At 35.2% G+C, this 72,089-nt stretch overlaps 2 protein-coding genes, 1 long non-coding RNA gene and 1 other non-coding gene across 6 annotated transcripts; 1 reads left to right on the forward strand and 3 right to left on the reverse strand.

The window, feature by feature from the left end:
• Window positions 1–19,310: 19,310 nt before the first annotated feature.
• On the reverse strand, window positions 19,311–19,417 carry LOC124899893. Its single transcript, XR_007057455.1, has one exon. It is a non-coding gene; the product is annotated as a small nucleolar RNA R71 (small nucleolar RNA).
• Window positions 19,418–20,437: 1,020 nt separating this feature from the next.
• On the forward strand, window positions 20,438–20,971 carry LOC124899523. Its single transcript, XM_047414425.1, has one exon. The coding sequence runs from the start codon at window positions 20,438–20,440 to the stop codon at window positions 20,969–20,971; it is 534 nt and encodes a 177-aa protein (XP_047270381.1).
• A 7,069-nt stretch (window positions 20,972–28,040) lies between these two features.
• LOC107873284 lies at window positions 28,041–43,067 on the reverse strand. Of its 2 annotated transcripts, XR_001675232.2 has the most exons (4): window positions 42,916–43,067; window positions 42,604–42,671; window positions 36,456–36,592; window positions 28,041–28,317 (listed from the first exon to the last, which is right to left on the reverse strand). It is a non-coding gene; the product is annotated as an uncharacterized LOC107873284 (long non-coding RNA). The 2 variants fall into 2 exon arrangements; XR_001675231.2 differs by lacking the exon at window positions 36,456–36,592.
• Window positions 43,068–52,677: 9,610 nt separating this feature from the next.
• Window positions 52,678–58,522, reverse strand: LOC107873285 (inactive receptor-like serine/threonine-protein kinase At2g40270). 2 transcript variants are annotated; one of them, XM_016720067.2, is made up of 9 exons: window positions 57,732–58,522; window positions 57,491–57,629; window positions 56,645–56,716; window positions 56,388–56,531; window positions 56,170–56,310; window positions 55,194–55,660; window positions 54,675–54,865; window positions 54,456–54,588; window positions 52,678–53,617 (listed from the first exon to the last, which is right to left on the reverse strand). In XM_016720067.2, the coding sequence occupies exons 1-9, from the start codon at window positions 57,835–57,837 to the stop codon at window positions 53,052–53,054; spliced, it is 1,959 nt and encodes a 652-aa protein (XP_016575553.1). In that variant the 5' UTR covers window positions 57,838–58,522; the 3' UTR covers window positions 52,678–53,051. The 2 variants fall into 2 exon arrangements, with proteins under 2 accessions (XP_016575553.1, XP_016575554.1); XM_016720068.2 differs by lacking the exon at window positions 56,170–56,310 and having other exon boundaries at window positions 57,732–58,405.
• Between the last annotated feature and the right edge of the window lie 13,567 nt (window positions 58,523–72,089).

Below are 72,089 nucleotides of genomic sequence, written 5' to 3' on the forward strand. Positions count from 1 at the left end.
TATTATCTCTTCAACTATATTATTATCAAATATTATTTTCTGATCCGTTTCTTCTTCATTTAAATATTCTTCCTTTGTTATTATTTTTATATCTTCTTCAGTCATTTGATTCATCTGATTCACTATCTATTTCATTATCTGTTTTGTTTTCTGAAATTTCATATATACTATCTTCACTTTCTAATTCGTAATCTATATAATCTATTTGCATATATTCTGCATTTTCTATCTTTATTTATGATATTTGTTTCTTTTTTGGGTCTTTAGGCATTTTACAATCTCTAGCTAAATGTCCTAGTTTTCCACAACTATAACAAGTACATTCTTTTATAGATTTCTTTTTCCTATATGGTCTTTTATATTTATAATTTTTTACATAATATCTTTTTCTTAGTTTTGTTATACTTATATTGTGACTTTCTGTACTTCTTATATTTCTTATGTCTATTTGTTTTCTTATAATATATTTTTTCACATCCAAATTGGGGTTTTATTTTATCCTTGCAACATGCTAAATTTCTTATTAATGTTTTTTCTATTTTTGTTTCTTCTCTGTATTTTTCACATAAATTCCTATACCATTGTTGTAGAAATTTTATTCTTGCTCCTAGGGTATCTACTATTTTTGCTTCATCCCAACTCTTTATTATTTTTGAACTAAATAGTTCAGGTAATTTACTAAAATATAATTTTCTTACTTTTTTACTTTCTTCTGTATTGTATGTTCCCTTATAGTAGTATTCTTTAAATCCACACGTATATTCGTCTATATACCACATATTACATATTGCTAGTTTTAACATTAAATTTCTATTTGTATCTTTTTCTTTGTTTTGTTCTTCTTATTTTGTTGCCATACTGCTAAATTCATCTCTTATAGCTATTTCATGTTTTCTCAATATGTCTATAGGTGTTAGTTTAATTACTGTTGTTCCTTCTGTTTTTTTATCAGCCCTTAATACCTTTTTACTATCTTCAGTTAAATTTAAAAACCATAATTTTGTTGTTCTTATTAGTGTTCTTTCTGTATATTCTGGTGTATCCGTTGCATTTATACCATTGTCTAATAATTATTTTGATATATATCCTATCCATAATTATATTATTTTATCTACATCTATTACACAGTCTAAGTCTAAGAAGTTATAATTTTTATTAATTATTTGTTTTGGTGTCCATTTGTTATATTCATCCTTTAGATTATACCTTTTAAACCTATCTTTATAATAATATGTAGGTTTTCTTATTTCTGATGTACTAGGTATTATATTTTCATCATCTTTTGTATCAAGAGTATTTACTTCTGTGTTTGTTTCTTCTATATTTTTATTAATTGCTTCTTGTTTTTCCTTAATTTCTAGGTCTTCTATCTTTTCTAAAATTTCTGTATATGTTTCACTATTTTCTAAATCATAATCGTTTGTTTCTTTAGTGTCTATTGTGTTTACTTCTAATTCTTTGGTTTCTAAGTCTTCATTTTTTATTTCTAATTTTTATTTGAATTGGTTTATTTCATCTAATAATCTTTGTTCTTTATCTTTTTCTTTTCTTTTTGTCTTTTTTCATATAAGTCTTTTAACATTTGCAATTCTTTTTCTAACTCAGCAATCCTATTATTTTTTATTTCTTCTATTTTCTGTATTTCATCTGTAGTTGTTGTTTTATTTTTTCTATTTCCTTTTTTCTGTCTATTTCTTCATTTTCTTTTGCTATTCTTACCATAGCTGTTAATTTATCTTCCAATTTTAATTCTTCTTTTTTCTAACATTAAATATAAATGTTCATCTATTTTTTTATATCTTCTTCCTAAATTAGAAAATACTATTCTTATTTTTAATCCTTCGTGATTTTCATATATTTTTCATCTATTATGAATTCTTCTTTATTCATTTTATCTATGTAATGGTATATAAATCATGTTGATATATGTATTCTAGGTTATCTATTAGAAATTCTAAATATGATATTTCTTCTTTTTATGCTTTTATTGATTTTTGACATACTCCAACAGTTATGTTATATTGTAGTCTTTCTTTTCTTATTTTTAATTCTCTTCGTTTCTCAGATAATATTTGTTTTAGTTCTTTATATTTTTGGAATTGGTCTATATTATTCGTTTGGACAGTATTTGTAATATTTTGATGGATCTCTAAATCTAATTTTATCATAATTAGGTGGTATATACCTCATTCTTTTAGATTTTAAATGGATTATTAATTTTGCCTCAATAATGAATATCAAAGTAATTCGGTAATCTAATCTCTGGAGATCTTCTTTTGTTTTATTTAGTTTCTTATATTCTGAATAATTACTATTTAGAATTCTTTTAACTTCTCTAAAAGTCTGTATATTTTTAAATGGTCTTCTCATAATTAACAAATAACAACATAGTTAGCAAGATAACACGGCTTATAATTAACAATTAAATTAACATATCTTATAACTAACATACAAATATCATTTCTTTAACTTTAAAGAATATAGCTCTGATAACAATTGTAGGGGGTGCGGATAGTGCAGATAACTCGGGTAATTTGCATGGTTAGTTAATATTAAATTCTTTTCCATGACTATTTCTAATAATTTTATTCCTTCCATATCTATTCTCCAAGCTCTTAAGTATTCATAGTCTATCATTTTATCCTATAGTAGTTGTAATTTTACAAATTTTTGTGTAATAATTTATTCTAGTTGTGCTATATTTGATATGTAATCCTATGTTATCTATGTGATCAATTAACATTTGTTGTTCATGTATAGATAATTTTCCATATGGATTATGTAAACTATCATTTGTACCTCCTTTTTCTAAGGTTAATTTTATTCCAAGTAATCTTTCTTCTAATTGTCTTTTTTCTCTTTAAAGCTGGTTTCTGTAATTAGTTTCCTCATATAGCCAACTAACTTCAATTTTATTGGACATTAATGTAATACCCCACATTTTGGAATAGAATGGAAATCCGTCATTCATATGCGTAGATGTTCCAAAAGCCTTGAATCCTATGTAATTTAGTGTGTTAATCAATTATGTAGTGTGGTAATTTATTTGAGCATCAATTAAGATCATAGAGGTCCCTTAACTCAAGGACGAGTTGAAAGCTTTCCTATCATTCAAGTTTAAGTGAGCGTCAAAACTTGGGTCAACTTCAATCGACCATAACTACTTGTATATATCGAACTATAGGACCTACTATATATCAAGTAAAATTTCTTAGAATTATCTTTCCAATGATACCAATTTCGTCAAAAATCGATATCGAGCAAGGAGTTACATTTTACTCTAGCATGTCAGGCTGGAAAATTGAGTGACGACATTCGTGATAAGCTATCACGAGCATGATGACCTATCACCAATGTCGTCATCCCTGGGCAGATTTCAACCCCCAGTGATGATATTTTGTGATAAGTTGTCATGCCCGTGACGGCCTATCACCAATGTCATCAACCTTAACTAGAAAATCAAAATTTCACCCTTTTGTGATGATATTTTGTGATGACTTATCACCATCTTGATGGCTTGTCACAGATATCGTCAGCTATTTTTTCCCAGTAATTTAAGGATGTTTTTTCAAGGGTATTTTGGCCCATTCCCAACTTTTGAAGGTCTCTATAAATATGAGGAACCCCATCCAAACCCTAATTTCATTATTTACTCTTCCAATTCTCTTAAGAGAAAATATCTAGGGTTTTATTCAAGAACCCTAATCTTCCAAAAATCATCCATAAATTCTTCAAGATTTCTTCAAGAATCAAGTTCCTCATAGTGTGGGCTTCGAGAATCATTTATTACAAGTGCGGATAGAGTCTCAAGCATTAGACTTCATCCAATTTCAAAGATTAAGGTATGTAGATGTTGATTCTTGGGTTTCTTTCATCCAAGAAGCTCAAGAACCCTTTTTAAAATATGAAGATTTTATGTTTGTGAGATTCCATGATTTGTAAGAGTTGAAATTAATGTTACCTGTGTTGTTGAGTTTTGATTTATGTTTGTTTACAAGATTCATGAGCTTTGACACTAGTAGGTGGAATCCATGTGATATTTGTGATGAATCTTCCTTATGTTGCTTTCTATGTGACGTGTTCATGACTTTTGGGTGTAGAAATGGTTGAATAAGCGAAGCATGTCCCCCATAGGTTTGATAAAGAGCTTAGGTGAAGCATAAGGGCCATTATAGTATGTTGAATAGGAAACCCTAAATTGTGAGTTAGTTTATGTATGCCTAGTGTTTGATAAAATGCCCAAGTAAATGAATTATTCTATGGTAGTAGGAAATTTTCAAATAAGTGTGAACCCGTGCATGTCTAGTGTTTTGTTGAGGGAACTTAGTGAACAAGTGGATATATGAGAGTAGTAAATTCCCCAATTATGTGCTCTTGATATATGCTAAGTTTTTAAAACATGCCAAATGGTTAGCAAGTAAGTTATGACATGATAGTATGAAGTTTTCCCAAGCTATGTGATATCCAAACGCATGTCAAGACTAATATAGGTATGAAATAGTTGAGGTAAAACCTGGTTGAATGGAGTCTGATCTAGTAGCATGTTTTCCCTACGTTATTATATGATTCTGATTCTGAGATGCTTAAAGTGACCCCTTGGCGACTGTGATGATGAATATACATTTGTGATCATTAAATGCTTGAGGTGATGTCTTAATGATTGTGGGAATGAACATATGACATGATTCCTAATTACTTAAAGAGATGTTTTAATGATTGTGAAGATGCTTTAATGACTGTGATGATGAATGAATGCTTGTGATGATGAACGAATGCTTGTGATGATGAAGGAATGATTGTGGTGATGACTAATCAAGAATAATTATGCTTTACTTTTATGCTATCGATTCCTGGGGGTATTTATACCCGACAATAGAGCTGTTGTCTAGAGCCCATGTCAGTTTTTTGATAATTTCAGTCGAGCCATGATTCTTAGTAATCTCAGTTACCTCTGTAATCTCTGTATCGCTAGTAATCTAGCCTCAGTCCTGTAATCAGCTCAGATCTAATAGTATTCAAGTGATTCAATTCTAATCTCAAAAGCAATTTGAGTAATCTATTCAAGCTCTGTATCATCAGTCAGATACCATGATTCAACACCATTTCCGTCAGATATGGAACTAAGTAATTTCAGCGTAACTCAGTCAGATCTTTTGAGAAATACGATCAGTATCAGATTCAGTTCAGTTGTGTTCAGTTGAGATTTCAGTTCAGAGACTTTGAGTTGGGAGTAAAACTAGCATCGAGCAAGGGAAGAGATGGCAGCTCTTTCTATCAGTGAGAGAGGCCAAAGTCGTTAGTAGAAATCCCTGACCTCCAGAACTGTGTAGCCAGCACAGGACACAGAAGTCACTGTCAGGAAAGGATGTCACCTCTAGAGAGAGAGTATTTGACTATTATATTGCCTTTGGTCGACTTCCTGGTAAGGGTCATCCGCCAAAGAGGATTGACCAGAGAGAGGTCTTTACTCGTGGCACGATATTGACACCCTTTCAGCTTGGGTTACAAGTTCGAACCTACCTGTGGTAGGTTGGGGCATATCGGTTAAGTAGCTACTTTCCACAGTTACAGTTTCAGTTTTAGATTCAATCTCAGTTTTAGTATGAATTTTCAAAAATCAGGACTGTCAGATACGACCATCTATCTTTATGAGGAACTCAGATAGTTTCATTGATTTATGGACCATCCCATCAGATAGGCTTGGTCTCATATACAATTATTTGATATCATATTCAGAGATATGCCGCTAGACAGGCTTGATCACAGTATTAAATTTCTATTGAGTATTTTTGTTATCAGATTTAGATATAATCATACTTCTTATCTTTGACAATCACTTTCAGAATAATCTGTTAGAAAAGTTGATCTCTAATTCTGTTAGTCTAAAGCAATAAGCTCAGAATTCAGTCCTTGATGTAAGTACATCCAGACTTTCAGTTATCAGTATCAGATGAGTCAGTGATTCAGTATCTCAGTGTCAGTAATGAGTTCAGTCTGTAGTAAAGTGGTATCCGCGTATCAGTATCTAGAGTTACGATGATTGTGTTCATGGTCTATGCATTCATGTATGTTTTCTCATGCGGCATCTTCATGATTATTCAGTTTAGATAGTGTGCATGCATGATCCCTTACATTAACCTACCTCGTCTACATACTCGGTACATTTCTGTACTAACACATTTGCGCTATGGTATTTTATTTGACACCATAGGTTCAGAGGAACAGAATCTAGAGTATCCTCAGCAGTTTAGTCCCAGTCAGCAGAAGTAGCAGTGAGTCCTTTTCTTTCGAGGACGAATCTTAGTTTACTATTATTGCTTTAGACTTTATTTATTTTCAGTTGATGAAGTTAGTTGGGGACCTATCCCATCAACTCCACAGTTCAGACAGTTTAGAGGCTTTTCAGATGGATGTATTAGTATTTAGTTTTCTGTATTATGAGTATTCATAGATGTGTTGAACCTTGTGCTAGTTTCTGCATTTATTTTAGATATTATGCAGTGTACAGGTACAGATATCAGTAAAGGGTTAGCTTATGGTCCTTCGGGGTCATAAGCACTGTGTGACATCTCGGATAGAATCTCGAGGTGTGACAAACTTGGTATCAGAGACTAAGGTTCAAAAGTGTCCTTGGAAATCCGAAGAGTCGCATCTAGTAGAGTCTTGTGCGTGGGTGTGTAGCGCACCACATTTATGTACAATAGGCTATACTGGATATTCTTAAGAGCGGTTCCCCTTCTTTTAGTGATCATTTCATGCGAGTGAGCATGAGCTCAAGTTGGTTCTCAGTCTAATCTACTTTTTTCTTCCAATTACAGAGTATGCCTCCTCGCAGAGATTTTGTTCATGGGGTTGATGATCAGCCCCCTCAGCCAGTAGATCCTGAGAATGAGAGTGTGTCACATGCAAAGTTTTGGGCAGCTTTCCAGGCACTAGCCCAAGCTGTGACTATTGTTCAGGGCAATCGTCAGGCTGCAGCCTTACCTCAACAAGATGGGAATTCCGTCACAACTAGGATTAGAAATTTTATGAAAATAAACCCGCCAGAATTCTTTGGGTCAATAGTAGGTGAGGATCCGCAGCTTTTTCTAGAGGAGGTGAAGAAGATCACCCAGATTATGCATATTTTTTAGGAGGAGAGTATTGATTTAGCATCTTATAGGATGAAAGATATTGCTCATGATTGGGTAGTGATGTGGGAGAAGAGTAGAGGAGAGAATGCAGCTCCCGTGACTTGGCCAGAGTTTCAGAGTGCCTTTTTAGATATGTTTTTCCCGCTAGAGATGATAGAAGCTAAGGTAGAAGAGTTCATGAACCTAAGGCAAGGTTCCATGACCGTGAAAGAGTATTGTCTTAAGTTTAACCAATTATATAAGTATGCTCCCAACTTGGTAGCTGACCCTAGAGCGAGTATGAGTAAGTTTTTGTCTAGGGCGTCGAGTTATGTGTTGAAAGAGTGTAGAGCTGCTATGCTCAATAGAGATATGGACCTTTCTAGGATAATGATACATGCACAGTAGATTGAGGAAGATAAGATAAAGGAGAGAGAGAAAGAGAGTGAGTAAGAGAGCTAAGAAAGGTAGTTGTGGTTTCTCGCAGTCAGGGTCTCAAGATGTTAGTAGTTCTAAGTATGGTTGGAAATTTTTAGTTCTATCTCCGTCTTCAACTAGTGTACCTGCACCTATGTTCGGGGGTGTCATCTCTGAGGGAGCGCCAAGCTCCAGAGTAGTGCTAGTGGTGTTCGTACCTATCCGCATTGTGGAGAGTGTGGCAGGCGCCGGCAAAGTGTGTGTAGATCCGGTAGTGATGTGTGCTTTGGGTGTGGTGATCCAGGCCATAGAAGGCAAGAATATAAACTACTGACTCAAAGGGGTAGACTCCGTATGCTTCAGGCTTGCCTTGATCGGGAAGGATTCCCTAAAATAGACCAGGGTATGTTATGAGCCCTTTATATTTATGACATGCATTGATAGATACTTTGATCCTATTTTGAGATTATATGTTAGCATGAGTTTCAGATCTTGATCGGTCAATCATGACCCAGTCTGTAGGTGCCCCACACACGCCTCAGTATTTCAGCAAAGTGTGTTTAGAGGGACATAGAGTCCCAAGGGGGAGATACCCCATAGTATTATGATGTTTCATGCCATTAGATTCATCCCGATGTATGTTCAGATTTTCTTTATGAAGTTAGTGTCAGTCGTTATGGCATTGTCAAGTGTTCTTTCAAAAGTCAGCTTAGCCGGACATTCATGCATTAGATATGCGCATTTAGTAGAAATGAGTTCAGCTTGTCAGTGTGTGATCATTCTTGCATTCTTGAGATCAGCCCAGTTACGAGTCCATGCATCAGATATGCATGAGTGTTATGAAAATTCAGCTATGAGTAGATTCAATTGAGTATTCCATGCATCAGATATGCACGCCCAGTGCGATAACTCTATATGTCAGTGGTTCCAGTTGCATAGTCATGTTCTAGATATTCATGTCCCTTAAGTAAGTTCAGTTGATCAGTACTCGTAACTTGTCAAGTGACATTCAAGGACGAATGATTCCAAGGGGGAGATAATGTAATACCCCACATTTTGGACTGGAATGGAAATCCTTCATTCATATGCATAGATGTTCCAAAAGCCTCGAATCCTATGTAATTTAGTGTGTTAATCAATTATGTAGTGTGGAAATCTATTTGAGCATGAATTAAGATCATAGAGGTCCCCTAACTCAAGGACGAGTTGAAAGCTTTCCTATCATTCAAGTTTTAGTGAGCGTCAAAACTTGGGTCAACTTCAATCGACTATAACTTCTTGTATATATCGAATCATAGGACCTACTATATATCAAATGAAATCTCTTTGAATTATTCTTCCAACGATACCAATTTATCAAAAACTGATATCGAGCAAGGAGTAATGCCCATTTTACTCTAGTATGTTAGGCTGGGAAACTGAGTGACGACATTCGTGATAAGCTGTCACGAGCGTGAAGACCTATCACCAATGTCGTCATCCCTGGGCAGATTTCTACCCCCAGTGACAACATTTTATGATAAGCCATCACGCCCGTGACGTCCTATCACCAATGTCATCAACCTTAACCAAAAAATCAATATTTTACCCTTTTGTGACGATATTTCATGACGACTTATCACCATCTTGATGGCTTGTCACGGATATCGTCAGCTATTTTTTTCCAGCAGTTTAAGGACGTTTTTTCAAGGGTATTTTGATCTTTTTCATCTTTTGGAGGTCTCTATAAATATGAGGAACTCCATCCAAATCCTAATTTCATCATTTACTCTTCCGATTCCCTTAAGAGAAAATATCTAGGGTTTTATTCAAGAACCCTAATCTTCCAAAAATCATCCATAAATTCTTCAAGATTTCTTCAAGAATCAAGTTCCTCATAGCGTGGGATTCGATAATTATTTATTACAAGTGCGGATAGAGCCTCAAGCATTAGAATTCATCCAATTTCAAAGATTAAGGTATGTAGATGTTGATTCTTGGGTCCCTTTCATCCAAGAAACTCAAGAACCCTTTTTAAAATATGAAGATTTTATGTTTGTGAGATTCCATGATTTGTATGAGTTCAAATTGATGTTACATATTTTGTTGAGTTTTGATTCATGTTTTTTTACAAGATTCATAAGCTTTGACCCTAGTAGGTGGAATCCATGTGATATTTGAGATGAATCTTCCTTATGTTGCTTTCTATGTGATGTGTTCATGACTTTTGGGTGTAGAAATGGTTGAATAAGCGAAGCATGTCCCCCATAGGTTTGATAAAGAGCTTAGGTGAAGCATAAGGGCCATTATAGTATGTTGAATAGGAAACCCTAAATTGTGAGTTAGTTTATGTATGCCTAGTGTTTGATAAAATGCCCAAGTAAATGAATTATTCTATGGTAGTAGGAAATTTTTAACTAAGTGTGAACCCGTGCATGTCTAGTGTTTTGTTGAAGGAACTTAGTGAACAAGTGGAGATATGAGAGTAGTAAATTCCCCAATTATGTGCTCTTGATATATGCTAAGTTTTTAAAACATGCCAAATGGTTAGCAAGTAAGTTATGACATGATAGTATGAAGTTTTCCCAAGCTATGTGATATCCAAACGCATGTCAAGACTAATATAGGTATGAAATAGTTGAGGTAAAACCTGGTTGAATGGAGTCTGATCTAGTAGCATGTTTTCCCTACGTTATTATATGATTCTGATTCTGAGATGCTTAAAGTGACCCCTTGGCGACTGTGATGATGAATAGACGTTTGTGATCATTAAATGCTTGAGGTGATATGTTAATGATTGTGGGAATGAACATATGACATGATTCCTAATTAGTTAAAGAGATGCTTTAATGATTGTGATGATGAACGAATGCTTGTGATGATGAATAAATTATAGTGGTGATGACTTGTCAAGAATGATTATGCTTTACTTTTATGCTATCAATTCCTGGGGGTATTTATACCCGACAATAGAGCTGTTGTCTAGAGACCATGTCAGTTTCTCGATAATTTTAGTCGAGCCATAATTCTCAGTAATCTCAATTATCTTTGTAATCTCTGTATCGCTAGTAATCTAGCCTCAGTCCTGTAATCAGCTTAGATCCAATAGTATTCAAGTGATTTAATTCAAATCTTAGAAGCGATTCGAGTAATCTATTCAAGCTCTGTATCGTCAGTCAGATACCATGATTCAATACCATTTCCATCAGATACAGAACTAAGTGATTTCAGCGTAACTCAGCCAGATCTTTTGAAAAATATGATCAGTATCAGATTCAGTTCAGTTGTGTTCAGTTGAGAATTCAGTTCAGAGTCTTTCAGTTGGGAGTAGAAACTAACACCAAGCGAGAGAAGGGATGGCAGCTCTTCCCTTCAGCGAGAGAGGCCAAAGTCATTAGTAGCAATCCCTGACCTCCAAAACTGCGTAGCCAGCGCAGGACATAAGAGTCACCGTTAGAAAAGGCTCTCACCTCTAGAGAGAGAGAGTATTTGACTATTATATTGCCTTAGGTCGACTTTCTAGTAAGGGTCATTCCGTCAGAGAGGTTTTTACCCATGGCACGATATTGACACCCTTCCAGCTGGGGTTATAGGTTGGACCCCACCTGTGGTAGGTTGGGGCATGTCGGTTAAATAGTTACTTCCCATAGTTACAGTTTTAGTTTCAGATTCAATCTCAGTTTCAGTATCAATCTTTAGAAATCAGGACTGTCAGATACAGTCATCTATCTTTATGAGGAACTCAGATAGTTCCATTGATTCATGGACCATCCCGTCAGATAGTATTGATCTTATATACAGTTATTTGATATCATATTCAAAGATATGCCACCAGACAGGCTAGATCACAGTATCAGATTTCTATTGAGTATTCTTGTTGTCAGATTCAGATATAATCATACTTCTTTTCTTTGATAATCGCTTCTGAAAAATCTGTTAGAAAAGTTGATCTCTATTCCTGTCAGTCGAAAGCAGTAAGCTCAGAATTCAGTTCTTGATGTAAGTACATCCAGACTTTCAGTTATCAATATCAGATGGGTCAGTGATTCAGTATCTCAGTGTCAGTAATGAGTTAAGTCTGCAGTAAAGTGGTATCTGAGTTTCAGTAGCTAGAGTTGCGATGATTGTGTTCATGGTCTATGCATTCATGTATGTGTTCTCATGCGACATATTCATGATTATTCAGTTTAGATATTGTGCATGCATGAGCCCGTGCATTAACCCACCTCATCTACATACTCGATACATTCTTGTACTGACGTATTTGCGCTATGATGTTTTATTTGACACTATAGGTTCAGAGGCACAAAATTCAGAGTATCCTCAACAGTTCAGTCCCAGTCAACAGCAGTAGCAGTGAGTTCTCTCCTTTTGAGGATGAATCTTAGTTTACTATTATTTCTTCAGACTTTGTTTATTTTCAGTTGACGGAGTTAGTTGGGGACCTGTCCCATCAACTCCACAGTTCAGACAGTTTAGAGGCTTTTCAGACGGATGTATTAGTATTCAGTTTTCTGTATTATGAGTATTCATAGATGTGTTGAACCTTGTGGCTAGTTTCCGCATTTATTTTAGATATTATGCAGTGTAAAGGTACAGATATCAGTAAAGGGTTAGCTTGTGGTCCTTCGAGGTCATAAGCACCGTGTGACCTCTCGGGATAAAATCTCGGAGCGTTACAATTAATTTGGTTGGTGGTTTTTGTACAAAATAAAAGTTGGGGTAGTATATAATAAGAAAGTAAGAGAAAAAGTTAAATCCAAAAATTGTTAATACATCTCAAGAGGTGTTTTTCAAAAAATCAAAACTGCGAAAATACTTTTTGTAATACGTTTTTAATTTTTATGGCGAAACAAGTATTTCAGAATAAAGAGAAAGTATTCCGGAATATTGTGAATAATATTTATGGCCAAACGCCTAGTTAGCTGTTCTTTTTATAAAATCAAGAGAATTCAATTATGTTATTCCAATAATATCCCTATTATTAAATGACTATACAAAGTGTATATACTCAAATTTAGATTTTTAAAGCATAATTAATAAGGATAATTTGGTAAAATAAATCCCTAACAAATATTTTCTGTCAAATCATCTAGGATCAACTATTTTGAAACGAAGGGAATACGTGATTATTGTGGAATCCGAATATTTGACCTTTCATGCGGATCAATTTCAATTTGTAATAGTAAGAGTATATTAAAACAGTAGTTAAACTAAAACCTTATTAATGCATTGACATATGTAGTAGAATTTTGGAAAAAAAGCATCGTTTTCATCCTCAACTATACCCGAAAAGTCGAAGTCACACTTAAACTATACTAGTAACCTATTACACACCTAAACTATAAAAAAGTGAAACTATTTACACCCCGTCAGGCTACCACCACTTGCATGTGGTGTAGTGTTTTACACGCACTGCCACGTCAGCACCACATCGGTAAAAAGTATCATTTTTTTATAGTTAAGGTGTGTAATAGGTCACTTATATAGTTTAGGTGTTGATTTGACTTTTCGACTATAGTTTGGGGTGGAAACGATGCATTTTCCCTTAATATTTTTAGCCTTTTACTTTTGTTATTTAATAGGCTGGACGCGCCTAAAATAAGTGTAACACACGCGCCTTAGAATGGGGGTCGCGGGGAGGTAATAATATCACTTTTATATATAATTAAGGTGTGTAATAGGTCACTTATATAATTTAAGTGTGGCTTAGACTTTTCTTGTATAGTATAGGGTGAAAATGATGTCTTTTTCCTGAAAAAAAAAATTTTCTCTATATTGAGTGTTTCTATCATACACACTACATTTATCTTATGTACTATTGTGCAAGATTAAGTTCGTACGATTGACTTTTAGGTACTGCACGTCGTACACATCCAACGTGTTTGATCCTATATGTGAAAAGCACTTACAATTTTTTTTAATATTTTCTTCTCAACAGGTTTACTAAAATATTCTATTCCACCGGTCAATAACTTAAAAGGTGTGCTATAACATCTGTTGGACAACTTCAGAATCTATTCTTTGTACTTGTATTAAAAAAATATATATTTCAAATGTATGCCATTTGTTCGCACTCGTCTTTCTGTTAGATTAGTTTAATTTGCCTAACTTTTAATTAAAAAAAGTAAATGTATTATTTATTTTTTCAGATTATACTTATTTATAAAATTAATTTAATAAGATACTTAATCACACAAAATGTTGCTTTGGAGTTCTAAAGTTTTTTTCTTCAATTCTTTGTTGTTTTATTAAGATGCATTGATGAGATTGCTTCACTTTAATTGAAGATCTAAGAAATAAAAAACTCAATTAAAAAAGTAAAAACTCCTTCATCATTCAAGTTGTATAATATTTGTTGACACCCAATTTTGACCTCCCAATATGTCTTTTAGGCTATTATTTTACCATAATTATTAATTTTTAATATTAATATTTCTTTACGTATTATTTTGATATCGAATAAATACCGATGTGTCAAATTTATAATTTCTAAGTATGCAATTTATTTTATTAAGTAATTTTAATTTAAATATATAATATTTTATATAATTTTTTCAATATTTATTTAAATTATTTCCTCAAATATGGACACTCATAATTTACAAAAACATTGTCCATTATTATTATTATTATTATTATTATTATTTATATTATTATTGTTATTATTATTGTTGTTATTATTATTATTATTATTATTATTACTATTATTTTTAATTATTTTAATTATTATTATATAATATTTTTCACTTGCAATTTTTTTAAATCACTTTTTATTTTTCTTTAGTTTATAAGTATTTGATCAAATATTTTTAGAATTATTATTATTTATTATTATTTTTTACCATAAAATATAAAAAATAATTTACTAATTTATTATTACTATCCTTCACTTATTAATTTAGTAGTTATTCATTTTATATATTTTTCTTTGAAAGAAATTTATTGAGTCCTAAACAAGATTCAAATTTAAATTTCCAACATGGTCAAATCTTATATCTATGGATTTTTACAAAATCTTGACTCTACATGTATGAATATATTTTTTCCCAAATCATTCCCACAAAAAAAATATTTTCTTTAACTCACAAACATATTTCCTCACATTCTTTTACTTTATTTTTAGAAAGAAAAGATTTTTCAAATTCTCTTTGCTTCCTTTTCCCTCCATGTCCTTTTTCTTCTCCCTTACAAATACTAGTACTGTTTTTCATTGGGTAAAAACACAATACATAGAGATACGTACATACACAATTGCCATTCACACACACGCAGCAACCACAACATACAGAAACCTCTCTCGCTCATGCCCCTTTACTAGCACACCCAAGTTTCATTCACTCCCACTTACAAAAGATGACAAGTTTGATTCTAATTTCTCCTCTCACTTTTCCAAAACAAAAGGAAATCTTTGTCTAAATGGCTGGATTTTAATCCCTTTTTTTTAAAAAAAAAAAAGGTCTCGGTCTCTACACGAGGTCACTCCTCTTTCACACTACATTGCCTCTATTGGTTTCGACCATAACAGGAGTAGTTTCGATTCTCATTTAAAAATTCTTCATGAAAGAAAGGGCTGGCATCGCAACTAGAAACTAAATGGGAAACACAGCTTCAACTCATTCCCAATCCTGCAAAGGTCAGACCTTTTAATATTTTAAACGCGTAGCATGTAGCATACTTTGGGCTTATCCAAATATTGTAAGAATACAAGCCAATGATCCCGCTCTTATATAGAATTATGATACAATATGTTATTTTAATCGTGTGTAAAAGAAATGTATTCATATATGTGAGATGGTTTTAGTTCTATACACAAGCATGTCAAAAGTTTTGATTTTTTTTTTTTTTGCAAATATGGAAAAGGCTTTGAACGTTTATATATATATATATATATATATATATGAATTTTCTTAGATAAGTTTGCAGAAATGACTATATGCTTCAAGTCTATTTTTTAGATTAATTTTATGTGGAGTAGTCCAATATTCCATTATTATTCTGATCTCCGTCATTATACAATTTGTTCAGTTATGTTTCCTAGTTGATAAATATTTCTATTTTGATTGAGGATTTCTACGTGCATTCTTTATCATCCCAATATCATGAATTCATGTGTATCATTTCAATGTGTTTATCTTCATAAAATTCCTCACATCGTTGTTAGCTACTAAGTTAGTAAGATACTCTAAGTTTCTTAGTAATAAGTATCGAATAGTTCAGAGTGTTGGTTTAATAATATGTTTGTTTAATAGCATACAACTCTAATGAGTTATTGTTATCATATAGCAGTGGAGTATTTATGTTTCAACTATTTTTTATTTCTCTAAGATAAATGTTGTTCCCTCTCATTTGGTTAAGACACGTTTGTTTAATGCTATGAAAATTCTATTATGTTTCATTAGATTAAATCAGGCAAGTAGTAAATTCATTTAACTTTTGGTCAATTTTTGTGTTGCTTTAATTTCCCATTAAATAACTTCTTTCACCTGGTTTGTATATAAGTTTGAGTAATAAGAGAATGAGGGTCTAAACTAACTTCTTAGGTCCTGCGTAATAGTTGTGACTTCGAGCAAAATGAGTTACAGATTTGATTCAAAACTCGTTGTCTTGTAAAAACCAATGAACTGAATTTTTTTTTTTCTTTCTAAAACTGTTTTCATTCTAATATGCTCACTTCGGTTAAGAATTTTTATTACCGTATAATTTTAGTTTTCTTTCGATAAGTTCAATGTTAATAACAAACATACTCTCATCTTCATTTGAATGTCTTTATTTGTACATCACAATGGAGCGGAATCGCTTAGAATTCAACCACGATGGAGTGAAGGAGTCAACGCGTGAAGCAAAGCTCAAATGGAGTTGTCATTCCATCGGGGGTCAGGTACGTTTGGGATATGATGACAAAGACAGGCTATAGCTGACTTTTTTTTTATGAAGCATACACGTAGCTTTATTAAAAATAAAGAAAACTCGTTACTCCCGTCTTTTCTAATTTTATGCGTTACTCTTTCAAAAGTCTCAAAGATTTGACAATCTTTATTACTATACTAAATTAGCTACATGTTTTGATACAATTTATATATTATACTTACATATTTTTTCTTTTCATGACTTTTTCATTATAAAGTATTTTACTTAGTACTCTTAAATAAGTTTCTTTAAGAATTTTTTTCATCTTCTCTTAAGGCATTTAAGTGAGTCAACATAAAAACTGGGAATAGAGGGAGTAATATCGCATTGAGCCCATTTTAGTCTTGTCATGCCTCTCTCAATTTTAACTTTATGTGTTGTCAATTTATTCATTTTTACATTGAATTTATCATTAAATTCAGATGGAACATCTTACTAACAGATCTCTCATTATTTGTAGTTTATTATTATTTCTATTTAAACTTGAATGTTTTCTTTATTGGATATACTACAAAGCAAAGGAGTTCACCAAAGTCTGTGATCCGAGGAAGATGAAGTATACACAAATTGTAATATTTTTCACTTATTATTTGCATGTCGCAAAAGGTCAGACTCACATCTCTTGTATTTTTCATTCTTTATATGATATATACACTAATTGAAAGTGTTATTTATTACATCACTTAGTAGATATTAGTTAACAAAAATGATCGACCTTTTGTTTATCACATAGAATTCCCCACGTGATATGTGAATTTAGACGGAAACCATATTTGTGGACCTTGAAAGGTGCCTAACACCTTTCTTTCGAGGTAATTTAAATTTTTACCCGAACTTCTGATGATGCATACTAATTAATTGGTTCGTAATTAGCCTAAAATGGTGCCCTAATGATGACTGGTAAATTTACCACTCATTTGCACTCATTATTCGTGTACGCTATCATGTTTTGAAGGAATAAAGAAGACCATAATTGTAATTAAATGCACTAATATTCATATTTTGTAGGCACGTAGTTGATGAAATAAAAAGGTATGGATTGGAGCTAAGAAGGGGTCAAATGGAAGCAAATGAGTGCAGCTAGAGACCTGGAGCAGATACAGCCTCAGCTACAGCAATTGCGGTCTGAGGGTCACGATTGCGGCCAATCAAGAAGGTTACTCAGCCGCGATTGTGTAGAACTGACCGCAGTCATGGTAGCTGCGATCATGGTGAAGCTAAGCGATCGCAGCCTAGCGGGATTAATGAACAAGGGCATTTTGGTCAAATGGTACAGCTGATTCAAATTTGTATAGAAGACCCAACATTCTTTTCCCCATGAATATTATACAATAGGAGGAGATTTTGAAAACTGGCGTTGGTGAAACCCTAGAATTTAGGGAAAAATTCATTCCTCTTTATTTTTGTATTGGGTATTTCAAGTAGAAATTGGTGAAATTGAAGAGTGGAATTGAAGATTGTCTATACCTTTCTTTATTATGGATGCCATGAATGAATTGCTAGGTAGATTTCTTCTCTTTCCTTTCATGAGTAGCTAATTTTTCTAATCTTGAGATTATGTTGAACTAAAGTGTATTTGTGTGTGGGTATTGATGTGTTTGCATGATTTTTAGTTGCTGAGTATGAATTCCACCATTTCTTGAGCTTAATAGTTGAGATTTGTGGGTCAAAACCCTAAATATCCATATAGGTTTGATGGGTGAAGACCCCAAACTCTAGGAAACCTTCACCATCCTTGAAAAAGGGATACAGGTGAATCCATGAGAACCCATAGCATCCTTGAAAAAGGGTTATATGCGGACAAGACAATGGTGGACAATCAAGTATGTGGTTTACTACCTTTAGCAATCTTAGAAATAAGTGTAAATGGAATGTAAGTCAAGTCATAGGCATCTTCCTAGAAATAGGGATGCCCGATTAAGATATGGTTGACTATGAATGGCATACTTGTTTTGTGCTCGAAAGATCTATGGGTGAAATCTTTGCGGTTTGGTTGAAGAACTAACCACAAGGACCTTCGACCTAGCCTATTCCTCACGCAACAACTAGATATCATGTTGAACCATCTCTAACCTACACACTTTATACCTTTAAGTAGACATAATCCCAAGATTGTCTCTAACTTTGATTTCAATTCAAAAATGTTAGTGAAGCTTGTAGTGTGACTCAAGATTGGTACTATCCACTTTAAAACTAAACCCTCCACTTTACATTACATGTCATGTTTGCTTTCACTTTGGGTACCCTTTTTTTAATTAGAGCATCCATTAAGTCTTGAAGTTTAAATTCTACTCCTTGTGGATTCAACCCCAACATAAGTTGCGTTATTGAAAATGACCGCCTTACCCCTTAAAGATGGGATCAAGTTAAGCGTTATCAAAATGGCGCCATTGCCGGGGAGTGGAATATAGATTTCACTTTTGCGGTGTGATTTTTACTTGGGTGTACCATTGGTGATTTTGATTTACTTTCTTTGGTGTTTTTTTTTTATTTTTGCTTAAGTAAGCATTATTCTTTCCATATAATCATGAGTTAAGATGGATCAGGGTGCCTTAGCACTGAAGATCATGAGAGTTCCATTCGTATCCCCCCCGAAGAGTATAGAGTTTTTTTGTCTCAAGTGTAATGCTACAATTACTCTATTTAAAGAGGCTTTTCGGGGGCCAAGCCCATAAGAACCCAAATGCATACTTGAAGGGATTTGTGGAAGTTTGTGCTTCTTCCAATATTGCACACGTATCGCAAGAATCCATTCGGTTACGTCTTTTCCCTTTCTCTATTACTGGAAAGACGGTGCTATGACTAAGATCGCTACCTGCCGGGTCCATTACCTCATGAATAAGCATTACAAAAGCCTTATTAAATCAATACTTCCCTCCTTCGAAGATGTTGATATTATGAAGTGAGATTGTTAATTTTTGTCAATTCCATGAAGAATCTTGGTATAAAGCACGAGAAAGATTCAAGGGAAAGCTCACAAATTGCCCTAACCATGAGATGCCGGAGAAGATGCTTCTCCAAAATTTCTATAGGGCTTTGGATCCATTAAATAAGGTTATAGTTGACAATGCATCTGGTGGATTATTCATTAACTCGCCATATGGGGTTGCTTCAAAAGTCTTGAATCAAGTGGCATTTTTGTGTAGGGGTTGGGACATAAAGGATGCTAAGGTGGCCGTGAGGGCTCCCTCCTCATCTTTTGTATACCAAGATGAAATCATGAAGAGGGGGAGAAAGATGTAAATATGGTCAAGATGATGTCATACCTCGAACTCCTAATTGAGCATATGTTAGGAGACCCAATAGAAAGTGTAAGTGTGATAAATACAAGAGAATTTGAACTAATAGAGAGTACGGAGGAAGAGCTGACCGAAAACAAGTTACATGTGTTACCTAAAACCTCGAAAGGTTTCCATCCTACCTCTCAAGGGAAAGACGAAAATTAAGATCAGAACCGTGAGAGTCTAAGTACGGCACAATGTGAAGGAAAAAGGGTAATAAATAGCTTTGGCTCAAATCTTGACTAGTGTTGAGAGGACCGGCGAAATGGTAAATGAGATGCGAAGTGATTTCTCTATGCTCCACCAAATGATTACATCCCACTCGACCACTATTCAACAATTAGAGGCAAAAGTGAATCAAATATCGAGGTATCTCATGGAATAGCAAGGTGATGAAATCTAAAATGGGACAGAAACAAAGGCAAAAAAAAGTCCAATAATGGGGAGCCAAAGCTAAGTGAGATTTAGATGGGAAATCCAAGGGTAAATGATTGTCAAATTATCTCTATACCGTCGAGCCCCATGAGTCATATTTTTCCCAAGTAGTGCAAGAAAAAAGGAGAAGATGCAAAGCTTAACAAGCTCTTTGATAAATTTAGCACCCTAGCTATTAATATTCCACTTATTGAGTCTTTATAAGACATGCCAGGGTATGCTAAATTCATGAAGGATTTGGTATCTAAGAAGAAACTTGTGGAGAATGAAATAATTGAAGTAATGCATCATTGAAGTGCCATTATGTCAAGAACATTTTTAGAAAAGAAGAAGGACCTCAGTGCGTTTACAATTCCGTGCTCCATCAAAATGTTTAAATTTGCAAGGGCAGTGTGCGATCTTAAAGCAAGTATAAACCTAATGCCTTATTCCATATTTCATAAGCTTGGATTTGGAAAGCCGAAGCCTACCAAAATTAAATTGCTCATGTCCAATCGGTCCATCAAAAAGCCAATAGGAGTACTTCATGATATGCTAGTAAAAGTTGATCGGTTCATCTTCCCGGCTGATTTTGTGATCTTGGATTGTGCAATGGATGTTAAAGTTTCTATTATCCTTGGGAGACCATTCTTGGATACCCAGAAAGTTTTGGTGGATGTGGAGTCCGGCAAGATGAAGTTTTGGTTGAATAATGATGAGGTATCCTTCAATGTTTGTAAGTCCATGAAACAACCGATGAACTTGAAAGTAATCTTGGTGATTGATATTATTGATAGAGAAGTGGCAAATCATGTTGATGTGAGCTTGTTGGATGATTCTTTGGTAGGAGTGTTATGAAATTGCAAAAGGGATGAATTGGAAGAGTATGTTGAGGTGGTTTCATCTTTAATGGGGTTTGGATTTTACACCAAGAACCCGGTGAAGTTGGACCTTGATCTAAAAAACTATGAGATCCCACCTGTAAAATAATCTATCCTCGAGCCCTCCAAAGTTGAATTTAAACCTTTACCACCCCAACTCGAATATGTGTTCTTAGGGGATGGAGACACATTACCAATCATCATTGCTAGTGACCTTGAACTCTCTCAAGTGGACCCATTGAAAGTGGTGGTAAATAAGTTTATTCGAGCAATTGGATGGACAATAGCGGATCTAATTGGAATAGCCCCCGATATTTTCTCTCACAAGATTAATCTCAAGCAAGGTCATGTTTTGAGTGTGGAACATCAAAGGAGGTTAAATCAGCCCATGCAAGAGGTTGTTAATAAAAAATTATAAATTGTCTTGATGCGGGAGTGATATATCCAAATCCAATAGCACTTGGGTAAGTCCGGTACAATGCGTTTCGAAAAAATTTGGCATCACGGTAGTGAAAAATAAGAAGAATGGTCGTATTCCCATCCAACCGATCACCGGGTGGCGAGTTTCCATGGACTATCGAAAGTTAAACTTATGGACTGAGAAAGACCATTTTCCAATGCCTTTCATGGATCAAATGTAAGACCATTTTCGAATGCCTTTCATGGATCAAATATTGGATAGGCTAGTCGGGCGAGGATGGTCTTATTTCTTAGAAGGTTATTTGGGGTACAATTAAATTTGTATCACCCCGAAGGACCAAAAAAAGATGACTTTTACTTGACCGTATGGGACGTTCATATTCAAGTAATTCCTTTTGGGTTTTGTAATGCCCCGACAACCTTTCAGCGTTGTATGTTATCAATATTAACAAATATGGTGGAAGACTTCATGGAGGTGTTCATGGTTGATTTCTCGGTGGTAGGGAACTCCTTTGAGTCGTACCTCAAACATTAAAGCAAGGTGCTTGAACAAGGTGTGGAGACAAACCTGGTGTTGAATTATGAGAAATGTTATTTCATGGTTAAGGAAGGCATTGTCTTGGGACACAAGATATCAGGAAAAGGCATTCAAGTCAATCAAACCAAGGTTGAGGTAATTACCAAGCTTCCACCTCTCATTTTTGTCAAGGGTATTTGGAGTATTCTTGGACATGCTGGGTTCTACCGACGGTTCATTAAGGATTTTTCCAATATAGCTCATCTAATGTGTAAGCTCCTTGAGAAAGAAACTAAATTCAATTTTGATGAGGCATGCTTGAAATCTTTTGAACATATCAAGGAATTACTTATTTCGGCCCCTATCATTGTGGCCCTGGATTGGTCATCTCCTTGCGAGGTAATGTGTGATGCAAGTGGGATTGCATTGGGTGCAGTGTTAGGTCAATGCAAGGAAAAACTCTTCCATCCTATATACTATGCAAGCAAGACCATGAATGATGCTCAACATAACTACATTATTATCAAACAAGAATTATTGGAGGTTGTGTATGCTTTTGAAAAATTGCTTTCCTACTTGTTAGGCACGAAAGTAGTGGTGCACACGGATCATACTGCTCTCAAATACCTCATGGCTAAAAAGGAGGCAAAGTTGCGCCTAATTAGATGGATTTTTCTCCTTTAAAAATTCAACTTTGAGGTAAAAGATCGAAAGGGGTGCGAAAACTAAATGGTTGACCATCTCTCGCGTCTTGAAGGTAATCATGAAAAATAAGAAGAAATTAAAATCGACGATGCGTTTCCTAATGAATTGGTCATGTATATTTTGGGAAGAAGTGCACCATGGTATGATGACTTTTCCAACTATGTAGCTAGTGGTGTGCTTCCCAAGGGAATGGGCTACCATAAAAAGAAATGATTTTTGTTCGATGCAAAGAGATGCTTTTGGGATGAGTCATTTATATTTTGGGAGAATGTGGATGACGTTATTAGGTGATGTGTCATGGAGGTGGAGATGAATGATATCCTCAAAGCGTGCCACTCCTCACCTTATAGTAGTATTTCAAGAAGACATAAAATGCCCCTCAAACCAAACCTTGAAGTGAATTTATTTGATGCGTGGGGAATTGACTTTATGGGCCCATTTATAAGCTCATATAAAAATAAATACATATTCGTAGCGGTTGAGTATGTTTATAAATGGGTGGAGGCAGTGGCACTTCCTAATAATGAGAGCAAGAGAGTCACATCCTTTATGAAAATGTACATTTTCACAAGGTTTGGAATGCATGCGCCATTATTAGTAATGGCGGCTCCCATTTTATAATCGTATATTTGGGGCCCTTCTTGACAAGTATGGGGTTAAGAAAAAAGTAGCTACCCCATATCACCCCTAAATAAGTGGCCAAGTCGAAGTCTTGAACCGAGGAATCAAAGTAATACTTGAATAGATGGTGAATATAGGCCGAACCAATTGGGTAAGGCATCTCGATGAAGCACTTTGGGCTTATAAAATGGCCTACAAAACCCCAATTGATATGTCTCCTTAACAATTAGTGTTTGGAAAGGCATGTCACTTATCGGTCGAGCTTAAGCATAAAACCTTGTGAGCTTTAAAGAGGTTGGACATGAATTGAGGAGAAGCCTCTGAGGCTAGGGCGACAAAACTCCATGAGTTGGAAGATTTTTGACTTAAAGCTTATGAGAGCTTTGCATTGTATAAGGAGAAAATGAAGAGGTGGTATGACACTTGTATATCAAAGCGATAATTCCATGTCAAAGAGAATGTACTCCTATACAACTTCCAGTTGAAAATTTTTGCGGGGAATCTTTAATTTAAATGGTCGGGGCCATTTGTGGTTTCTAATGTTCACCCTAGTGGTGCCGTTGAATTAGAAGACCAAGAAGGAAAGAAATTTTTGGTCAACGGTCAAAGGGTGAAATACTACAACATAAAAAATCCCATGGTAGCTAAGATGGAGTTTGTGCATTTCCAGAATGCGAAGTGGTGAAAGAGGAATGTCGTGCCGCTACGTTAAATTAGGCGCTTAATGGAGGAAACCCATCCTTGACTCACTTTTTTCTTATTTTGATGTTTTGTAGGAGTTTTAACATAAGTGTTATGTATAGAAAAACAGGGGAAAATAGAACAAGAAAGATGGACGCTATGCGGGGGAATAAAAAACAAAACAAAAATAGGGGAATTCGGTCTCACTTACCGCGATCGCGGCCCGAGGACCGCGATCGCAGAGCCACACTCATGGACCTGTTGGCGCGATCATGACACCAGATTGCTGAACACTAGCTATTTCAAGGAGCCCTCTCAACCCTTGTGATTCTTAATTTTACTTCATTGAGGGCACTTTAAACATTTAAGTTGGGTGTGTGTGCAGTGAGGTTACCTGCGCTTTCTTAGTTATATGGATGAACTTTTCCTTATAATAGATTGAGTGAAATCATTCTTAAGGGAGAAGCGTCGTCATTGGGCTTTAATCCATGGATGCAGGGTAAGTCTGAATACCCGTGGCATTAAGGCTATAAATGCAAGGGATGTTTGAGTACCTATGGCATTAAGAATTAGGGAAGAATGTATGGGAAGTCTGAGTACCTGTGACATTGAGAATTTAGGGAGCCAAAATGTGTATACCTAGGGCGAAGACTGAGTAGCCTTATGGTTGCCCGTGTAAAAGCCAAAGTGTGAGACTAAGGCTGGGTTCCCATATTTAACAAGCTGTGCGTAGTGCTAATGCAAAACAAACACCCCTCCGTCCGTCCAAAAATTTAAAAAAAAAAATCAACGCCATGGACGTGAGAAACTTTATAACAAAACTTTTTCTCTTTGTGTGGCTCCACAAATTTATGACTTGCCAATAGTGATAGATACTCTAATTTTGTCTCAAGCGGGAGGGAAAATTGAGCCTCCTTGGTGAATTTTGCATGCCATGTGTGGTGATCTATTTGTATTCATCTCTTGTATACTTGTGTTATCTATAACTTGCCCCAATAGTCTTTCAAAGATAATTTTGATTGTATTTGGTTGGAGAAATGATCTTAGTTCATCTTTGTGACTTTGGAAGCCACTTTATCCTAAAAATCCTACCCATGCATAAATGTAATCCCTTACCCACTTCGAGCCTTTGGCCTTTCTTTGACAAACACATTACAAGTCGTGAACCATTCTTTTTATCCCTCTTTTGAACCATACCCTACTTGAACTTGAAATTGAAACTTGAGTTTAAAATCCTATGTTGGGGGTGGTATTGATTGATGGAAGTAAGTTTGGGACCATGAAGTTGTTAGTAAAATGCCTAAGTGTATAAGCATTGAAAATAAATGAATAGAAAAAAAAGGGTCCAACAAAGAAAAGAATTGCATAAAAATTGCAAGAAATAGAAATAGAAGAAAATGGGTGAACAAAGGAGGAAAAAAGTAGGCATGTGAAAAGAGAATAGATCAAAGAGGAGTGGCCCATATTCAAAAAGACGAATTAAATAGTGTGATGTAGATGTTCAAGGAAAGATGTAGCCATGTTGTTTCTAAATGATATCCTACCCTAACCCAAATCTACATTATAAGCTCAAAAAGTCCTTTGAGATCTTAAACCATTTACTTTCTTTATAGTGGCGATTGAAAATAGGAGCAAGTCTATGGTATGACACTTGTTGACATAGAAAATTTTTTTGAGAGGGAGAGAGTTTTTTCACTTAAATTTCTTATTGCACGTTTTGTAGCTTGGTATGTGAAATTTTCTTTCTTGTGAGGAGGCATGTGAATGAGTTGAGGTAGGTAATATTGTCATCCTCCAGGCAATGAGAAAAAAGGAGTATCACTTCTGTTTGGTCAAAAGTGATTCACATCTAGAGTATTGGTAATTATTGCTTTGTCTCTCTTTGAAGTCCTTTGAACCATTGAATATCGTATTTTATGATGGGGGTGCCGTGAAATTAGCTTGGCCCATGTGTAAGGAGATACTTGTGGTAGTGACTAAGCTTGAAGTCTTTATGATCTTTAGGGCATGAACGTTGGGCATAAATATAGAGTGTCTCATGATAAAAGATAGTGTGCTTGAGGACAAGCAAAGCTCTATGTTGGGGTGTTGATGAGTGGTGAATTTACCACTCATTTAACTCATTATTCGTGTATGCTATCATGTTTCGAAAGAATAAAGGAGACATAATTGTAATTAAATGCACTAATATCCATATTTTGTAGGCATATAGTTGATTAAATGAAAAGGTGTGGATTGGAGCTAAGGGGGGGTCAAATGGAAGCAAAAGAGTGTAGCTGGAGACCTAGAGCAGATACAACCTCAGTTACTGTGGTCGCGGTAGCTGCATACACGGTGAAACTATACGACCGCGGCCTAGTGGGATTAATAAACAAGGATATTTCAGTCAAATGGAACAGTTTATTCAAATTCCTATAGAAGACCCATCATTCTTTTCCCAAGGGACATTATGCAATAAGAGGAGATTTTGAAAAGTTGACGTTGGTGAAGCCCTAGCATTTGGGGGGAAATTCATTCCTCTTTATTTTGTATTGGGTATTTCAAGTAGAAATTGGTGAAATTGAAGAGTGGAATTGAAGACTATCTATACCTTTCTTTATTATGGATGCCATGAATGAACTGCTACGTAGATTTCTTCTCTTTCTTTTCATGAGTAGCTAATTTTTATAACCTTGGGATTATGTTGAACTAAAGTGTATTTGTGTGGGGGTATTTATGTGTTTGCGTGATTTTTAGTTGTTGAGTATGGATTCCACCATTGCTTGAGCTTAATAGTTGAGATTTATGGGTGAAAACCCCGTCTCCAAATGGATCTGATGGGTGAAGACCCCAAACTCTAGAAAACCTTCATCATCCTTGAAAAAGGGATGAAAGTGAACCCATGGGAACCCATAGCATCCTTGAAAAGGGGTTATAGGGGGACAAGGCAATGGTGTAAAGTCAAGTATGTGGTTTACTACCTTTTTCAATCTTAGAAATAAGTGTAAATGGAATGTAAGTCATGTCATGGGCATTTTCCTAGAAGTAGGGATGCCCAATTGAGGTTATGGGTGACTTTGAATGGCACACTTTTTATGCGCTCGAAAGAGCCAATGGGTGAAATCTTTGTGGTTTGGTTGAAGAACTAACTGCAAGGACATTCGGCCTAGCCTATTCCTCACCCAACAATTAGATATCACGTTGAACCATCTCTAACCTACACACTTTATACATTTAGGTAGACATAATCCCAAGATTGTCTCTAACTTTGATTTTAATTCAAAAGTGTTAGTGAAGCTTGTAGTGTGACTCAAGATCAGTACTATCCACTTTAAAACTAACCCCCAACTTTATATTACATGTCATGTTTTATTTCACTTCGGGTAGCCTTTTTGTAATTAGAACACCCATTAAGTCTTGAAGTTTAAATCCCACTCCTTGTGGATTCGACCACAACGTAAGTTGGGCTATTGACAATGACCACCTTGCCCCTTAAATATAGGAGTAAGTTGAGCATCACCTAGCACACTTTAATTCATTAGGTGGTGACTCTTTACTCCTTATACCGTCCCAAAAAGAGTTGTCACATCGAATTTTAATTTTTATGAGAAAAATAAGGCACGGTTGTATCATCTGCGAAAGTTGATAGTCAGCCTCAAATTTAAGGTTTATTGCCAAAATGACACTATTTTATTTCAATTAATCTAATATCTTAATGGGATGATATGTTCTGCAAAGATTTTGTCAAACCATTCTATATATAAGAAACATTTTAGGTTGCAAAACATCTTATACTCAAACAGATAAACTGCTTTAATATCTGAATTGTTGGAACTTTAATTTTAGTAATTGTTGTTTGCATCTGCATATTGCTATCTCTATATGAATGTTTAGGAATAAAACTTCAAGTAATATAATGTTGTAATTGCACTTTACATATACTCTTTAATGCATGTGGAAACCTTGTTTAAAGTGAATAATTTGAAATACTGTGTCATTAGGTTGAGTGCCACGATCTAATTTCACGTCATGATGACACCTACTTTAATCTATCCTAAGCCAAACTATAGCCCGAAACAACAAGTAACGGGCTAGATAGTAGAAGGTATAAAGAATACTGAAATAAGGAATACAAATATATTCTAGACAAGAAATGTAATTACGATAACATACATAAGAGAAAAAGTAAATGAGTATTCCATGACCTAGTAAGGTCGGTAAAAGAGCATCTAAGTAAAAGAATATGACTACTAAGAGTTTCAATATACAAGTAGTCTTGATTGGAAAGACTATCCAAAAATAGAGAAGAGAGATTCAGCTCCGGCTCCAAAAGCTCAACCTATCTCAATACCCACAGAAGCATTAGAATGGGCGTCGACGGTGACAACTAGTACTCGAATCTGCATCAAAAGAAATGTTGAAGTGTAGCATGAGTATCAAAATAATGGGTAATTAGTAGAAATCATCGATCGATGAGATAAATCATAATAAAAATATAATAAGATGCGATAATGTAAACTAAAGTTAGGATAGAAGGGCAAACCTAAATAACGCTTTGAATAACTGAGAATAAATAACATAGTAGATAATATTGAAGAATGCAACTAACTATAGCCTATATGGCCCCTATAAGCCCATAAAAAATAAGAGGAAATTAAGTCAGTCGAGCCCCCATAATCTCGAGGGATACAATCAAGAGAGAAGCACCGCCAGTGATAATCATAATATAATCAAACATCAAAATCATATCCCTGAATCCTCTCATACTGTAGACACTAAGCTCAAACAAACACATCAGTGCTGGACTTGAATAGAAAGTAGTATCATAAATGCCGAACCCAAACCAAAAATAACAAACTCGACTCAGAAATATAGTGTCATAACTGAATAACCTTTGTCGGACTCGAACCGGTCTTTAAAGTAAACCCAAGGTACAAGTCTAGACAGGAGTCAAAAAAAATTCCTAAATCACCCAAAGGCTCAAGAACATAGATATAGGATGATAAAAGAGGCCCCCTAGATCTACAGGGAGCTATTTATAATATTGATCTAAAGAGGGCCAGTGGTGCCCGCGTCCAACCCTGAAGGTCCAAGCTTGGGCTAATTTCTATACAAAAATAGACTAAGTTCTCTAAGTTCCACTACAAGGTGTCAATTAATCCAAACTAAGTTCTAAGGTCACAATTCAATCCAAAAAATGGATGAATAGGCCAAATTCGCCAAAATACAACTCACTAATGGGCTAGATATTCTTAATTCCATGAGATAAGCACCCAAGTCATATTTTTCAACTCAAAACTATAATAATATTATACTAATACCACAATCAAGCTCAATCTATAAGAAAAGTAACCCTAACCTACCTAGATGCCTACAAATGCCCGATAAAGTCCACTAAATTAGAGATTTTTCCTTATAAGAGGCATCTACATGATGTCACACTATAAAATAAGGATCCACACATTAAATTATGAGAATGATGATACCCATATTGCATATAAATAATTTGGATCCAAAATTGGGTAAAAAATCCCATGTGGACCCGCTTGCTGAATCACAACTTTGAAATCGTCAAAACGTCCCCCTAGGCTCATGGATCATTTTTCCTCAAGAATGAGTAATTTCTAAGCTCAAACAAAACTAAAATCAACCCACGAAGGAAAGGGATTTAAGGTTAGTTCGGAGAATTGATGAAGGAATTAGATGAAAACTTACATAAATTAAAACAAGGAAGCGATTTTCCAACTCACCTAGAGACTCCAATGATCGCCTCCTCTCTCCCTAACTCTCTAGGGCTTTAATAAGCTTGGGACCTGGAAATAATGAGGAAAAATAGGTGAAATAAATGTTCAGTGGTTGTTACTTTAGCAGCCATTTGACTGCTTAAGCCAACGCCACTTAAGCGGCATATAGTCGCTTAAGAGACCCATGCCCAAATGACCTCTGCTAAAGCGTCCGCCAACGTGGTCAAGTCTCCGCTAAAGTGGGAACCTGGCTTTGATACTAAAATGGCCAATTGGACACTTAAGCGACCACCGCTTAAGTGACTAAAGATTCACTTGTGGTTGCACTAGTTGAGTCCATGCACCAGGTAAAACTCGGTATTGCCAAGTTTCTAATGCACCCTTGAGATTCATTTGGAATCTCATCAATGCAAACAAACTATGTTATTCTATCAATTTCGACATTTTGGACTTAACAAAGCCATTGAAATTTCCATCGGGGGTCATTTAGATTAAATGTGGGTGCCACGCCCAATGGCTATTTTAACCAAAATCCACCCAACAAACCAAAATGAGTCCAGAAGATTTGAGACTCAAAGAAAGGCCCTCTAGCCTAAAATTGATGTTTCAGAGATGATGTAATTGTTGAAATTGGCATATGAGGTCGTTAACCAAAAGTTCAGGCCTGATAGTCAATACTTAACAACAAAAACTTTAAAATATAAAAGTGGCTCTAAAAAACAAATGAACTCTCCGATAACCAAACTGCTAGCTTCAACAAGTCATCAACAACTTGGACAAAAGCTCTAAATGGCGAAAAACTATGGAATGCAGAGAATAACCTAGAGGTCTATTACAATATCTACTACTAAAAAGAATTTTTCCTGTAAAAATAAAGGATCAAGGTGTACCTGAAGACTCTAATAGGTGGGGATACGAGGCCCACATCTTACTCTTGATCTCCCAGATAGCCTCCTCTACTGGGCGTTATCTCCACTGAACCTTATCTACTGGAATATCCCTAGAGCGCAATCGCCTGATATCCCTGGCTAATATGAGAACTAGCTCCTACACGAAGGTCAACCTCTCATCCAACTGAACCAAGTCCTACTGAAGCACATATGACTCATTAGGGATATATCACCACATCATAGAAACAATAGAAACATTAAAAACTGGATGAACAACGGCAAAATCTTGGGGCAACTCCAACTCATAAGATTTCTCTCCAACTATCTGAAGTATCTCAAAAGGCCAAATATAATTGGGGCTGAGCTTGACCTTTCTCCGGGACCCCATCACACCCTTCATAGGCGATACTCGAAGGAACATGAGGTCTCCAACTCCAATTATCAAGGCACGAAATCTATGATATGTGTAAGACTTCTACCTACTCTGAGCTACCCACAGCCTATCCTAGATCACCTGAACTCGATCAAACGACACCTGAGGTAAGTAGTACCACAGGGCCTAACCTCATAGATCTTGAACCACCTGATCGGAGATCAGCAACCCCTACCATATAATGTCTCAAATAGTGTCATCTCAATGCTTGAATGGTAGCTATTATTATAAGCAAATTCTATCCGCATTAAGTGCTTCTCCTACTAACCTCCAAAGTCCATAACACAAGCCCGAAGCATATCTTGGAGAGCATGAATAGTCCACTATGACTGTCCACTGATCTGAGGGTGAAAAGAGATGCTAAGGTCCACATGAGTACCCAACTCCTTCTGAAAAGTCCTCCAGAAGCTAGAAGTGAAATATTGAGCTTCTATATGAACTAATTGATATGGGTAGTCTATGAAGACAAACTATTTACCAAACATAGATACCAGTGAACCTCTTGGCATCGAAGAATATCTAAATAGGACGAAAATATGCTAATTTGGTCAGCCAATATACAATGACCCAAATGCTATCAGAACCCTGGGAGGTGTGAGGCAAACCACTAGCAAAGTCCATAGTGATTCACTCCCACTTCTACTCGAGAATGGGTAATCTCTAAATCAGGCCACTAGGCATCTGATGCTTGTCTTTTACCCACTGAAAACATAGGCAATAAGCTATAAAGTCTGCTATATCTCTTTTCATAACAATCCACCAGTATTGCTGCCTCAAATCTCTATAAATCTTAGTTGTCCTAGGGTAACTAGAATATTTCGAGGTATGGGCCTCTCGCAATATCAATTGAATTAAGCCTTCAACCCTTAAACCACAAATGCGACCATCATATCTCAAGATGACCTCAAAACCCAAGGTAGCACTCCTAGACTCATCCCTCAAAACCTGATCATGGATGCCACAAAGTCTACTATCCTCAAACCGACGACTCTGAATCCACTCAAATAAGGTAGACTTAGTCTCAACACTAGCAAAGATGCTCCTAGACTCTGAAATATCAAGTTGAACCATCAAGTGTGCTAAGGACTAGATGTCCCATGCCAACGGCCGCTTAGAAGGTAAAATAGAATCCAAGCTACCCATACTCATCATTTTCCAGCTCAAGGCATCCGCTACCATATTCGTCTTACTCGGATGGTATAAAATAGAGATATCATTATCCTTCAACAACTCCATCCATCTGCACTATCTTGAATTAAGCTCTCTCTGAGTCATAAGATGCTAAAAACTATGGTGATTTATGTCGATATCACAATGAATGTCATACAAGTAATGCCTCCAAATCTTAGGAGCAAAATCTACCGTCAACAACTCCAAATTATGAGTGGTATAGTTGCGCTCATACACCTTCAGCAACCTCGATACATAAGCAATAACTTGGCTCTTTGCATCAGAACACAACCCATTTACAATATATGGTTAAACCCTCGCCCTCAATAGGAAGATTCAATATAGGAGTTGAGGTGAGCAGGTCCTTAAGCTTTTGATAGCTTGACTCATACTCTATAGACCACTGAAAAGGAACCTCTTTCCTAGGAAATCTAGTTATCGGTGTTGCAATAGTAGCAAAATCCTCAACAAACTATCTGTCCTAACCTTCCAAACCAATAAAGCTATGAACATCAGTGGAAGATATAGGTCTAGCACAATTGTGAATAGCCTCAATCTTTGCTGGATCTACTATATTCCCATCCTTAGACACCATATGTACTAGGAAAGTAACAGACTTGAACCAGAACTCACATTTTGAGAATATAGCAAAAAGCCTATGATCTCTCAAAGTTTGGAGCACAATCCTTAAATGTTGCTCATGCTCATCCTACTCCTCGAATACATAATAATGTCATTGATAAACACAATCATGAAGGAGTCCAAATAAGGCCCAAATAAATGGTTCATCAAATCCATGAATGTGGATGGGCATTGGTTAACCCAAAGGACACCACCATGAACTCATAATCTTAAAGGCTATCTTAGGGATATCCTCAACTCGAATCCTCAACTGTTGATACCCAAACCTCAAGTTAATATTAAAAAACATCACTGTTTCCTGAACCTAGTTAAACAAATCATCAATACGAGGCATAGGATACCTATTCTTCAGTGTCACCCTATTCAACTTTCTGTAGTCCATGTATTCCATGCACATGTGCATAGAACCATATTTTATCTTCACAAACAATATAGGATTACCCTAAATTCTAAATACAATTCTATTTACTTATTTTATAGTTGTTATCTTAGTGGGGTGTCTTCGTTCTAAAGTTCGATTTGTGGGATTCAATAGATTAGTGTGAACTATGAACTAACCTTATTTTTCTTTTGAAGAGATTGATACCATGCTACTGCATCCATGTTTGCTACTAACAAGATAAAAATAAGTTTATTTTAGTAATAATGTATTTAAATTTATTTCTACCAGTAATTTGTGGAATTCTATGTGTGAAGACAACGTATATTTGAACAAATAAAAATAAAAGAGAAAACAATTAGAGTAGAAATTTCTTATTCATTAAACCAATAATCAGACTGTTAAGGACAAAAAACTAACAACAAATATCTTATTGATTGGTTATCGATTTTGTTAGGGTTTTTGCCCTGATTTTCTTACTATATTTAAGTTTATTTTTCTTAAAAGGAAAATAAAAGTTACCATAATTACTTTTACTTTTCCTAAAAAAAAATATAATTCTTTTTCATATTTGGCTAACCTCTTTCTTGGAGGAAAGATTTTGGACATCTATAAATAGAAGACCCCTTTCTCATACCATAACACAATAGCATCCACAATGTAATATTTAAAGAGTCTTTGTTTAGGGGGAGATTTCTCCCAATAAGTCTTAAGATTTTCAATTTTATTTTTAATATGTAGGTCGTTTGGCCAAACCATATCCAATAATATATCTTTAGTTTAATTTTTCATGTGTCGTCTTATTTATCGTCTCATAGTTTGCAACTAATAGCTTCCACATGACGCCCTTTCAATTTCGAACCCAACAGATTTGACGTGTTTACAAATCAAAAATCAATAAGTCGAACAAATAATTCATAAAATTAGAATGAACGAACCGATAAGAACTTCTAGTATGGGGAAGATAGAGTGCACATATACTATATCCCTACTTCATGGCGGTAAAATGGTAGTTTTCAGAAGACCCACGATTCAAGTAACTGACACCAAAATAGTTTAAAAATGAAAGAAGTAAACAACAAATCAAAAATAGAATATTAACGACAACAAAATAATGATAGTACCAAAAATAGAAGGGTAACAAACTATGAGATGTTGTAAATTGGGTGGATGCCCATGTGGCCTACTATGTGGAAAGCTTGTTAAGAAAGCTTATTGTCAAGCTTCCTGTAGAAGTGTGGTAGGCTTGTTAAGGAAGCTTATTATCAAGCTTCTACAAAAGTTTGATAGCTTATATATATGCCCTTTGGCTGGTAAGAAAAGTATGAGAAATATGAAGAATGAAAAGTGAAATATTATTGACTCTCCTTGTAATTTATTTTTATTTTAGCTTTTATTTTATAATACGTTATCAGTACGAGTCTCTATCATCTCGAGTAAATACAAGTCAAAAAGGTAAGAACTAATTTTTCTTATAATAATGTCAAATCTATGTAAACGTGAATTTATTTTTCTATATATATCAGGAAAAAACTACTTGGGCACCTGATGTCAAAATCCATTTGAATGTGATGGGTCTGCAGACACCATTAAATATAAAAACCAGGTATCAAACCACGATCGTGTCAAAGCTATGATATTTCTTCATCATCACCTCAATGAAAGATTAAAAAAGGAATATCTCACTGTTAAGGTCCTCTTGTACAGTAGAATAATTTAAAAGATAGATATGACTATCTGAAGATGGTTGTTCTTTTACTGACATAGTTTGAATAAACCCATTTGAGATTACAAAACTTTAAGGATATAACCACTTATAATTCTAGCATATTTCAAATCAAATCATGATTAAATTTATGTGGAGAAAATATAACAGATCATGATATGCTAGAGAAAATATTCTTCACCTTTCCTGCCTCGAGTATCCTCTTGCAACAACAATACCGAGAAATCAAATTTAAAAAATTTTCTGAATTAATTTTGCATCTTCTTGTTGTTACAACAACAACAACAAACCCAGTGTATTCCCACCTAGTGGGGTCTGGGGGGGTAAGATGTACGCAGTCCATACCTCTACCTCTAAAGAAGTAGAAAGGCTGTTTCCGATAGACCCCCGGCTCAAGGCACGAGCTACCACACAAACACATAGTAAAGCACAGAAGCAGATTACATAACATAAATACGACACCCATAAGTAATATAAAACAGAGGAAAGCAGAGGAAAGCACACAGATTCTTAATAAAACATGGAACACGGAACACGGAATCATAACAGGAATAAAACTCCCACCAAGTAATTCCCTACACTAGTGACCCAAACTGGCCCTAGTCCTCTGCCCTAATTCGCGTCCTCCAGACCTTCCTATCTAGGGTCATGTCCTCGGTGAGCTGTAACTGCTCCATGTCCCGCCTAATCACCTCACCCCAGTACTTCTTCGGCCTACCCCTACCCCGCCTAAAACCATCCAACGCTAGCCTCTCACACCTACGGACCGGGGCATTCATGCCCCTCCTCTTCACGTGTCCGAACCATCTCAATCGGGCTTCCCGCATCTTGCACTCCACTGAAGTCACACCAACCTTCTCCCGGATAGTCTCATTCCGAACTCTATCCCCTCTAGTCAGCCCACACATCCAGCGCAACATCCGCATTTCTGCCACCTTCATTTTTTGAATGTGGGAATTCTTAACTGGCCAACACTCCGCTCCATACAACAAGGCCGGACGGACTACCACCCTATAGAATTTGCCTTTAAGCTTGGGCGGCACCTTCTTATCACACAGCACCCCCGATGCGAGCTTCCACTTCATCCATCCCGCCCCAATACGGTGCGAGACATCCTCGTCAATCTCACCGTTACTCTGGATCACGGACCCAAGATACTTGAAATTATCCCTCTTACATACCTCCTGTGCTTCCAGCTTCACTACTACCTCATTCTCCCGCCTCACGTCATTAAACTTGCATTCCACATCTTCTTGTTGTTGAACAATATAATTATCTTTTGATGAAAAAATCATGAAATTCGACCTCCTGGTACTGCTCTATTCCCTAAAGTGAATGCTGTAAATTTTTACCAATCTAGGCGTGAAAGAGGTCCTAGCCTCAATCGTGATCATGGTCGAGGAAAAAATTGTAATCATGGTGATTGCCTTACACTTAACAATAACCTTCATCACCAGCAGTGTAAGAAGAAGGTGAAAAGCCTGAAGTGATGGAAAAGAAAAATACAGAAAATAGATGATATGTGTGTGGAGGAAAAGGACATTAGTCACATACCTGTCGTACGCTAAGACACCAAGTTTATCTCTATCAGTCATCCCCCAAGAGGGTAGCTAATAATGCAAAAATAAAATTTATCTCTGAGGATACTGTTGAGCCTATGCATTTAGATGTTACAAAATTCCTTGAATACCCTGAAGGAATGTAGATCACTTTGTCAGTGATGGATCTGTAATGATCTAAGTATTTTATTTTTGTATTAATTGTATTAGTTTATATTTTGTTAGTAGTATTTCTCTCGTCTTGTAAATAAATACAGATTGTGTAATGTGGTGTCTGCTAGTAATACTATAATGTTTATAGTGATAGGCCGCCATGGCCTCAACATTCGGTGGGCCACTCCCACCGGAGAATCACATCCATGCAAAGGATGATAAAAACAATTCTAATATAGGGGAAAGGAATATGAAAGCTACTTATGCTAATATGTTGAAACCATGAGTGGTGGATAATAGTAAAGAGCGAATATTGACGAATTTTGGTGAAATAATTGAAGGAGAACCACATATTACATGAAAATCATCAGAGATTAACAATTTAATAATACAAGAAAACCTACAATTAGCGGTAATTGGTAAGTTTTCTTATGACAAACCTGACATTATTGCAAAAAAATATACCCATACAATGTGGTATTAAAGGTGAATGTAATATAGGGGTGTTGGGTTCAAGACATATTCTTATCAGATCAACTCTTATGGAAGACTCTGTGAATATTATATCTACTGCTGCATACTATATAAAGGTTAATGAGTTTCAATGGCAGATGAGGACCCTTAAGTGGGATCCGTGGTTTGAACCTTGTGTGGAAACAAGGTAGGTATAGCACAGATATTAATGCCAGATCTACCACCTAACTTTTTTACAAAAGAAGCAATATTTTCAATTACTTCAGTTGTGGGTAAGCCTTTATCGGTGGATATGGCAACAAGGAATCTGACACGACCAAGTTGCACGATAGTAAAGGTAGAAGTGGATTTGATTGCTGATTTACCTCAAAGAGTGAAGATTTGTGAAGAAGATGATGTTACATGAATGAAGAAATCGAAATGGATAAATATTCAATATGATTACAAGCCTAAATACTTTGAATGTTGAAGACAATAGAAGGAAGGTTACCAAACAGTGGTTAACAAAAAAGAATAGGTACAAGAGGGACAAATATGGGCATATATTGGGAGAAGAAGAAACAAACAAGACAGGAGATGCTCCAGTTCCAACTGCAAATGCGTTTGCAGCCCTCACTCAGGACTTGCAGATAGAAGAGAATAAAGGCAATGATACTGAAAAAGAAGGTGGCAAAGAAAAACAAAGTACAAAGGAATGGGTCATGAATAGTTCTCAGGAAATACAAATGATAATGAAGATACAGCCAATCAACAACAACTAGGAGATGAAAAAGAAACAGGAAAAATAGTTGAATCTAAGGAGAAACAGAAAAGGGATGCAAAAGGTAACACTGATCATGAGGGAGCTGAAAGTCATAATAAGTAGCAGCAGCAAAACAACAACAATAAGGATATGCAGATGGTTATATATGAGGAGAAAGAAACTAATGATTTTTTTGTTGAGGATATTTTACCTTTGGCAATACATGTGGAGAATCAGGTGGAGTACTGTAATAAGAAGAAGATATCTTTAGATGAAGGAGATTTAAGTACAACAATTGAAGAGGTTAGGAGAGCAAGTAATCTATCTCTCAGGGAAATTAACTAATTGGAGGCCAATCAGGGAAGGAAAAAGGATAAACTAGTCAACAATTCAACAGTGCAGAAAGGAAAATCCTCTAATATTTCAACAATGCAGACAAGGAGTTCTTTGAAGAATAAGTCTACATGAATGCTCTAATATGGAATATTAGATTAGTGAATACTCAAAAAGCATTCACTAGACTTATTACATTGTAGAAAAGACATCAATTCTCATTCATAGGTTTACTAGAACCATTTCAAGATAACACAACCTTAGAAGAAAACAAGAAGAAACTAGGGATGAAACATGCAACAGCAAATCATTCTGGAAAGATATGGGTGTTTGTTGAAGACTTTATAGAATGCACTATTCTTAAGGATGAGGAACAAAACTTGACTGTCAAGCTAGTTAGCCAGCAAAAAAATATTCAGATGGTAGTCACTTTAGTGTATGCTAAATGTTCACAACACGAGAGATTAGTTTTGTGGGATTCATTAGAAGATCTGGCTCAGTCAATGCAGAGTCCATGGTTGGTGAGAGGTAATTTTAATGTCATATTCAATGATGAGGAGAAGCTAGGTGGATTACCAGTAACATTAGCAGTGAGAGAAGACATCATTGTATTAATCTGTGTGGATTGGAAGAAAAGGGTTTTAAGGGAAGTAAATATACTTGGTGGAATGGCAGAACAGATGGGGATTGTATATTTAAAAGATTGGATAGGGTTTTGGGCAATGACCAGGTGCATAACCTTTTTTCTCTTTTAAAGGTTGAGCATTTGGTGAGAAGTGGATCTGATCACTATTCTTTAAAGATTTATTTCAGTACTACTAGAGAGCATATTTGTAAACCTTTTAGGTTTCTTAATATGTGGTTAAAAGAAAAAGAGTGTATGGATATTATCAAGGCAAATTGGCATACAGAGATGTATGGGAGCCCTTTCATTATGTTTCATTCTAAGATGAAGAGGTTGAAAGCAGCTTTAACTAGGTGGAGTGAAGAACATTATGGAAATATATTTCCGAAGATTGCTGCTTTGGAGGAAGTGATTAAAGTTAGGGAAAAACAGTTTGAAGATATACCAAATGGCAATAACAGAGAAGCTCTTTTCAAAGCACAAGCTGAGCTGAATATTCAGTAAAATAGAGAGGAAGAATTTTGGAGACAAAAAGCTGGATTGGAATGGTTCAAGGATGGGGAAAGAAACACTAAATTCTTTCACACCATAGTAAAGGGAAGAAGAAGTAGATTAAAGATTAATAGAACTCAAAATCAGAAAGGAATCTGGATAGAGGATCAAGAAAGTATAGCAGCAGATGCAGTCAAGTTTTTTCAACAGCAGTTTGCTAAGGGACAGGAGAATACTAATTTTGAAATACTTAATGAATTGCCCACAATAATTTCAAAGCAGCAAAATGAGAAAATGCATAAAATTCCAGATATGATTGAAGTAAAACATGCAGTTATGGGGCAGAGCAGAAATAGTGCAGAAGGTCCAGATGGTATGACAGGAGCATTCTTTCAAGATGCTTGGAAAATTATAAGTCAGTATATTCACAATATGGTGGTAGCTTCCTTTTGTGATTGTGAGTTGCCTAAATTTGTAACTCATACAAATTTATTACTCTTACCTAAAAAGCTGGTGGTGAACACCTTTTCAGATATGAGACCTATATCACTAAGTAATTTCTTGAATAAGATACTTTCAAGAATATTACATGAGAGGATTAAGTCAGTATTACCAAACATAACTTCTGAAGAGCAAGCAGGTTTTGTATAGGTTAGAAGTATTGCAGAAAATATTTTGATGGTGCAAGAAATAGTAGCAGAGATCAGAAAAAGGGGAAAAATTCCAAATTTGGTAATTAAATTGGATATGATAAAGGCATATGACAGAGTTGATTGGCTTTTTCTTACTAAAGTGTTAAGGAAAGTGGGATTTGGAGAAAGGCTCATAGATATGGTGTATAGACCGATAGAAATAATTGGTATTCCATTTTATTAAATGGTCAACCAAAATGTTTCTTCAAATCTTACAGGGGTTTGAAGCAAGGTGATCCCTTGTCACCAACTTTTTTTATTATTGCTGTTGAGGTACTTTCCAGATCCTTTAAATCTTTGATGCAATGAAAGGATTTCAAGATGTTTGGATTTCCAAGAGGTAGTCCAAAAGTGAACCACTTTGCCTTTGCTGATGATATGATAATCCTTTGCAAAGCAGAAATTCACATAGTGCAGTTGGTGACCAAAACACTGGAAAGATATGAAAGAACATCTGGATAAAGGGTCAATAAGGAGAAGAGCTCCATTTATCTTTATAGAGGAGTTTCACAGGGTGTTGTGATAATGGCTGAAGTTGCTACTGGAATTTTGAGAAAGGATTTCCCTTTCACTTATTTGGGATGCCCCATTTTTCATATAAGAAGAAAAATTATTTTCAGACAATGCTGAGCAGAATTAGTGGAAAATTGTAAGGATGGAAGGGTAAGTTGCTTTCTTATGGAGGAAGGGTTGTCCTAATCAAGCATGTTTTACAAAGCATTCCCATTCACTGCTTATCTGTGATGAACCCTCCACTAAATGTTATGACTACAATTCAAAGAATGTTTGCACAATTCTTTTAGAGTAGTCATATTAGAGGAAAAAATAGACACTAGGTTAAATGGGATAAGTTGTGCTTACCAGAGGAGGAAGGAGGGTTAGGTTTTAGAAAGATGCAGGATGTATCCATGGCATTGTTTTGTAAACTCTGGTGGAATTTTAGAACTAAAGACTCAATTTGGAGTAGATATATGCAGAACAAGTACTATAAGAAATTACATCTTAATGAAGTGGTCTAGAAATCTGGAGCAGGCTCACAGGTTTGGAAGAAAATGTTGCAATCTCGGGACCTGGTGGAGCATCAATACGATTGGAGGATAAGGAAAGGTAATTCCAATATCTGGTTTGATAATTGGATAAAGGAAGGGGATTTGTATAATTTAGTGGAAAACCCAGTAGTATGGGAACAAGAGTACCAAATGGTGCAAGGTCTAATACAAGAGGGACAATGGAAAATACATGTTATTACTTAGTTATTTCCAAATGAGGTAGTGGATCATATTATTCAGAATATCAGAATTCCCAACTCAACTGAAGGAAAAGACATTCCTATATGGAAACTGGAATCTACTCGTAACTTTACTATGAGATCAGCTTGGAATTACATAAGACAAAGAAAGGAGGTAAATAGCATATACACGAACATAAGGGCTAAAACCGTGCCTTTCAAAATGGCCTTTCTGATGTGGAGGTTGTGGAAAGGAAGGATTGCTGTGGAGGAAAATCTGAGAAGATGGGTTATTGAAGGCCCTACTAAATGTTGGTGTTGCAACTGTAAAGGATCAAGAAACACTTTCACATGTGTTTATAAGATCTATTTCTGCTAACAGGACTTGGTCCTACTTTTCTTCTTTTGCAGGTATTTCTGTCCATGGATTGAGTCTAAGGGAGTTAATCCTAATATGGTGGAACACAAAGATTCATGGAAGAGCTAAACCATACTATCAAGTTATTCCTAGCATGATACTATGGGAGATATGGAAAAGAAGGAACAACTCAAACATGAAGGGAAACAATTGCCTGCTCACAGAGTAATTTTCAATATTACAAAAAACATTGGATTATTACTTACAGTGAGGAACCCTACGCAAGTATTCCCTTCAAAATGGCCAGATATTCAGAAAGAGTTGGAAAAAAGAAGAATGCAGATTAAGTTCATAAAGGTGGAATGGAAATTTCCAGATAAGGGTGGGGTAATGTATAATACTGATGGACCATCAAGGGGCAATCCAGGGATTAGCTCATGGGCATATTGTCTAAGAGATGAAAATGGTGACATAATACAAGCAGAAGGAGCAAAGATGGAGGAAGCAACTAGAAGCTGAAGCACGAGTTATTCTTAGGGCAGCAATACATTGTAGTCAAATTAATTTTAACAAAATCATCATTCAGACAGATTCGATGGTTATGTTTAAAGTATTGACTAATCAATGGAAATATCCATGGGATATGTTTGATATTAAAGAGAAAATCATCACAACATTGCAAGCAAAGGAGGTAAGATACATGCATATAATGAGGGAAGGGAATCAATTAGCAGACCATTGTGCAAATCTAGCATTAGATGAAGGAAATTTCATATGCTCTTTATTTAACCAGCTAGACAGCAAAGCAAAGAGAATATTAAATAGTGTCAAGTTACAATGTCCATATATCCGAATTACATCAATGAAGAGAAGACAGTAGAGAAAGGGGCTGAAAGTCACAATATCAGCAGGCAAAGTTCAGAGCCACTATTTACATTCCTTAAAGGCACAAAAAAGAAGATAAGGCTGCCTAAACACAAAGTCAGCCAACAAAATAGAGTTTTTGCAATAAGGGAGGGTAAGTGGATGCTATGTTACGAGTACACCTGAGTGACAGCTACAGATATATATATGTTTGGGTTCGAGCACTGTTTTATCTCCGTCTCTTCTACACCTACAAGGAAGGTCCAAGGTCAACACAAAAAAGAAGAAAGAGAAGAGGAAGCAAATACTATTCACTCGATCTGGCATGGCGGACCAGGGATCTAAAACTATCAAATCAGCACAAAAAAGAAGCTTTAATCTCATTTACCAGAGAACTCAACTGAAATTTCACCAAAGTTACTACAATCAATGAAGTGACTATGATATAGAGGTGAAAAATACAAAGTTAAAGAAGCTGAAAGAGAGTCACTTACGTATGAGAGATGTAAGGCACAAAGGAGCAGCCTGTAATTCACAGGAAAATCCTCAAAAACTGAGGATTCAAATGTGGAGCAACCATCAGTTTCCACCTGAAGAAGAGAGCAAAAGGCAGATTTGGAAAGAGTCAATTTTAGGAAACCCTAAATTATATATATGTAGGAAAGATCGGGTATGGGCTAGCCCAAAGTGCCCATTGCTTTATTTTCGGATTGGGTTGGTCCAATAAATGTAAAAGCATTTTATTTTGGTATTGATTAATAAAATTCCTATTAATTAAAAAATATATATATTTTCATCTTGAAAAATATATGGATATTCCTTAAATTTTATTTAGATCAATGATCAATCATGAGGATATTTGTGCAGTTAATTATAGAATTTTGAAATTTACTCCTGAAGTAGGAAATCTAAAATTTACTCTAAAGTAATAAATTCTCTGAAATTTACTTCTGAAGTAGTAAGATTGTGCATTAGTGAAAACTATTCTCAAAGTAGTAAAATATTTAAATTTACTTGGATAAATAGCACATGCCATGGTAAACTTAGAGTTTACTAGTTTAAATAATTATATTTGCAGGAATAAATAATTTTATAATCTCGAAGATGAGCGTATCGAGTTGTAGACATATACTGAAGAACTAAAAGATTCTTTAAGAATTATTGCTTATTCTCATGATAAGTTAATTGGACCAGCTAATATTGGTACTGAATTTTCTAAATTATGAAAAATATAAAAAGTGAATAAGATCTCATTCATCTATCATGTGATATGATGCATCTGTAAAATAGCCACATGCATATTATTATTAACCTACAGTTTGTCATTCATAGAGTTGTTTGCTCAATTAAATTGAGTTAAGAGCATAATTTTTATATTGTGTAGTCAAGATAATTGATCTTGATAATGTTAGTTATATTCAAGTTGGTTTTGCATAGAATGCCTCAAATAAATAGCTAAACTATTGCTTCTGAGAATAAGGCTTTATGTGCTGATCTAAAATATGATATATTGCATACAATAATATTTTTATACATTAGACCAATAAATTATGGTCAATTCTTCTCTCTTAATTGGTTCATGGTCAGGAACTATATTTTTTTACCTAATAACTTTTTAATGTGCGGTATGTAATTAATGGATATCATGATGTACAAAGATGGATTCTCCAATGTAAAATGAAGTATATGTTAGTTTTTCTAACATTAGGAGAAGAGAATAAGAAACTTTAAGAAATATGTTCCAAATTATTGTTAGTACCATCCTCATTTAAAAAATAATTCAAGTCAAATGCTAGAAGCATTTGCTGACCCAAAATTAATTTCATATTTAGTTATAGATGCTCCTACTATGTGTTCCTGAAGTACAGAGTCTACAGTATGAATGAAGCATGGTAGATCAATTGGTTTCAAATAAAAAAATTCTTGAAAAGAAAATAGAGCAAATGACCATAATAAGAGATCAATGTGCTCTTGAAGAGCCTACGACATAACACTTCATAAAATCTCATGAAGAGGTTCAGGCACCTGAAACTAATAAAGTGGTGAGATCTTAATAAGTTATGTTGTATCGTGAACCGATATAAATGATATTTCATTGACGATATTTTTAGTATAATACGCACAATATTGTATAAGATTATGAGGATCTGAATTCTAAGTTTATTTAAGCATGTTGATGCAGAAATAATTATCAAGTAAAACATGCTTCTTAGTAAGAATAAAATTTATTTGACTTGCATTCCAGACACTAGAAGATGTCACCTATTTAATGTTGACTGTTGTCACTTAATAATGAAACATCTATGAAAATTCCAGAAGAATTAAATTTTTTTGAAGCATGTAGCTTGAAATCTCAAAGAATTGTGTTCAATCAGATTACAAAGATTGTTATGCGGTCTAAAACAATCAATGCATATGTGGTATAATCTCCTTAGTGAGTACTTGATAAATGAAGGTTGCATAAATAATATCATTTGTCCATGTATTTTCATTAACAAAACAGCCTCAGAATTTTTTATATTCATTGTTTATGTTGATAACATAAATCTTATTGGAACTTCAGAAGGTAATTGAATATCTAAAGAAATAATTTGAGATGAAGGATTTTAGAAAGATAAAACTTTATCTTGGTCTGTAGATTGAACATTTGGTGAACAGGGCCTTCCTCTACCTATCTTCCTATACTGAGAAAGTTTTGAAAAGACTTTACATAGATGAAGCACATCTATGAAATACTCCAATGGTTGTTCGATAACTTGAAGTAAGTAAAAATTCATTTCAAACTCTAGAAGAGAGTGAAGAGATTCTTGGTCGCGAAGTACAATATCTCAGTTTTATTGGTGCACTTATGTATCTTGCTAACACTACATGGCCTGATATAACATTTTCTATTAATTTGCTAGGAAAGTATTACTTAAGATAATAAGCAAATAGAAGATTACGAGAGTGTACGTTAGCTGATTCTGTTAGAGTTAGTAGAGTTAGAGTTAGCCTATGCTTTGCCTCTATAATCATACTAGTATTCTAGTAGTAGTAAATAACTATATGTGTATCTAGTTGCCTAGTGGTACAACTCTAAGTCTTCAATATTGGCATAGCTACGACTCTTGTAAATAGTCCAGGACTCTACAACTACATTGTATTCAACTCCTATAAGTAGGAGCATGTACTCTACTCCTTAATTATTAGAAATATACTTTGATTCTCTTCACTATGCTTGAGAATTCTACATGGTATTAGAGCTCTACACTCTTTCCACTAATTCTCTTTCCACTAATTTAAGTATTAAAATCTAGAACTGAACATCTTAAATCCTAAAATAGCTCCTTCTACGTCTTTGACCAATTCTCTTTCCATTTCTTCTTTTTACCACCTCATTGCTTCTTATTTAGTTAAAATTAAGCCAATAAATTATCTCATATGGAGGACATAAATAATGCAATTGATCTAAGTCATGAGATTAACTTATCTCATCAAGGAGAAGGAAGCCAACTACTTGCAAAGTTGCTGAGAAAGTGTGGTCACAAGTACTGAGAAAGATGAAAAAGATAATAAAAATGCTAATAACTAGGAGGAGAAAGATATATAGCAAAGGAGCTAGATCTTAGGTACCTAGATAAAATAAAACATGTACCTCATAGTAGGTTACTCTACTGGAAAGAGGATGTGGAAATGAATGGAAGAAGCCTATCTTCAAGCAATAAAAGACAAGAAATTTCAGCTCAAACAACAATTGCAGAATGTTAGGTAGGAAAACAAGAAGGTTGATAAATATATCAAAGATTTCAAAGGTATCTGTGATGGACTTGCTGTTATATATAAGTGTGTTAATGCGGATAGTAAAGTTATCAACTTTACTAAATGCTTAGGTGTCAAATACAAGATATTCAGGACTGCCATGTTAGGCAAGGCACCTTATTCTACACTAAATCAGTTTGTCAATGCACTTATAATTTTTTATATGAGGGAGGATAAAGAAGAGGTGCCACAGGCAAACTTCAATATGACATTCTCTGTTGTCTTTATCAACGGGGCAGAAGAGGAGGAAATTTCTCCTGAGGAAGAGAAAATAACAACTTTAACTCCAATAAAATAGGTTTTGGACCTGCTTCATCATAGAATCAGACTAACCAAAGTAATTAGGATGGAAATCAAAATAAAAATCTAAATAAGGAGAAGAATGCAATTGAGTCATGTCAAATTTATGGTAGGAATAAATACACTGCTCTTAAGTGTTTTTACAGGTGGTACTATTCTTACCAGGTAGTAGATGAACTTCCACAAACACTTGTTACTGTGAATTTGCAGAATACATCAAGTGGTGATGATACTTTGTATATGAACTTAGGTGTTACTAGTCACATAATAAATAGCTCAGGTACTTTATCTTATCTTAAACACTATAAAGGTTTTGATAAGATCATTGTTGGAAATGGATCTCTTTTAGATATTACACATGTTGGCAATACAGTTAAATCAGGACTGAAATTATAAGAAGTTCTTGTAGTACCTAAGATTGCTAAAAATCTGCTCTTAGTTAGTAAAATTGCAAGAGATAATTCCTACACTCTTGAATTTGATGAAACTAATTTTGTTGCAAAGGAAAAGAAGATAAGCATACCACTGGCCAAGGGATCTAAAAGAGATAGATTCTATGACTTGAAAGACAGTAATCTCTATGCATTGACTACCACAAAAGGATAGAAGACCTCAGACATCATTTAGCATAATAGATTAGGACATTCTAGTTTGAAGATTTGAAAGATTTTGAGTAGTGATTATTGTATTAATGTTAGTAGTTGGGATAAAATGCATACAGTTTGTTCTAGCTGTCAGTTGGGTAAAGAATGTAATACCATTTGGCTTGAGGAATAACATTGAGAAGGAACCTTTATTGAAAATTCATTGTGGTATTTGGGGTCTTGCACCTGTTGAATCTACTCAACTGAGATATTATGTAGTGTTTGTAGATGATAACACAAGATACATATGGCTTTATTCATTAAATCTGAATTTTTTGATGTATTTCTCAAGTTTCTGGTATTGGTAGAAAGACAGTTCTCTACAGTTATTAAGACTTTTCAATGTGATGGAGGCGGTGAGTTCATCAAAATAGAATTCATTAAGCATCTAGAAAGTTGTGGTATTGTCAAACACATCTCTTGTTTTGTCCTAATACACCTGAACAAAATGGAATTTCTTAAAGAAAACACAGGCACATAGTTGAGAATCGACTTACTATGCTACTTTATGCTAACCTACCTTGCTTTCTATGGGTAGAGGCCTTCTTAACTGTTGTGTTCCTTATTAATAGACCGTCTTCCTTAGTACTGAAATGATAAATCTTTTTGTAAAGTAATATGGTGCACAACCTGACTATAACAGGTTGAAGGTGTTTAGATGTAGATGTTTTCCGTACATTAAGAGTGATACCAAGTTTAGCCCAAAGTCTTATCCACGTGTTTTTATAGGATACAACAGTCTATATAAAGGATATAAATATTATCATCCTCCAAAAAGGAGAGTCTGTGTTAATATATGTCATTTTTTATAAGTGTACGTTACCTTATGACTAGTATTATCTCAAGCTAAAACTAATGTCTCACCTCACCTAGCTACCTTTGTTGAGTTTTTTCCTAACTTACAGGAACATAACTCTAATAAAGTTAACTCCATGGAAAGTGTTGCTAGTTGTGGTGAATCAAGCTATTCAACCAACTATAGATAACCAAACAACACCAGTTGAGCCTATTTTAGCCACTCTTATTGATGATACAGTGATTCTAGTTCCATATATACAACTTTGTCTTGTGAAATGCTTAACATATCAAGTGCTGAAGCAATAAAAGATGCTTCAAAGCCACCTGGCATGCCATAACCTACATCACTCTCAATGCCTAATCCACAAGATAATAGTGTAGGTATAGCACATATATAAGATTGTGCATCTCACATATTACCAGAACCATAAAGACATCACATGATCACTAGATACAAGAAAAAATTAGCTGTTTTACCTTACCTATCACTTGCTACAAGCAAAGAAGAGATCATGAGGGAACCAAAATCAATAAATGAAGCATTGAAGTCACTATATTAGTTTGCAGCTATGCAGAATGAGATAAATGCTCTACACAATAACAAGACCTCGATATTAGTACCTAAATATGCTGTTATGAACTTGATTGTCTCTAAATGGGTGTTTAAGACTAACTTGCTGCAAATAGAGCAGTTGACATATACAAAGCAAGGACTAAAATACAGGCAAATGGAGCAGTTGACAGATACAAAACAAAGCTTGTTGATATGGGTTTCTCTCGCCTTGAAGGAATAAACTTTGAAGAAAATTTTAGTCCAGCGGTCAAGGCTACAACCATTAGACTGGTTTTGTCAGTAGTTGTTACTTCAAAATGGCCTATCAGACAACTTGATGTCAAAAATGCATTTCTACATAGTCACTTACAGAAAGAAGTATACATGAGTCAACCTCCAGAATTTATTGACCCCAGGTATCCAACTCATGTTTGTTTGTTACAAAAGGCATTGAATAACCTTAAACAGGCACCTATAGCATGGTTTGAAAGATTTAGTATGTATTTGCTTCACCTTGGCTTCACTTATAGTAAGACAAATCTCTCTTTGTTTACTTTACATAGTACAGAGGGACTATCTTATTATTACTATATGTGGATGATATAATTATCACAAGAAGTGATCAAAAGCATGTCTCAGAGGTAGTTGCTAAACTTGGGAGAGAATTCTCTATGAAAGATCTTGGTTCTTTACATTTCTTTCTAGGAATTGAGATCAAGTACTTCCAAGGTGGACTTCACTTGAGTCAGGGAAAGTATATTATTGAGTTGCTTAATAAGACCGATATGACTCAGGCAAAAACAATGAATATACATCTTGCACAAAAACATGACTTACATTAAGTTGTTGGAAGGCCTACTGTTGCATCTATGTAAACAAGGACTATGGGACGTTTTCAACATTTGACACTCACAAGACCTGACATCACTCATGCAGTAAATCTAGCTAGTCAATTCATACAGATTCTAAATAATGACATCTTCAAGGTGTTAAAAGGATCCACGCGTACATCAAAGAAACATTACATCATGGGCTCAGAATTATCTCACAATCACCTTGCAAGATATATGGCTATTTAGATACTGATTGGGGAGGCTGCACTACAACTAGGAGGTCAACTACAAGTTACCACACCTATTTAGGTGAAAATTGTATCTCTAGGAACTCTAAGAAACAAACCACAGTGGCAAAGTTTAGTGTTGAAGCTGAATATAAAGCCTTATCTTCTACTACAACTAAGATGGCATGGATCTTTCACTTTCTTCGTGATATTGAAGTATATCTCAAGACAGTGCCTATACTATATTTTGATAATTTAAGTGCCCTACACTTGATAGTTAACCCATTGATGCATGACAGAACAAAACATGTAGAAATAGACTATCATTTTTTTTTAGAAAAAGTGGCTAGAGAATAGCTACTCACATAGTTCATAAGGTCTAGAGATCAGCTAGCTGGCGTTTATACAAAGGCCTTGATAAAATAGGTGTTTGTTGATTCTAGAAGTAATCTAGGAGTGAGTGTTCCACCACTCACTAGCTTGAGGGGAAGTGTTAAAGATAGTAATCAAATAAAAGATAAAGAGAGTGTACGTTAGCTAATCTATTAGAGTTAGTAGAATTAGAGTTAGCCTATGCTTTGCCTCTGTAATCGTACTAGTATTCTAGTAGTAGAAAACATCTACTTGTATATGTAGTTGCCTAGTGATACAACTCTAAGTCTTCAATATTGGAATAGCTAAGACTTTTGTAAGTAGTCTAGGACTTCACAACTACAATGTATTCAACTCCAATAAGTAGAAGCATGTACTCAACTCCTTAATCATAAAAAATATACTTTGATTCTCTTCACTATGCTTGAGAATTCTTTAGGTGAAGTTCTTCTCCTACACATAGATATCGGAATAGAGTTAAGCATATATTGTGATATCTAAATAGGGTTATCAATATGGGTCTATTTTCTACTAACAAAGATAGCGTATATTTGGTTGGTCATGCAAATGCAGGTTTATTATCTAACCCTCATAAAGTTCAATCTCAACAGACTATGTATTTATATACGGAGGTATTGCTATATCATGGAGATCTACAAAACAGTCTATTGTTGCTACTTCTTCAAATCATGCTAAGATAATAGCTATTCATGGAACAAGTAAAGAAGTGCATGGTTGAGATCAGTGATATATTTCATCAAAGAGAGATTTAGCCTGAAGTGTGATGTCAAGCCTACAGTCATACTTGAAGATAATGTTGCATTCATAGCCCAATTAAAATGAGGCTTTATAAAAAAAGATAAAACGAAGCACATCTAGCCAAAGTTGTTCTTCACACATGATCTCTAAAGGAATGACAACATTAATGTGTAGCAAATCCGTTCAAGTGACAATCCAACAACTTTATTCACTAGGTCTTTACCAACTTCAACTCTTAAGAAGATGGTATGCAAGTTTGAAATGTGCAGACTTAACTATCTAAATCGGGGAGAGTAAATATATGTTATACTTTTTTTTTCTCACAAGATTTTACTTCACTGGATTTTCCTTGTGAGGTGTTTAACAAAGTAACACTCAAGACGTTTTAAAAGATGTGTACACTCTTTTTTCTTTACCATTTTTTTTCTTTTTTTCACTAATTTTTCTTAGTAAGATTTTAATGAGTTACATTATCTATCTCATGGACATCCAAAGGGGAGTGTTGTAGATTGGGTGGATGGCAATGTGGCCAACTATGTGGAAAACTTGTTAAGGAAGCTTATCGTCAAGCTTCTTGCAGAAGTTTGGCATGCTTGTTAAGGAAGATTAGAAGTTTGATAACTTATAGGCTTAAGTCATCGCCAGACACCTAAAGTTGTTCCAAAAATTCACTTAGACCCCTCAACTAAGGCTTGTACCTATGAGGCCCCTAACCCATCCAAAGTTGATCCAATCAAGCTTTTTTTGCCTACATGGCACTCCGCGTGTTGTCCACTCAATAGGGGCGCGTGAGGCATGATTTTTTGAATAAATAACGAATGAAAATGTGTCAAATGGCACTAAGGGCTCCAAAATTTTTTTAATAAAATAATTTTTTTTAAAAAAGGCTCCCCCACCCACCCAATCCAATACCCCCTCCCCCTCTTCATCTTCTTTCCCACTCTTTTTCCTCATTTTTTTTTCTTAAACTTAATTTACCTCCCATTTTTTCTCCTTTTTCTCCTTTTTTTGTTCTTAGTTTTGAATTCGATTTGAATTTTTTGGTTTTTAATTCGATTTTATTCTTAATTCTTTTTCACCATTAGTTTGCCGGGAAAAATAGAACTTTGCCGCCCGAAAAAATGGATCTGTGTCAGAAAAGATGGAACTTTGCCGGAAAAATGTAAATTCATTTTTTTTCACAAATGAACAAAATTGTAAATTTAATTCAAAAAGAAAAATCAAAAATGCTATTTTCATAAATCAATAAGCTATTTTATCTTCCTCAATCCATTTTTTCTCCATTACATTTATCATTGTAGAAGGGGAAGAATTTTGTCGGAAAAAATAAAGCTACGACGGAGGATTTTTGAGTACAAGATGAAGAAGAGGAGGGGGGAGGGGGGCAGGGGCAGAGCAGGGGGTTTAGTTTTTTTTTTTTTTTTTAAAGTTATAATTTTTTTTAATTATAATTTAATTAGTTATGGAATATTTTTTAATTAATTTTGAATGCAATGTCAAGTGTCATCGTTTAATTCATCGTTTGTGCCATGTAAGACGAGTGTAGCACACTCTCTATATACCTTTTGCTGATTGTATAAAAAATGTTTGATTGAATTAAAATGCGGGTGGCTTAGAGGCCTGATAGGTACAGGCTTTAATTGGGGGTCTAAGTAAATTTTCGAAACAACGTTAAATATCTATTGATGACTTAAGTCTAACTTATATATATGCCCCTCGGCTTGTAAAGAAAAGTACCGTGTGATTTACTTTTATGTTAGCTTTCATTTTATAATGAGTAGTTATTGCTATGATGGAGAAACATCTATAGTGCATCAAATCAAATCATCACTCCTATCTGAAAAGACAAACAACACTCAACTACCTTTAATCTTCTACCATAATCTCTAACTTCTACATGCTCTTAAGATCATGTCCTCGATAAACGAAGAAAAAGACAAACAAAACATTGTATTAAATTGAGACGATTATATTTTCTTGTATGCCTAATCAAACATTGTATAACTAACGTGAAATTTGATGCTATAACTGTTTTTGTTAGTGCGTTAAACCAAACGACCCCTTATGTTTTGTCAATTTTGTCCAGGCTGTTAAAGGAGAGTTTATAAGAAGCAATAGAATAGATCCCAAGCCTTCAAGAAAGCAAATTAAGGCGACTAAAAATTAATTACTTGCTAAATTTTTTTTTTTTTTTTTTATACACAAACAAAAACTTCTCCTTATCCCCCCAAAGTCGATATGCTCTTGTGATCCACCCAAAAGAAAAATCAAACGGGAAAAGGCTTTCCATCTTTGTATATACAGCTTCTATATTGATTACCAAGGCAAATCTGTGGTGCCTATGCATTAACAAGCCTCTGTTGATATAATCTCAAGCTCAGCCCACCATAGAGGGGAGAGTCTTGGCGTTGCCCCATCTGGTCCTATACCTGTTATCTCTCTCAATCTGGCTGAAACCTCTCTCATTGCCAGTCGTCGTCTTGGCTCGGGATGTACACACATTTTAATCACATCAGCTATTCTCTCTACCTGTTCCTCTTGGAAAGAACTTAAAGTTGGATCAACCATTTCCCTCGGGGATTCTCCTCCCCTAAGATAATCTGATGCCCAGTCATCAAGAGAGCTACTGTTTGCTGAGTAAGGGAGCCTACCAGTCATCATCTCAAACAGAATGACACCAAAGCTGTAAACATTACTTTCCGGACTTGACCCAATTTCAGCTGCATCTGTCTCATTCCAGAAACCAAAATCCGATATTTTGGCTGCACAGTCTTCTGTGAGGTACACAGCAGAGGATGTCAAGTTTTTATGAGGTACCGATGGCGACAAATTGTGCATGTGCTCAAGGCAGTATGCCATGCCCATTGTTATCCTCATTCGCATCCCCCAGTCCAAATGTTCAGCTTCCCTTACTGCAAAACACTAGAATTAGAGATCTTTTGTGTCATAATGGAGCATATAAGAAAGGAAGAACCAGTTTAAAACAAAGCTGTTGCTGCAGAGGCAGGAAAATATTCATGAACATGTTCCAAGAGCATAGAAGCTGTAATTACACAACCCAAATAAACTGATGCATTACTGATTCACTGAAGCCCTTTACCAGTTTTTTCCCTTCAGTCCACCTTCACCTTTTTAAATTCAAGTACATTACAATTGTAAAAAAAGGTACATAAGCACATAATGTTCCAGTTACTTATAAGAGTGGTTATTCATCACATAGGCACAAGAAACTCGAGCGAAAACATTAGACATTTCACTCACATTAAAGGATAATTGTTTATCACTGGGAAAGCTAAACATAAATTGTTGAAAAAGCATGTAAAGTGAACACCAAAGATGCCTTGTACTGGTGTGAACATTCTGTCGAGAATCTATTGATTCTTCGAGTTAATAAGCGAGAGAATTTGAAGTACAATGATACTTCTCAAATTACAGACAAATTATCGACATGAGACCAAAGACATGTCCACGGACACCATACTCTAGGTAGAAAAAGAACTTAGTCACACCTGGTGTTTGCACCACTCAATAAATACATAAGATGTGTTTTCACACACACTGTTATCATTGAACTAAAGTTAATTGATACACATTCTCGCATCAATTTATCACTGTAAACACCGAATGCAGGTAACCTTTTACCTGCTATATAAAGGTATTGCCTACACAGTTCAATCATGCAGATGTAGAAGAGTTGGGTAACAGTATTAAGTAAATCACAACGGATACACCTTGATAGCAGAAACTTACTGTGCAGATGTTCAAAGAGGGTCCCATTAGGAGCATATTCAAAAACCATCATTCTGGTAAATGGATCCTCTTCTTCACAATAACCAAGAAGGCTCACAAAGTTCTTGTGATTGACCTTTGACAATGTATCAATCTGGTAAAAGCAGGAGAAAAACATTTATAAACTCAATAGTTTGGGGAAAATGAGATGTAAAATTCCAACTGGAAGAACTGAAACACCTTTTTCCTGAATTGGGCTTCCATATCTTTTGACCAATCCTTAGTAGATGCCACTGTACGAGATATCACGGCTATCTCAACTCCACTGGATAACGTTCCCTTATATAGTGTGCAAACAGATGAGGAACCAATTACATTGCTGAAATTTTCACAAGCTGACTCAAGTTCTGATCTCTTAAGCTTTGGCACGCCTGTTCACACAGTAAGAATGACAGAACTCAGCCCTCTAAGGGTACTTGCTCATATTAATAAACAAAAGTTTCAAGATATCAAAAAGAAAAAAGGGGAAAGGGAAAAGATCATTAACAATTATAAAAGAAGCTTATCGCAAAAGCTCATATTAGGGGCGAAAAGGTTCATTTAAGCTTCTGCCATTTGGGTAAAGTCAAAAATTTGGTTTTACAGATACATATGTCCATATAAGCTTCTATTTTATGGATCTGCTTTTAAAGACAACCATTTTGGACCCACAAATAGAAATACTACTCATTCACCAATACTTGATAGATAGAAAGTTACCAGTAACAAATGCTCTCTGCAGCTGTCCACTCAATCCAGTGGCCCAAGGCTTTACAACAGCCATTTTGTTGCTTCGAAAGAAGATCGTGCCAGCTATCGATATGAATAGCAGAATGGGACCTCCTATAGCTGCAGACAATATTAAAGCTCGATGATGACTTCGTCCGGAATCTACAACTCCACTGCGGTTCTTTGCCGGACTGGGAAGTGAAGATGGAGAAGCAGAGGATCTTGGTGAAGGAGCCAGATGAGGTTCTGCAATAATTGAAGGTGTAGGAGCTGGGGAAAGAGAAGGATTCGGTGATGGAGACGGGGATAATGAAGGTGTACTGTTCTCAACACCAGCTTCAGGAGGACCTAGAAGTCGGAAGACCGGACGAAATTGCTTCTGGAAGTTATTCAGGAGAGAAAAAGATGATACTTTTAGTAATTTTCTTCCAGCTACATTTCCAATTGCTTCTGTAGTCCTACAAATAATTTCAATTTCATGATAACTACATAAATGGCAACCGAAGAATATACCCATAAAAGAAGCTAGTGCAAAGCTTGATTGAAAGTGAGATGAATTATCCCAAGATGAAAAGAAAAGATTAGCAGTGTGTCTTTTCACAAATATCAGAAAAATGGATTGAACATTGTTGTGCAAACATGAATCAGGACGTGCTTAACAATCAACTATCAGGCCATTAAGGGAAACTAGAGAAATCCAATGTGAGGGCCAACCAAAAGAAAACTCAACGACAACAAGAAGACAGGGAAAATTGATGAGATTTCTACATTTCTTTGCACGGATCAAGGGGATCAAAAGAAAAAACGATGAATTGCTACAGATACATGCTTATTCCAGGAATATGTGTTCCAATAAATGAATCGAATCATTCAAGTCATTTTACTCTTACTATGTTGGACATCTAAAGTTACCATCACACATGATTACTCTTAAAATACACATTTCATTTGATTGAAAGATGTGTACCTTAAACTCAATCCCCCATTGGGATGTGACAAAGGTTCGGCTCTCGGAGCGTTGTTGTTATTTTCTTGGACATCTGGGACCATTTCAGGTCTATCGGTTCCAGGAAATATGCACCTAAACAGCTCAGTGTTGTCTAATAAACTGCATTAGTGTAATTCTATAAGTAAGGAACAAGGAGGTGAAGTTAAAAAAATGACACCACCTCTGTTTGAACTCACAGAATTTCCAGAGAGGGATTATTGCAAAGGTCAGAAGGCAGCGGCTGGCTAAAGTTATTATATCCCAGGTCCAGAATCTCCAACTTTTTTAGCTTTGCAATCTCATCAGGTATGACCCCAGTAAAGGAGTTGTTACGTAAAATTCTGTAAAGAAGTCTCCAGTGAGTTGCCAATTATCTTAAAGAGCAGAGTTAAATTTAGAAATTGTAATGACAGCGACTAGGAAAATGAAGAGATCTAGTTTAATATGCACATACATAAATTTTAAGTGAACCAAGAGCGCGAGATCAGGAGTTAGGGTACCACAGAGATGGAGATCTTTCAAGTCCCTGTCAGTAGTTAAAAAACACAGATAAGTTAAACCCATAAGAACATAAGGATCATGGATATATTTACAGTAACCAATTCCACTTAGACACTATGTTTAGTTACTGTCTTGAAAATTATATTCATGAAAATAAATGAAGACATTGGGTATGAAATCCATTGCACAGTAATATGCGTTTCTAGAGTCAGAGATGCATAATTGTAGCTATGACCTAATTACCCTTTTCAAAAAATTAAATTGGTAGTTAATTCATAGATATATAGAATCATGTATCAGGTCAAGAAAAGCGAACACATTATACTTGTAGTTCTAATTATCTATTTGTATTCAATTGAGAAACATAAATAAATTAGAGAAAGTTGGCATCAAAGGTAATATGTGAATTTGCCTCCTTTTATTTGATTTTCTGATCAAGGTTAAATATTGATATCTTTGTTACTATATCTAACTCCACGTTGCCCTTTCTAGAGTTGCACAGGTTTTCTAATAAGTCTCTCCTTACATTAGACCCACCATCAAATGCTTCATCATTCTTAATTTAGAAATCAACTTATTTACATCCATTGTTCGAGGCTAAGTTTAATTATCTTAATCAAAACATAGCAACTTACCTATATGATATGATCATAAACCGAAAATCATGGAGGAAAAGTTTCAGAATTCAAATAGAGACCAAATTCAGATTCATCTATATGAACCAAGTAGATCAGAATAAAAAAGGAAGATTTATGCAGAATCAAATTAAAAGACGTATACAGCGAATTTTAGTACTTACAGAGACACAACATTCCCATTAAAGCAGCCAACTCCTAACCAAGTACATGGATTTTCCACTCCATCACCATCTTTCCAATTGGACAAAGCCCCAAACGGATCGCTCTCCACTCTCTCCCTGAATCTCAACAGTGACAAACCTGCAAGAACAAGTAAAATATTGATTATACACCAAGGCTGAAAGGAGTAAAGACTAAAACTTGAAGCAAAATGATGATGATGGGAAATAATAGGATTAATACCTTCATCATTGAGTGAGCAACAGAAACTAAATTCCTGATGCACCAAACACAAGAGCAGCGCAATAACCAACAAGCTATGCTCACTGAATTTCCAGTGTCCATTCATTTCACAGAAACATAAACGAACCTACTAGTATTTCTTATCCACAAAATTGAGATCAAATCGTTCTTGAACAGTTAAATTTCACAAGTAAAGTGGATTCTACCGCTTAAAACTCATCAAAAACAAAACTCAGAAATTGAATAAACCCAGTATATAAAATGGTGGAAGAGAGAGAAACAGAGAAAAAGATAAAGAGATAAGCGTTCAACTTTCGCGTTATAGAATTGAAGACGGAGTTTGTTTGACAAAAGCGTAGGAAACAAACAAACAAACTGAAAGCTCCTTTTTGACTTTAAAAACAAGCGATGAAATTTCACTCTGGGCAAAATGGGATTGCCTTCTTGAGGAGAGAGAATTACGGTGTAGAACGTGAGGGTTACGTTTGAGTTTAGAAAAAGCGTATTTTTTTCAGGTGATAGACTTTTCAATACTACTCTAGTTGCCCACTTCTGCCCAGAACTTTTCAGAAAGAAAGGTTTAGAAAATGTGACGTACAAAATGGTAGAGGGAGATTGGAAAGATTCAGAAAGTGTGACCGAGTAAAAGGTAAAAACAGACAGGTCATCACAATATGACAAAGCCCTCGTTGTTGTCTTCGCTTGTTTATTTCAGGAGCTTACTTGGAAATTCAGGTGGGCCATTCATACAATTGATAGCCTAGCCTACCTTTCTGACTTTCCATTTTTTTTACCCTCTCCTTTCATCTATAGTATTTTTTTTTTTTTTGGGTAGGGGTGGTTGGGGTGTGGGACGGGGGGTGTTGTACGCTCAACTTTTTCATCTGCTAATTGTGACATCATCTGCTAATTGTGACAAAATATTATTAAAATATGTTTGTTGGGTACTGATTTAAACCTGTTAGGAGCATGATAGCTGGCAAATAAAGATATGGACCAGCTTCTTATTAACAAGTTCTTCGTTTTCAAAGTTAGATTTTGAATTTTTTAATGAAGGCCAAGTTATTTTCAAGGTAATTTTGATTAAGAAATTTTCAATTATTAACCACTGTTTACGGACTTTCTAGTTACAGTTGAATTTCGTAAATCAAGAGCGCATGTTACTATTTTTTATTTTTTCTTCAACTTAATAGTATAAGTTTGCAAAAAATAAATCCTGTAAATGAAAGATCAAATAAATATAAAGCTAATATAATCCCCGTAGCTATGGGAAAAAGTGCAACCAAGCTTGAATATGACAATGAGAAGAAGAAAACATTTAAAGGAAAATAGTCCATGCGTATGCGCGAAACTAAAGATATTTTATTGCTTAAAGGGTAAAACTGAGCACATATCAGAAATTTTACAATGGGAAAGGGATATCTATTTATAGGGTACAGAAGTTGTCTATAGTCAATAAGATATTACACTCGTCCTAATGTCATTGGGGAACAACCATCTAGTGTGTCAGACATGACTTTGTAGGGTTGTAGATGCCTTTTCGAATCCATGACACAATGTCCTTCTATTTGTTCGTTAGTATGTAGTCACATCCTAGCTGGTCTTCTGTGCATTCGAGAAAATTTATGTATTTTCGCTCATTCTCATCATTTAGAGCTTTTCTATAACTTCCCCAAGTCATTTATAACTTGCTGGAACTGACAGTTCGGTTACCAGACAATTCTTTTGATTTTTTGAGCCAATTTCCTATTTTGAAGTCTTCGCTAGTTCAAATTGGCTATGGACGAAAACTTCAGCTAAACGACCTCGTATGCCAAATCTGATAGTTCCAACAGCTCCGAAACATCGATTTTGAGCTAGATGAACCCTCAGTTCCGATCCCGAGACTCTTGGATTTATTTAGGGTTATTGATTGGAAGTTAAGAAAAATAGCAAGTGGGTGTGGGACCCACTTTTTATCTAAACGACCTCATATGAAAATTTTGATTGCACCATTGAGTTTGAAACGTCGAATTTAATGGTAACAAAGCCCGTTTATGTATACGGGATTTCAGATAATCTCGAGGGATTGACGGAGACTTGAAATTTCTCTAAGTCTTAGTTGGTGTTGGTGCATCACTTAAGCGATGTCTTTAATCACTTAAGCAATCGGATAAACCCCAACGAGTATCACTTAAGCGACTCATTTTGTCGCTTAAACGAATGGCTTGGCAGTGGCAGGGCTATCGCATATGCGAAATTTTCTCAGACAGCCAAATATCGCGTGCTCAATCTACTGATTACGCAAAAAATAGGCATGCCGGGGTACAAGTCTCGAGCTATTTGAAGTTCGCTTAAGCGATATCCATGCACCTGAAAAGGGTATAAACATCCACTTAGCCTGATTTATCACCATTTTCGCTCATTCTCTGGAATCTTAAACCCTAAGGGGTAGTTTGGTGTGAGGTACAAGGGATAAGTAATCCCAGGATAAAATGATCCTTCATTTTATCCCATGTTTGGTTGGAGGGATTAGTCAATCCCCAGATAACTTATCCCACCATTTATACCATAGTGATGGGATAACTTATCCCATATGCATAGTGGGATAAGTTATCTCGGGTAATTCCGAGATAACTAATTCAAGAATTAATTATCCTAGGATAACTATTTTCCAACCAAACGACCCCTAAAAAGTGAAAAAGTTTGGGAGAAATATTCGTAGGTGATTTTGGAGCTTGGGTGGAGATTATTTATGCGTTTCTTAGCTTTTATTAATTTCATGGTTAAATTCTCTATCTTTTGCTAAAATTTCTAGAATTTTGGTGGCTTGATTAAGTACCATTAGAGCTCGAAATTCACTCATTTTTTTAGGATAGATGTTCCTTGAGCGCTGAGGGATGTTGTATTGGTTTCGAATGTACGATTCTATAAACAGACCCCACATGAGATTTTTATGTAATTTTGGATTCGATGCTGATACAAATCAACTATCAAACATACGAGAAGGATACAAAAATAGCCAACAACCCAAACTAAGATTACAACACAAACACGACAATAAGATAAACATACAACAATAATGAAAGGATAGATAGATAACTTGACATACAAATGCACAAATACTAAGAACCAAAATGTGTATCAAATATTAAGACCCAAAGATTCATACAAGTAACACCAATTTCTTACAGAGACCTAAAAGGAAAAGGAATCCCCAGAAACCACCATTTCTAAGTGGGTAACCAATGCCAAACGAATCCACGTTTGACCACAAGTAAATCCACACTTGTTTAGACACTCAAAGAGTATTCTCAAAAATAAGTTTAAAGTTGCTGGAAAATAACCTAAATAAAGCTATTTAAAGACTTAGGCTAACTATTACATAGTAAAAAGGACCAAAAGGCCCTTAATGAGGCCCTGCACTCTATAAACGCCTCTTTGCTCTAAGGAAATGACCAAAAGGCCCTTATGAGGGGCGGCCATAGAGTGTATTGTGGCTCTTGTCCATGCTTCATACTTATTCTCTCAATTTTGGTATCGAAGGTAAGCTCCAAGCTTGAGTCGTCTTTATGTGTTGGCCTCCAATGATCTATGATGGCCCTTTGACCCGTATCATTCTCCCCTTCTTGAAAAGGATTCAAACTCGAATCCAAGCCTAGTAAAATAGTAGGAGATAGAAGAAAACATATTCAACCTCAAATCCTAGCCTAGCAAAACAGTAGAAGATAGAGGCAAACATATTTTCCTAATGACGTAAGGGTTAGGGTTAGCATAATCAAAAATAACATCAAACTAAGGTTGCACATATGGCAAATGCTGAGGGATCTTAGGGAATAGAATAGCCTTTCAATCATAATAAACCGAATACCCTTCATTGAAAGAAACAACTTGTCTATCCACATAAGTGTGACAAGAAACAAGAGATAAGAGTTATTTAGTAAGTGGAATCTGTAGACTCTTCTAGGACCAACAAATAGGCATGCAAATCAAAGAAGGAAGGTCACACATTCCATGCACATTCAAGCCATTCCAAAAGATATCAACACCCCTTAGGGAAGACTTTAAATCAAATATCTTCATAGCATTGCCTACTTTAGAGAAATGTCATCATGATTCTAAGAAATGCTAGAAATAGGAGGGTGTAGGTACATATTTTTGGAGCAAAAACTTGAGCTTGATCTTGGCTTGGAAGATGGTACTTTGCTAGTGCTGAATGTGGTGATCAATAAGTGCTTAGTTTGGACACCAAGTCCTTCTTCTTGAACCTGAAACTCCTCAACTTCACCATTCAGGTTCTTCCTCATCAAAAGGTTAAAATTCAAAACCTCTCATTCTTCAGGACAAACATCCTCATCAGGAGCTTTTATCATCAACCCATAAGGTACAAAAGTATCTCTTTCTTCCACTACCAATTCGATTTCACCATCACTGTTATCTTTCTCTTGAGGTATTTCCTTAATACCATTATTTAGGGTTACTTTACCTTTAACAAAATAAGGATCACCCTCCACCAATATAATGTTCCTTCGGTTGGGCCATTTACTAGCCTTATGACCCCAACCTTGACATTTAAAGTAAATAATACCTTTAGGATTGGGAGTAGAGGATAGGCACCTTCAAGCCGTGGTGAATACCTTTGGATTGCCCTATCAACGAGATTATTTTCTAAGGACTTGTAGGAGTCCTTGTACTTGTTCCATCCAAAGTTCTTCTTGGCACTACTGTTCTTTTCAACCTCAATGGTCGCGTTAACAAGATACTCTATCCAAAAAACTTATGGACAACTAGTTGAGAGATAATTTCATAATCTAAGCCATATTTGAACTGAGCTATGCAATGATTTGGTGGTTCAACAATATCAAGATGAAGGATCAAGTTTTGAAACTCCTCATAGTATGCCTCCACACTTCTATCTCCCTGCATCAAATTCTAGAGCCTTGTTAGTTGCTCTTGCTTGAACCTTTCCATGACATATCTCTCTCTCATATGTGATTTTGATTCATCCCAATTCGGAAGGTTAAGAATATTATTTCTTGCTTTTTGCAACCATTTTGTCTCTCACCAAGTAGATGATACCCTTCAAGATGAGCAATGGCATGGACGACCTTTTTGTAGGGAGTTAACTCATTGAGTTGGAAATCCAATTGCATTGTAGTTCCCAAGAAAGATAGATAGATGGATCACTAGTTTCTTTGAAAGTAGGAAGAGTGATCTTGATGGAGTTGAGACCCGTGTCTCTACCCAAATTTCCTTCTTTATTCGCTTAAAGTCTCTCTTGAACTTGAGGACGGTGTCCCAAGTTGCCTCTACAATGATGAGCTGGACCAAAACTTCCCCCTTGTCCCATTTGTCCTCCTTCATAAGCTCTTTTTCTATTTCTCATAATTCCACAAAGAGAGCCACTTCATCTAACTCCTAACCTCCATAAGGACCCTCACCTCCCACACTATCAATTTGGATTGGTTGGTTTTGGTTTAGTGTGTCTCGGTATTTCTAGGGGTTCTCAGTTTTTTGGAGCTTCTTGGTGGACTTGGTTTCGGTTATTTGGATAAGTAGGGGCTGGTTCATGTACTTGTCTACGTGGATTAACTATTTGGTAAAGTGTATCCAGAGTTATATTAGGGGAGGTGTTGGGAGCATGTCCACTAAATAAGGGATGATAGTTTTTAGGACTTGAATGGAGCCTAGACGAACTTCTAATGTGTCCATTCGTCTTGAAAAAGAACCTTTCATCCCTTTCATTCTTTCCATCCTCTCTTTAAAAGATCCCAATCGGCTATCCATGGAAATGATGAGTTTTTCCATGAAAGAACTAGCCCAACAAGGCATTTACCCTTCATTCGCTATTTCACCTATCAACAAATACTAAACAAAACAAAAACAACAAGTTAAGGTTAGAAAAACAAAAAAAAACCAGCCTCACAATTTCTCAAGCTCACACTTTTGAAATATCACTCAATTGGAGTTGTAAGTATTGGTATCCCGTTTATACTCTAATGAGGTTACTTGGTTCCAATTGTGGCTTAAGGTTGGAATAGATTCTTGTTTGAAATCACTCAAGAAAAATATTTACGGACTTGAATCAAGAAACTACAACGAATTACAAAAAGATAAAAGCACACAACAAAAAGGTAACACAAAAGAAATGGATTCAAACAGCTAATTCATACCTTAGTAGATAATTACTAGTTTATAATTATTATTAGAATCAAATAATGCAACCAAATAAACAAAGAAACGAAATTAAGAATCCAAAATTTTGAGCCTAAAATGTGAGTTGTGCGAGTTTAGTGATGTGGCAGCCTTTGGTTGGTTGAAAAAATGAGATCACTTCTTATGGACTCATTGATAATGATTCTGATCTAGTTCATGGCCTATTAGAAGTAGAGGGAACTCTAGTGGGATCTTCACGGACAGAAAAAGATTGCAGTCAGTTTGATAATGATCGAGTGACATTGCTTCTTCGGCCCAAACTGAGGAATCCCTTAGATATAATGCATAAGGGCTCTTGGTTTATCCTTGATTAGAGGTTTATCTATGAAACGGAGTTTGAAGAAGATGAGGGAGAATGAGTCCTTGACCGGAAGGAGGATTTATTCAATCACATAGTTTGGACTCCTAGAATATAGCGCCCTTGGGGCTTTCTATTTGATTGTATCGAAAGGCCCAATGAATTGGGATTTCCCTATTGGTCTAGGTCATTTCGGGACAAGTGGATCATTTATGATGAAGAGGATGAGCTTTAAGAGAATGATTCGGGGTTTTTACAGAGTGGAACCATGCAGTACCAGACACGAGATAGATCTTCCAAAAAATAAGGCGGGACTACCCGGATCTCACGAGTGAATCAAAAGTTGGATCTACATTGGATCTCACCCGAATCGCCCCATCTATTCTCCTGAGGAGGAGTTTAGTTTCAAACCCCGATTCGAACAATAGGAGTACGCTATGATAATGTGCCTTAGATGATCCACATCTCAGGGTCAGGAGTCGATGAGTATATTAAACTATCCATGTGGCTGAGAGCCCTCACAGCCCAGACACAACAATACAATTATTAGGGTGCGCTCTACCACTAGCCCATCGTGCGAGCCTCTCAATAGGGGCCCGCTATGCCAAAAGTGAGAGAAACCCTATCCCTCTCACTCATCTTGGGGTGGGATTGCTACTTAGATGCATTCAGCAGTTATCCGCTTCGCACTTGGCTACCCAGTATTTACCGTGCGCACGATAACTGGTATACCAGAGGTGCATCCTTCCCGGTCCTCTTGTACTAGGGAAATATCCTCTCAATGCTCTAACGGCCACACCGAATATGGACCGAACTTTCTCACTATATTCTGAACCCAGCTCACGTACAACTTTAATGAGCGAATAATCCAACCATTGGAACATACTACGGCCCCAAGTGGCAAAGAGCCGAAATCGAGGTGTCAAACCTTCCCATCGATGTGATCTCTTAGGAAAGATTAACCTATTATCCCTAGAGTAACTTTGGATCAACTAAGCCTTCTCGAGGACTTTCTTAAAGAGGAATCTCATGTAAATACCATGGAATAGCTTACTCAATCTCGACGATTTCTTATTCATAGGCTATTATGAGTTCAAGACAGACCGCTATGGTAAAATTAATAGACACGCTGCTCTTAGGAAGAAGTGCTAATGCATCTCGGTTTGAGTCCAAGTGGTGGCATACCATCTTCTAAAAAGGATAAATAGATCTTATAATGAATTCAATTCCCGATTTCTATTTTAGAATTATGTAATTAAAGGACTCTTTTTTCTTAAAGATTTTTATGATATTTTCAACCTTGGAGCATATATTAACTCATATTTCCTTTTCAATCGTTTCAATTCTAATTACAATTCATTTGATAGCCTTTTTAGTCAATGAAATCGTAAAGCTATACGATTCATCAGAAAAGGGCATAATAGTTACTTTTTTCTGTATAACAGGATTATTAGTTACTCGTTGGATTTCTTCAGGACATTTCCCACTAAGCAATTTATATGAATCATTAATTTTTCTTTTATGGAGCTTCTTCCTTATTTATATGATTTCATATTTAAAAAAAAATATTTTAATAAGTAAAATAACGGGGCCAAGTGCTATTTTTACTCGAGGCTTTGCTACTTCAGGTATTTTAACTGAAATACACCAATTTGGAATATTAGTACCTGCTCTTCAATCTGAGTGGTTAATAATGCACGTAAGTATGATGATATTGGGCTATGCAGCCCTTTTATATGGATCGTTATTATTAGTAGCACTTTTAGTGATTACATTTTGAAAAAACAGAAAGTTTTTTTATAAGAGCAATGGTTTTTTAAACGAGTCATTTTTCTTGGGTGAACATGTTTTAGAAAATACTTCATTTTTTTCTGCTAAAAATTGTTATAGGTCCCAATTGATTCAACAATTGGATTATTGGAGTTATCGGGTTATTAGTTTAGGATTTACTTTTTTAACCATAGGAATCCTTTCAGGAGCGGTATGGTCTAATGAAGTGCGGGGGTCGTATTGAAATTAGGACCCAAAATAAACTTGGCCATTTATTACTTGGATTGTATTTGCAATTTATTTACATACTAGAACACATAGAAATTTGCGGGGTGCAAATTCTGCAATTTTAGCGTCTATGGGCTTTCTTATTATTTGGATATGCTATTTTGGGGTCAATCTATTAGGAATAGGGTTACATAGTTATGGTTATTTTCTATCAATATTTAATTAAATTCAGGACAAGTTATTACAAATACAAGAGTGGGCGGCGCATTGTATGAACCAACATGTGGACCATGTGAATCATTAATACAATATTTGATTCACACAATTTTCTACCATATGTAGTTCAATTTCATTGTTTTTACCTAACTAATGAGTTAAGAGAAGAAAAAAAGAAGACTTTTTTTCATTGTCCAAGAATGGTTTTAAAAACAAACATATGTTTTTTTATATCAGTCATCCAAATTATCTATAAAAAAATTAGATAGAATAACTTGCCAAACATGAATACCTCCTGAAGCCACAAGTAGAACACCTGGTAAAGAGACCCAATCTTGAGTGTAGTTGTGGAATAAGAAGCCTTCGTAGCTTAATGCACATATTTAATTATTCAGAGCTATTAGAGCGGGATCTACTTTTTAGGGAATATGAGTCGAAGCAATAACAAGAATATTTCTTGTAACTGCTCAAGATATTATCTTGCCACCTTATGTAGAAACCGTTGATAATACACAACATATAGCTAGTTCAGCAGAACCAATTGATTTTTGTATTGGATTAGAAATAGAGAGAAATCCTGGATATCTTATAAAAATGCCGCATAAGCATTATTATTACTGATCGATAAAATTCAATAAAATCCATATCTGTAAAATAAAGAAAGGGGAAATTCATTTATGGTAAAAAATTTTGTTATTTCAGTTATTTGTCAAGAAGAAAAGAGAGGATCTGTTGAATTTCAAGTATTCAATTTCACCAATAAGATATGAAGACTTACTTCACATTTAGAATTGCATAATGGAATTGATTAACAATATTGCTAAAGCTCATGGGGGCGTATCTGTATTTAGTGGAGTGGGTGAACGTACTCGGGAAAGAAATGATATTTACATAGAAATGAAAGAATCTGGAGTGATTAATGAAGAAAATATTGCAGAATCAAAAGCGGCCCTAGTTTACGGTCAGATGAATGCACCACCAGGAGCTTGTATGAGAGTTGGTTTGACTGCCCTAACTATGACGAAATATTTTCGAGATGTTAATGAGAAAGACGTACTTCTATTTATTGACAATATCTTTCGTTTCGTCCAAGCTGGATCCTAAGTATCGACCTTAATGGGTAGAATACCTTCCGCTGTGGGTTATCAACCGACCCTAAGTACTGAAATGGGTTCTTTACAAGAAAGAATTACTTCTACCAAAGAAGGGTCCATAACCTCTATTCAAGTAGTTTATGTACCCGCAGACGATTTGACCGATCCTTGTATTCACCCAACAGAATCTAAATAGGATTATAAAGAGTACTTCTTTTTATTATTAGAACTTACTAAGATAGTTATTAAATTGTTAGCACCGCATAAAAATATCCCCCCTAGAGTAGTTGTTAATATGAATAAAAGAAACTCTATTATAGCCATTTTTGTACATTCAATGTACTCTACGGATAGAGGAATACATAAAGTTGAACATAGTAAAATAGGAAATTGAAAGATTTCGTTGAAATTGTTCGTTTGGAAATTTCCTGAAAAGCTAAGAACCTATGTTTACCTTTTCGGGAAATTTCCGAACGAACAATTTCAATGAAATCTTTCAATTTCTTATTTTACTATGTTCAACTCTATGTATTCCTCTATCTGTAGAGTACATTGAATGTACAGAAATGGCTATAATAGAGTTTCTCTTATTCGTATTAGCAACTACTCTAGGGGGAATATTTTTATGTAGTGCTAACGATTTAATAACTATCTTAGTACGTTCGAATAATAAAAAGAAGTTCTCTTTCTAATCCTATTTAGATTTTGTTGGGTGAATACAATCAAATACAATCAAACAGAAGCCAATTCTAGTGCAAAAATTTAAATTTAAAAATGAAATAAAAAAGATACAAATCCCGCCAGAAGCAGAACCCCATATTTCTTCTAGAGAATCTCCTAATTATTCTAGAGCAACTAGAAAAAGATTCTTTAACCAGAAAGAATTCGGTTCAGATGTAGGACACCTATCCAGAAGTTTTCTCAACTCAATCATAGATGCGATCAATTCCAATTCTTTTTTTTTCTCTTAATTCTTTTCAGATCGAAAGTTTGACTACAACGACCAAATTGATTATCTTAACTCTTTAGATTCAGTAATATATTAATTCACATAATATCTTGAATGATGGAGAAGAAGAAAAAGTTATCACACAATCGCTTGATAAAATTTTTTTTTGGTCAACTAGATTCTAAAACTAGTAATTTCTATTAGGTTACACATTTTATCCTTCCACACTGCCCCATCCTTGTAGCTAAATCAAGAAAGAACCTTTGGATCGAGATCCACAACAATGCATCACAACTATGAATTCCAATTATTCTATTTTTACTTTCATCGAATATGATTTACTACTCTTATTTCTTACTCGACCATTAACTTTTTCTTTAAAAAAAGGATTCCAACAACAAAACGGCTTCCACAACTACGAAAAGAGAATTTCTATATCTCGCATCTACTTAAATTATGGGAATATGAGAATCTCTTTCGTTGAATTAAGAGAATTTTCTATTGAATGGAAGATGATTTTACATTAACAAGTAAAGGAAAAAAGAAATTATTTTAGTACTTACTTTTGATACTAATTCAAATTGCGTTGCTATATCAGAAGAAGGATAGCTATACTGATTCAGTATACTCTAAAGACGCCCTCGATATAATATTGACGATCTCACAAAGATTAAATTTTAGTGAATTGTCATTTACTGATCTCATCTTTTATGGAATCGATCTTCTTTGACTGTACAAGAATATATGGAGCTCAGCATGTCTGAAAGCACAGGAGAGCATTCGTTTGCTGATATTATTACTACTATTTGATACTGGGTCATTCATAGCATCACTATACCTTCCCTATTTATTGCAGGTTGGTTATTTGTTAGCACCGGTTTAGCTTACATGTGTTTGGAAGCCCTCGGCCAAATGAGTATTTTATAGAGAGCCGACAAGGAATTCTATTAATAACTGACACTTTTGATCCTTTGGAATAACTCAATGAATTTAGTAGATCATTTTAGGAGGCCCTAATGACTATAGATCAAACCTATCCAATTTTTACAGTACGATGGTTGGCTGTTCATGGCCTAGCTGTACCTACCATTTTTTTGGATCAATTTCAGCAATGCAGTTCATCCAATGATAAACTTAATCCAAATTATGGAGCTACGACACAATTAAACCCTAATGAACAAAATGTTGAATTGAATCATACCAGTCTCTATTGGGGGTTATTATTCATTTTTGTACTTGCTGCTTTATTTTCCAATTATTTCTTCAATTAAGAAAAAGAAAGAGAATAAATAAGATTCTCTTAGCTCATTGGAAAAGATCTCATAATTTAACTATCCATGACTGTTTATGTCTCTAGCATGATCACTTGATGAAATCTGGGGGGAAGTGGGGTAAATAGCTGATACTAGTGGAAGGATTCCTCTTTGGATAATAGGTAATGCAGCTGATATTCTTCTAATCGGTTTAATAAGTATTTTATTTTATGGTTCATATTCCAGATTGGGTTCATCCCTGTAGTAATCGAATGAATTGAGTTATCAACATGAAAGCGTAAGAACTCAACGGGATTCCCTTCCTTATTTGTTTGATTCGAAGGGGAAGGGCCCGTTGATTTCTTAAGAATCATACTATTTTTTTCGTCTAAATGATAAAATAAAATAATAAAATGGATTTCTTTTTATTTTTTAAAACTCCATTTTTCTCATATTTTTGATCATTTTTTTTTAAAATTCACTTCAGTGATTAATTCAGACCACCTCTTCTTTTTATATGATAGTATCTATTTGTATAAGATAAGTTGATTGAAGAAGTTTTATTTAATTAATAAAATTTCCTCTCTTCTTTTATTTTGTTTTTCCACCACTCCATATATTATACGTAAAGGGGGCGTAGGGTAACGGGTTTCTGATACATCTGGAAAAATCAAAACCAAGACTAGGAATTTTAACAAACAGGATCAAGAATCATTACTCTTTCGTTTCGACACAAGAAAAAATAATTTTTCTACACCCCTTTCTTGTGTCAAAGATTGGAAGACAAATAATCCTTTCTAGGAATTTTTCTTCCATGCATTTATCCCCCGCTTCCTTATATCTAGTATTTAGACAAATTTTACTTTTTTTCTATTTAGAATATAAAACTATTGATACGTCTTATGGCAGTGAAATCTATCAATAGTAACATAGTCCTACTACTCCAGTATAAAAAACTAAAACAAAATAATGAAAGTCAAATACTCTTCTTTAAATTTTACATTACATACTCTTTTTCTACGAGATGCTGGGAATCCCTTGTACCACATAGTATGTAGATTTTGAAGAAGAGTATAAATAAGACAAAAGAGTTTTCATATTTTTTTTGATCATAAATAATCACCAACAAGAATTTGGTTCTTTTTATGAACTTGATATCGATAAATTTGCGAATTTAGAAATTTATTTCGGCCAATTGAACCTTCTCAAACTATTTCTTTTTAAGAACCAAAATGATTTATGCCAAAATAACAAATGCCAAGAAGAACAAAAGTGTTTGGACACGTAATAGATCTTGAAGTACTATTTCTGCATGTTGCTTACATAGGATTCAAACTATTTCAAATGGATGTTAAAAGTGCCTTCCTGAATTGAAAACTAAAAGAAAAAGTCCAAGTTAAACAACCTCCAGGTTTTGAAGATGCAGATTTTCCTCAATATGCACTCAAATTGGATAAATCTCTCTATGGTTTGAAGCAAACACCTAGGGCCCAGTATGAGATACTTGTAAAGTTTCTCCGATAAAATGGCTTCAAATGAGGGAAAATAGATAATAATCTTAAACCAGAAGCAACAACCTATTAATTATCCATATATATGTCGATGACATAATCTTTGGAGCCACTTCTGAATCCTTATGTGAATTTGCTAAGCTAATGGGGAGTGAATTTGAGATGAGTATGATGAGTGAATTAAGCTTTTTTCTAGGCCTACAGATCACGAAAACTTCTCAAGGGACAATGATTTATGAAGAGAAGTACATGAAGGAGCTACTAAAGAATATAATATGGGAGATGACAAGCCAATTGATACTCTAATTAGAGCCAACTAAAAAATGCACAATTATTTTAGGTCTTTCAGTGAATGAAACAATGTATAGAGGGATCATTGGATCCTTGATCTCACTAAAAGTAGGCCAGACATTGTTTTCATTGTAAGGATATGTGCTAGATTTCAAGCATCCCCAACGGAGTCTCACTTGAAAGCTGCAAAGACTTGGACCTATACTATCCATCAGGATATAATTTTGACTTGATAGGCTATGCTAATGCTAACTATGCTGGATATTTGATAGATAGAAAAATCACTTCAGGAGTGTCACATTTTCTTGGATCATCTTTAATCTCCTGGGGATCTAAGAAGCAAAATTCATTTTCTTTATCTACTGCTGAAGCTGAATATGTTGCTGCTGCTTCTTGTTTTGCATTACTGTTATGGATCAAGCAACAATTGAAATATTTTGGCATTGTCTCAAACACTATCCCTATAATGTGTGACAACATAAGTTCTCAAAAAATAGCCAAGAATCCAGTGTAGCACAGGAGGACTAAGAACATTGATGCGAGGCATCACTTC

The sequence above is a fragment of the Capsicum annuum genome, chromosome 6, assembly GCF_002878395.1.
Source record: "Capsicum annuum cultivar UCD-10X-F1 chromosome 6, UCD10Xv1.1, whole genome shotgun sequence".
Classification (NCBI taxonomy): domain Eukaryota; kingdom Viridiplantae; phylum Streptophyta; class Magnoliopsida; order Solanales; family Solanaceae; genus Capsicum; species Capsicum annuum.

Bases quoted from the DNA above. Each gene is read 5' to 3' on its own strand.
- LOC124899523 (XM_047414425.1), top strand. From the start codon at position 20,438: ATGTCAAGAACATTTTTAGAAAAGAAGAAGGACCTCAGTGCGTTTACA.
- LOC107873285 (XM_016720067.2), bottom strand. From the start codon at position 57,837: ATGAATGGACACTGGAAATTCAGTGAGCATAGCTTGTTGGTTATTGCG. The intron at 56,717-57,490 runs GTAAGTACTAAA...AACTACTGACAG, and splicing joins AATGGGAATGTTGTGTCTCT to GGACTTGAAAGATCTCCATC. The intron at 56,311-56,387 runs GTGAGTTCAAAC...ACACTAATGCAG, and splicing joins AATCCCTCTCTGGAAATTCT to TTTATTAGACAACACTGAGC.